The 72,089-nt window shown below is 43.7% G+C and overlaps 1 long non-coding RNA gene across 1 annotated transcript; it reads right to left on the minus strand.

Moving 5' to 3' along the window:
* Positions 1–21,385: 21,385 nt before the first annotated feature.
* Positions 21,386–24,394, minus strand: LOC139240899 (uncharacterized). Its single transcript, XR_011588755.1, has 4 exons — positions 24,358–24,394; positions 22,080–22,126; positions 21,523–21,552; positions 21,386–21,419 (listed from the first exon to the last, which is right to left on the minus strand). It is a non-coding gene; the product is annotated as an uncharacterized lncRNA (long non-coding RNA).
* Positions 24,395–72,089: the final 47,695 nt, after the last annotated feature.

Below are 72,089 nucleotides of genomic sequence, written 5' to 3' on the forward strand. Positions count from 1 at the left end.
GAGTCATGAATAACATCAGAGGTTGTGAAGTCAGGGGACAACCATCAGAATGGATAGCTAGCTGAGTTCAAGCAGAAAGCAGAGAGCAAGATAAATGGTAGCTATTTACAGAGGCAGAAGTTGCGTCATGGTGTACCACAACGATCAGTGCTGGGACCAATATTGTTCCTCATCCATGCCATGCCCTCATCCATGCCTTTATTAGCTCTAGACTTGACTATTCCAACGGACTCATGGCTGGCCTACCATATTCTACCCTATATGAACTCGAGATGATGCAAAACTCGGCTTTGCTCCTCCTAACTCGAACAAAGTACCTCTCCCCCATCAGCCCTGTGCTCACTGACCTACATTGGTTTCCAGTTAAACAACGCCATGATTTCAAAATTCTCATCCTTATTTACAAATTCCTCCGTGGCCTCTCCATTCCCTATCTCTGTAATCTACTCCAGCCCCACAATCCCCCGAGATGTCTGTGCTCCTCTAATCCTGCCCTTCTGAGCATCACTGATTGTAATCGCTCAAAACATTGGTGGCTTTGCCTACTGTTGCTTCGCCTTCAAGCTCCCTGCCTAAACCTATCCGCCTCTCTACCTCTCTCTCCTCCATGAAGGCGCTCCTTAAAACATATCTCTTTGACCAAGCTTTTGGCCACTTGCGCTAATATCTACTTCTGCAGCTCGGTATCAAATTTTTAACGTATGAAACACCTGTGAAGTACCTTGGAACGTTTCACGCCATTAAAGACGCTATATAAGTATAAGTTGTTGTTGTTCACAGTTTATGTTAATGATTTAGACTTTGGAATCAAAAACACAATTTCTAAATTTGCGGATAACAACAAAATTGTAGGAGGGGAGAATAGTTAATACTGTGGAGGACTGCAACAAATTACAGGAATAAATTTGCACAATGTGCATATAATTGGCAAATGAAATTCAACACAGATAAATGTGAGGTATCACATATTGGTAGGAAGAAGAGGGAGGTCACATATAACTTGGTGGTTGCGAATCTGGGTGGTGCAGAGGAACAAAGGGATCTCGGATTACAAACACGTAAATTACTAAATGTACTGACACAGGTTAAAAAGGCCATAACAAAGCAAACCCGTCACCAGGGTTTATTGCTAGAAGGTTGGAATTGAAACGTAGTGAGGTAATGCCAGCTCTAGACTTGACTATTCCAATGAACTCATGGCTGGCCTCCCATATTCTACTAGATGTAATCTAGAGGTGATTCAAAACTCGGCTGCCTGTCTCCTAACTCGTACAAAGTACGTCTCACCCATCACCCCTGTGCTCGCTGACCTACATTGGCTTCCAGTTAAGCAACGCCTTGAATGCAAAATTCTCATCCTTGTTTACAAATTCCTCCATGGCCTAGCCATTCCCTATCTCTGTAATCTCCTCCAGCCCCGAGATCCCTTAGTTCGCTCTAGCTAACTTGTATCGAGCCTTGGTTAGATCACAAATTCCATTTATAATAATAACAAAAGTGTATGGATGTACTAGAGAGGGTGAAGAGAAGAATTAAAAGGATGATAACAGAAATCCAGTGGTATACCTAACAGGAAAGGATGAATAGACTGGGTCTCTTTTCGTTTGAAAAAAGAAGGCTGAGGGTTGATCAAATTTAAGTTTTAAAACTAGAATGGTTTTATAGTGTAGATACAGAGCGAGAATTTACAATGATGGGGAAGTGTATAATTAGATACCATCGATATAAAATAATCACCAAGAAATATAATACGGAACTTAGAAGAACTTCTTTACCAGAGATTGGGGATAATGTTGAACTTTCTACCACAGGGAGTGTTTGAAGCAAATAGCATAGATGCCTTTAAGGCGAAGCGAGACAAGTATACAGGGGAGAAGGGATTAGAGGTTTATGCTAACAGAGTTAGATGAGGAAATATGGGAGGAGGCTCGAGTGGAGCATAAAGGCCTACATTGACTGCTTGGGCCGAATGGCCTTCTTCTTTGCTGTATACCCTATGTAACCCTATGCCATCCTATGTAGCCAACCCTTGACCTTCTATATCAATTGTAGCGTGGAAAAATTGGAGATAATGGGGCCACTTCAGGAAGCGGATAGAAGCCATGAGCATGTGCCATGACCGATCTAACCCTGTCAGGCAGCAGCCCAGATACTGACATCACGTGCAACTTATATAACTGCGCTCGATGAGACGTCACCACTTGGCGAATCACTGGCTACAGGTGCATAAGAGCGAGTGCAGGAAGCCGAGATCACACACTGACTCGGCTGCAGAGGATTGAAATGCTGATTCAGGTGAATGTATAATGCGGAACAAAGAAATTGCAGACAAGTTGAACAAATACATTGGTTCTGTCTTCACGAAGGAAGACACAAATAACCTTCCAGAAATACTAGGGGACCGAGGGTCTAGTGAGAAGGAGGAACTGAAGGAAATCCTTATTAGGTGGGAAATTGTGTTAGGGAATTGATGGGATTGAAGGCCGATAAATCCCCGGGGCCTGATAGTCTGCATCCCAGAGTACTTAAGGAAGTGGTCTTAGAAATAGTGGATGCATTGGTGATCATTTTCCAACAGTCTATCGACTCTGGATCAGTTCCTATGGACTGGAGGGTAGCTAAAGTAACACCACTTTTTAAGAAAGGAGGGAGAGTGAAAACGGGTAATTATAGACCGGTTAGCCTGACATCAATGGGGCAAACGTTGGAATCAATTATTAAAGATGAAATAGCAGCACATTTGGAAAGCGGTGACAGGATCGGTCCAAGTCAGCATGGAATTATGAAAGGGAATTCATGCTTGACAAATTTTCTAGAATTTTATGAGGATGTAACTGGTGGACAACGGAGAACCAGTGGATGTGATGTATTTGGACTTTCAAAAGGCTTTTGACAAGGTTCCATAAAAGAGATTGGTGTGCAAAATTAAAGCCCATGGCATTGGAGATAATGTACTGACGTGGCTAGAGAACTGGTTGGCAGACAGGAAGCAGAGAATCGGGATAAACGGGTCCTTTACAGAATGGCAGGCAGTGACGAGTGAGTTGCCGCAGGGCTCATTGTTGGTAGCCCAGCTATTTACAATATACTTTAATGATTTAGATTAAGTAATTGAATGTAATATCTTCAAGTTTGCAGATGATACTAAGCTGGGTAGCGGTGTGAGCTGTGAGGAGGATGCTAAGAGGCTGCAGGGTGACTTGGACAGGTTAGGTGAAGGGGCAAATGCATGGCAGATGCATTATAACGTGAATAAATGTGAGATATGCACTTTGGTGGCAAGCACGTGAAGGCAGAATATTATCTGAATGGCGGCAGATTAGGAAAAGGTGAGGTACGAGACCTGGGTGTCATGGAACATCAGTCATTGAAAGTTGGCATGCAGGTAGAGCAGGCGGTGATGAAGGCAAATGGTATGTTGGCCTTCATAGCTAGGGGATTTGAGTATAGGAGCAGGGAGGTCTTACTGCAGTTGTACAGGGCAAGGTGAGGCCTCACTTCGAATATTGTGTTCAGTTTTGATCTCCTAATCTGAGGAAGGACGTTCGTGCTATTGAGGGAGTGTAGCGAAATTTCACCAAACTAATTTCTGGGATGGCAGAACTGACATAAGCAGAGAGACTGGAACGACTGGGCCTCTATTCATTGGAGTTTAGAAGGATGAGAGGGGATCTCATAGAAACATATACAATTCTGACGGGACTGGACAGGTAAGATGCAGGAAGAATGCTCCCGATGATGGGGATGTCCAGAACCAGGGGACATAGTCTAAGGATAAGGGCTAAGCCGTTTAGGACTGAGATGAGGAGAAACTTCATCACTCAGAGCGTTGTTAGCCTTTGGAATTCCCTACCACAGAGAGTTGTTGATGCCAGCTCATTGGATGTGTTAAAGAGAGTTAGATGTGTCCCTTACGGTTAAAGGGATCAAGGGGTATGGAGAGAAAGCAGGAAAGTGGTACTGAGGTGAACGGCCAGCCATGATCTTATTGAATGGTGGTGCAGGCTAGAAAGGCCGAATGGCCTACTCCTGCGCCTATTTTCTATGTTTCTATGACTTCGGGAGCCCAGGCACTAAGGAAGGCTGATGGGAATATATCAGGAAATGTTGGCTGCAATGGTTTGGTTACATTTGGAGTTTGATAGGCATTTTTGGTGCCCCATTACAGAAAGGGCCTAAAAGCCTTGAAGCATAGACCACCTAGATTCAGCAAATTGATGGGAAACTGTCAGGAGAGAACAAGGACAATTCTGAGGTACTGCGGTCTACGATTAGCACAGAAGAGGAAGCAAGTAAAAGATTTAATGGTCTTTTGCATTACCACGAAAGTTTCAAAATTGCAACAATCAAAATGAGGCGTGAGGGTAGGATTTTTTTTTTTAGCTGTTGGAGCACTGAATGCGTTTCCACGAAGTTGTTGAGGCAGAAATGATTGATAATGGAAAAAGCGTTCAATCTTGGAAGTCACGGAAGGTACAGGTCTACGGGAAGAGAGCTGGGCAGTCTGATTTGTGTTGGATTGCAGTGACAAAGAGCTGGCACATACAGAATGGGCCGAATGCCCTTGCTGTTTGCTGTGAATGTTGGTAGATGTTAAGCACATTGATCCCTCGTGCTACTGAGGCCAATGAAGCCATAATTTGAACAACAAGACAGGCTGGCCCGACTGGGCACATGGGCCTGAAAAGGTAGGGCTTTGGGCCTCATTACTGTGAGACCAATGTGTTGCAGACACATGCTGGATGTTCCCTGCCAGCTCGCTGGTGAACACCAAGTTCGGGGATCCGTGCCTTAGTCGGAATTGAGGGGGCTGCTTGTGTCGGGATTGGGGATGAGCTCACGGTTGTGCCTTGGGCGGTGATCTCGATCAGGGCCTGACATTTTTTGGGGGGAGGTTGGCGCCTGAGGGGATCGGAGATTGTGGCACGTGTCAGAGATCGGGATCACAGTCAAGGTTGGGGTCGATGATAGAGGTCTGCGCCAGGAATGAGAACTTGAGCTTGGTCAGGGGTCAGGATCCGGATCAAGGATCAAGGGGTCACGGTTAGTGGTTCCGGGATCAGGACGTCGGGTTTGGGACAACTGGGAAAGTGGCAACGGGAGGTGCGATTGTTCTTGTAATATGGGGTCTTACGTTATTTAATTTCAACCCGACAGCTGCTTTCCAAGAGTGCATCTGGGACGGGGCCTGGCTGCCTCATGGTTAACCAATCTTACAGAAAGTGGCCTAAAATTAGCAAATGAAGAGGAAGCCTGCAGCCTGTCCTTACCCAATATGTCAGCTGGCGCACTTCCAACCACAATGCAGGCACGCTTCCTGTTCGCCATATTGAGACCTAACTAGGCCGAGCCTGTGGGCTGGAGATTCATCTTAAATGACACGTAGAACGTGTGGTAATGTATTGGCCGCCTACAAAACCCGCTGCCCATTTATCATTTCCATTGAGCACAGTGAGCTTTGAGCAGAAATGGTGAGGGGAAGTTTCGGAAATGGTATAAACCTCTACCGGACTATGCTTGACTGCGGAATTTCACAAATAAACATTAATAAGTTGCTGAAAGCGCCACTATTTTAATGCTACAATTTTACACATAACAGGTTGGCAATGTTGTGGCATTTAAAGAAACGGTGTATAACAGAACAGTGGCGCAAATACAATAAATTGTGAAACAGTTTGTGTGATAGACTGTAATACAGCTATAACTATACAATTAAAATGGTTTTAGTAAATCACCATTCATCACTGAGGTGGCTCTATCTGCTCCACCTGATATCCAGAATACAGCCAACAGCGGTAAATTCCGGCACCTTTCATTGTCGCTGGAACCAAAAGAGACTAATTCTTCATCTTGAAACGCTCAGACTCAGCCAGTCTTATAAGCGGGCTCGTGGGGAGCTGCACTGAGTGTGGTTGTGATCCATTGTAGAAAGTATTATTTCAGAGTCAGATTCAAACGTCCACTGAATGAATTCAATTTGAGTCGGAGACTGGGCGGAACACGGCAGCAAAACCGGGCTGGCCCAGAACCTGTTCCGGACTATCTTCATCATCGTCATGCTGTGCGTTACCTGCACCGGGAGCAAAGTGTGATATTAAACGGGGCTGTACGAAGTTGGATAAATATCCGCCTTTACCTATAAACTCTGTTCCCTAGTCACTAACGTCAACCCTCTCCCTGACCATTGTCTGAGCTTGAACCAGACTGTTTGGAACCTGGCTATCCTAGTTGACCGTGAGCTGAGTTTCCGACCTCATATCCTCATCATCAAGGCTGCCAACATCACCCTCCACAAAATCACCTGACTTCCCCCCCCCCTCCCCCTTACCTCAGCTCATCTACTGCTGAAACACTCACCCTGGCCTTTGTTACCTCCACACTCGACTATTCTGATGCTCTCCCGGCCGGCATCTAACTGTTAGGATATTTACAGCAGTCTATGTTATGGAAGAGGGGCTCAGCATATCGTCCGTCCAATAATTTGACAGTTAAAAAAGCAGAAAAAGTGATCAATGTTGGTTTGAAATAATGAACGGATTCACATTTAACAAACAGGGTAAAGGTGACTGTGTTAAACTCGTCACAATAATTTGCAGCTTTCAAAGTCACCGCTGCTTACCCAGCCCCGGCTCTCACATACTGGGAGCAACGCGCCGCCCCGCCAGTGAAGGGCTGCCTTTTGGTGGAAATATCCAAACACCTGGGCAAATTTTGCCTTGTTTGCCCGACACCCCGCCCATACACACCAGCACCGAGCGGGTCCCATTGTCTCCTCATTCGGTTTATTTCTTTACCCCAGTTGCTCATTCAACCATCTGTTGCACATTATGCTTCACTGTGAGCCGAGAGCTGTGTCCTGTGTGCTCAGAGGAGGCGAAACTTATGACAGTATCATGGTTTCTGCTCTCCTCCCCCAGACCGCTGTGAGTCAGATTGGCGCATACAGGGAAATGTTTGCAAACGTAACGACAGATGTGAATGGATCACAGTGGCATGAAAAGGAACATTTTTCTTAGTAAAATGGAGCGGAGTTATAATTCACAAGTGATTTTAATCTGCACTATTCAGCATTGGCGAAAGGATTAACTCTGCTGCACAAAGGCTTTGACCCCTGTGTTACCCCGGTGCAATCTTATAATTAAAGATCGTGTGTTATCCCATAGTGCAATTCCACGTCGAATGAGAATAACTGGGTTGGGCTCGAACCAAGAAGCAGCGCTATTAGCTGAAAACTTTGCATAGAATGACATAGAATATACAGCAGAGAAAAATGTCATTCAGCCCAATCAGTTTATGCTTCACTTAGCCTTCTCCCATCCTTCCTCATCTAACTCGAACAGCACAGCCCTATATTGCTTTCTTCCTCATCTGCTTTTCGAAACTCCCCTTAAACGCATCCAGACTATTTGCTTCAACTATTCTCTGTGGTAGCACGTTCCGCTTGTTTCGCACTCTGTTTCATGCAGTTGCTTTCTTAAATCTATCTCGGCGATATTTTTCCTTTCATCATTATGTATTACAGAGCCTCCCGGGCTCAGATCGCTTTGTTCAATACCCGGCCTTGTGCAACGTGAGGTGAAATATTTCTGATCACCCAACTGATGTCAGTAATTGAATTGTAAATTGTCTTTGCGTATCACTGCAAAGAACCCGGAACGACAGCGACCAGATGCAACAAATGCACACTGAAGACAGCAGTATCACCGTGGCCCTGAATCTGTGTCTTGTCTTTGTGTGAAATACTGTTTCTCATTCTCCGTGTTTTAACCGCAGACTGTCAGCCAGCGGGAGCAAGAGAAACCAGCATGGGAACTGATAGCCATTTCTGTGCAATGCTTATGGTAGTTTGCGTTGCCGATCCATTAATAATGATGCTGTATTCGTAAACTCAGCGAATAAGGTGAATTGTGGGGCGAGGTTACGATTGCGCCTGGCGCTGTTTCAAAGGCCGCTTTTACACAGACCCTCAGTCTTCACAGGGAGGTTACACCGTGAATCATTATTAGGTTCAAAATATCTTCGAGATGAATTTCATAATTCACTCAAGGCCTTCACATACACCCGAAGGGAATATAAGCACAGCCTACTTTGAAATATAGCTCCCGTTTTGAGACCTCAATACGGAAGGACTTAGAACGATAGGGACAGGTATATCCACAAAAGTAACAGAGCTGGAGATTCTGATTGTCAATACACAACTGAAAATAACATTGAACGTGATTTTAAAACGTACCTGAGTTTAGAAGGGCGAGTAGAAGGGAGACATCGAGAATAGAACACTTCATACTTGCCGTTGCTGAGTCTGAACTAAAAGCAGAGCCATGTCCTAGCGTGTCAGGTAGCAAAGAAACGGGATGTTCATGTTTACTTGTGTTAAATATATATATAAAAGCAGGTTTGATCACGTGATTACTGGTTTGAATTTACCTCGTTAATAACCAGAAGTTCAGACTTTCGCATCTGTACTGGTCTCTTTACATTTATTTGGAATAGTAGCTTGGTATTTCACAAAGAAAACATTGAAAACATAGAAAATAGGTGCAGGAGTAGGCCATTCGGCCCTAAGAGCCTGCACCACCATTCGATAAGATCATGGCTGATCATTCCCGCAGTACCCCTTTCCTGCTTTCTCTCCATACCCCTTAATCCCTTTAGCCGTAAGGGCCATATCTAATTCCCTCTTGAATATATCCAATGAACTGCATCAACAACTCTCTACGGCAGAAAATTCCATAGGTTAACAACTTTCTGATTGAAGACGTTTCTCCTCATCTCAGTCCTAAATGGCCTACCCCTTATCCTAAGGCTGTGTCCCCTGGTTCTGGATTTCCCCAACATCGGGAACAATCTAGCTGCATCTAACCTGTCCCGTCCTGTCAGAATCCTGTATGTTTCTATGAGATCCCCTCTCATCCTTCTAAACTCCAATGCATAAAGACCCAGTTGTTCCAGTCTCCCCTCATATGTCAGTCCAGCCATCCTGGGAATCAGTCTGTTGAACCATCGCTGCACTCCCTCAATAGCAAGAACGTCCTTCCTCAGATTAGGAGACCAAAATTGAACGCAATATTCCAGGTGAGGCCTCACCAAGTCCCTGTACAACTGCAGTAAGACCTCCCTGCTCCTATACTCAAATCTCCTAGCTATGAAGGCCAACATACCATTTGCCTTCTTTACCGCTGGCTGCACCTGTATGCCAACTTTCAATGACAGATGAACCATAACACCCAGGTCATGTTGCACCTCCCCTTTTCCTAATCTGCCACCATTCAGATAATATTCTGTCTTCCCGTTTTTGCCCCCAAAGTGGATAACCTCACGTTTATCCACATTATACTGCATCTGCTATGCATTTGCCCACTCACCTAACCTGTCTAAGTCACCGTGCAGCCTCTAAGCATCCGCCTCACAGCTCACACCACCACCCAGTTTAGTGTCATCTGCAAACTTGGAGATATTACACTCAATTCCTTCATCCAAATCATTGATGTATATTGTAAAGAGCTACGGTTCCAGCACTGAGCCCTGCAGCACTCCACTAATCACTGCCTGCCATTCTGAAAAGAACCGGTCTATCCCGACTCTCTTCTTCCTGTCTGCCAACCAGTTCTCTATCCAGTTCAGTATATTACCCCCAATACCATGTGCTTTGACTTTGCACACCAATCTCTTGTGTGGGACCTTGTCAAAAGCCGTTTGAAAGTCCAAATGCACCACATCCACTGCTTCTCCAATCTACTAGTTACAACATCAAAAAATTCCAGAAGATTTGCCAAGCATGATTTCCCCTTCATAAATCCATGCTGACTTGGACTGATCATGTCACTGCTTTCCAAATGCGCTGCTATTTCATCCTTAATAATTGATTCCAACATTTTTCCCACTACTGATGTCAGGCTAAGCGGTCTATAATTGCCCACTTTCTCTCGCCCTCCAGTCCATAGGAACTGATCCCGAGTCGATAGACTGTTCAAAAATGATCACCAAGGCAGCCACTATTTCTAGGGGCACTTCATTAAGTACTCTGGGATGCAGACTATCAGGCCCCGGGCATTTCTCGGCCTTCAATCCCATCAATTTCCCTAACACAATTTACCGCCTCATAAGGATATCCTTCACTTCCTCCTTCTTACAAGACCCTCGGCCCCCTAGTACTTCAGAAGGTTATTTGTGTCTTCATTCGTGAAGACAGAACCAAAGTATTTGTTCAATTGGTCTGCCATTTCTTTGTTTCCTATTATAAATTCACCTGAATCTGACTGCAAGGGACCTACGTTTGTCTTCACAAATCTTTTTCTCTTCACATATCTATAGAAGCTTTTTGCAGTCAGTTTTTAGGTTCCTGGCAAGCTTCCTCTCGTACTCTATTTTCCCCCTCTTAAGTAAACCCTTTGTCCTCCTCTGCTGAACTCTAAATTTCTCCCAGTCCTCAGGTTTGCTATTTTTTCTGGCCAATTTATATGCCTCTTCCTTGGATTTAACACCATCCTTAATTTCCCTTGATAGCCACGGTTGAGCCAATTCCCCGTTTTATTTTTACTCCAGACAGGGATGTACAATTGCTGAAGTTCATCCATGTGATCTCTAAATGTTTGCATTGCCTATCCACCGTCAACCCTTTAAGTATCATTTACCAGTCTACTCTAGTGAATTCACGCCTCAAACCATCGAAGTTACCTTTTCTTAAGTTCAGGACCCTAGTTTCTGAATTATCTGTGTCACGTTCTATCCTAATAAAGAATTCTACCATGTTATGATCACCCTTCGCCAAGTAGTCTCGTACAACAAGATTGCTAATTACACATCACCCAGTCTAGAGAGGACAGCTCCCTGCTTGGTTCCTCGACATATTGTTCTCGAAAACCATCCCTAATACACTCCAGGAAATCCTCCTCCATCGCATTGCTGTCAGTTTGGTTAGCCCAATCAACATGTGGATTAAAGTCACGCATGATAAATTCTGTTCCTTTATTGAATGCATCCCTTATTTCTTTTTTGATGCTGTCCCCAACCTCACTACTACTGTTTGCTGGTCTGTACAAAACTTCCTTTAGCGATTCCTGCCCGTTGGTATTACGCAGCTCCACCCATACCGATTCCGCATCATCCAAGCTCATGTCCTCTCTTACTATTGCCTTAATTTCCTCTTTAACCAGCAAGGCCACCCCGCCTCCTTTTCCTTTCTGTCTGTCTTTCCTGGATGTTGTATACCCCTGGATGTTGAGTTACCAGCCTTGGTCACCCTGGAGCCATTTCTTCGTAATGCCAATTACATCATACCCGTTAACTGCTATCTGCACAGTTAATTCCTCCATCTTATTCCGAATACTCCTCGCATTGAGACACAAAGCCTTCAGGCTTGACTTTCTAATACACTTTGCCCCTTTAGAATTTGGCTGTAATGTGGCCTTTTTTGCTTTTTGCCTTAGGTTTCTCTGCGCTCCATTTTTGCTTTTATTCTTTCTCACTTTTTCTTCTGCCCCCATTCTACCTCCCCCTGTCTCCATGCATAGGTTCCCATCCCCCTTCCGTATTAGTTTAACTCTTTCCCAACAGCAATTAAAAAGTAGTTGAAGTGCGAAGGAAGTTCAAGGAATGTTGCCAGACTTTTGCAATGCTTTGACTCTTAAAGGAAGACCTCTGAGAACATCACGTGGTCCCACTCGTTGGCTCTTTAGTTGCATCAAAGGGAACAAAGTGCTCGTCGAGGAAGGGGGAGGTGGAGGAAGATGACGAGGAGATGGAGGAAGAAGCAGCAAAGGTGGTCGCTGGTGAGTATGAAGGATAGGTAAGGAGGCAATCCAGGAAGCTCCTTTCTGGCCGGGAAGTCCGGGATCGAATCATCTGCCTCTCGTACCAGTGAACAGTACCCCACTTGCCCGTTGTATCTTTTTCCCACTCGTTACCTTCCCTCTGTTACAGACTGTCACACAATCGACTTGGCCAACATTCTGAGATAAAAGTCACCACAAAGCAAACTTTTCAATCCAATTTTATCCATGCATCAAATATGGGGTCAAGAAATCAACAAACCACCCTTGTGCATTTCCTTCGTGAATGGCTTGTTTGTGCATTTGCCTATAGTAGTGCTCTTATGCAATTCTGAAGCATGGCTGGTTGAAGGCTGCTCACTTTCAATATAGGAGAGTCTGGATGGCCATTGACGACAACCCCGAGGAGGTGGTGGCTGGCAGTGTGAAATAGAGTGATTGTCTTTCTTCTTCTTCTTTAAACCACCTGCCTCTGTTTGGTCAAATACTGGCAAGGCAGGCTTGATTTCTTGGCTGGCTGAAATGAGGAAGGCAGAAAATGTAGGGTTGAGGTGAGGGCACGGGATTAAAATAGGAGGTGCGTGCATACACCGTATACAGTTTGTAAATCGGAAGAGATTGTAGGATGACGGTTTAGTGGAATATTAGAAGAAGTTAAGCGGCAGTCTCGACCCGACCTGGATGGGAACAGAGGAGGAGGACGAGCAGTCAGCCTCCGCAGGGACCAGCGTGAGCAGGTAAGAAAGGGCGACAAAGACGAACAGAGTGACTGCATTCGACGTCACAGGAGGACGGGGAAGTGATTGGTTGTTGAATTTTTCTCTCCCTTTTATTGCATTAAATTAAAGGCCTTAAATTAGAGGCCGGGATTAATAACAAAAAACTAAATCTAATTAATTAAATACATTATAGATGGCAGGGCAGGCAATGTCTCAATGTTGCAACATGTGGGAGCTGGTAGACAGCATTGAGGTCCACGGTGACCACATTTGTGGCAAGTGTTTGCAGCTCAAGGAACTTCGGCTTCATGTTCATGAGCTGGAATCCGAGCTGCAGACACTACGACATATCCGGGAGGGGGAGGATTACTTGGATGCCGTGATCCAGGAGCTTGTCATACCAATTAGATTAATTCATTCAAATTCGATCCGTGGTCAGGGACATGATGGGTGACAAGGGAGGAAGGTTTGGGGACTTAGGATGGAGCGATCGAGGAGCCTCAGCCCTTGTTCTTGTCCAACAGGTTCTAGGCTCTTGCTCCCTGTGTAGACGAGAGCAGGGACTGCAGCGAGCATGAGCAAACTGACCACAGCGCCGTGGAGCAGGGGGCCATTCAAGTGGGAGGAGTAAAAGTAAATGTGGTAATAGTAGGGGACAGTATCATTAGCGGGTAGTTACTGTTCTCTGCAACTGAGAGCGTGAGTTCCGAAGGCTGTGTTAGAAACATAGAAACATAGAAACATAGAAAATAGGTGCAGGAGCAGGCCATTCAGCCCTTCTAGCCTGCACCGCCATTCAATGAGTTCATGGCTGAACATGAAACTTCAGTACCCCCTTCCTGCTTTCTCGCCATAACCCTTGATCCCCCGAGTAGTAAGGACTTCATCTAACTCCCTTTTGAATATATTTAGTGAATTGGCCTCAACTACTTTCTGTGGTAGAGAATTCCACAGGTTCACCACTCTCTGGGTGAAGAAGTTTCTCCTCATCTCGGTCCTAAATGGCTTACCCCTTATCCTCAGACTGTGACACCTGGTTCTGGACTTCCCCAACATTGGGACCATTCTTTCTGCATCTAACCTGTCTAAACCCGTCAGAATTTTAAACGTTTCTATGAGGTCCCCTCTCATTCTTCTGAACTCCAGTGAATACAATCCCAATTGATCCAATCTTTCTTGATAGGTCAGTCCCGCCATCCCGGGAATCAGTCTGGTGAACCTTCGCTGCACTCCCTCAATAGCAAGAATGTCCTTCCTCAAGTTAGGAGACCAAAACTGTACACAATACTCCAGGTGTGGCCTCACCAAGGCCCTGTACAACTGTAGCAACACCTCCCTGCCCCTGTATTCAAATCCCCTCGCTATGAAGGCCAACATGCCATTTGCTTTCTTAACCGCCTGCTGTACCTGCATGCCAACCTTCAATGACTGATGTACCATGACACCCAGGTCTCGTTGCACCTTCCCTTTTCCTAATCTGTCACCATTCAGATAATAGTCTGTCTCTCTGTTTTTACCACCAAAGTGGATAACCTCACATTTATCCACATTATACTTCATCTGCCATGCATTTGCCCACTCACCTAACCTATCCAAGTCACTCTGCAGCCTAATAGCATCCTCCTCGCAGCTCACACTGCCACCCAACTTAGTATCATCCGCAAATTTGGAGATACTGCATTTAATCCCCTCGTCTAAATCATTAATGTACAATGCAAACAGCTGGGGCCCCAGCACAGAACCTTGCGGCACTCCACTAGTCACTGCCTGCCATTCTGAAAAGTACCCGTTTACTCCTACTCTTTGCTTCCTGTCTGACAACCAGTTCTCAATCCACGTCAGCACACTACCCCCAATCCCATGTGCTTTAACTTTGCACATTAATCTCTTGTGTGGGACCTTGTCGAAAGCCTTCTGAAAGTCCAAATATACCACATCAACTGGTTCTCCCTTGTCCACTTTACTGGAAACATCCTCAAAAAATTCCAGAAGATTTGTCAAGCATGATTTCCCTTTCACAAATCCATGCTGACTTGGACCTATCATGTCACCATTTTCCAGATGCACTGCTATGACATCCTTAATAATTGATTCCATCACTTTACCCACTACTGAGGTCAGGCTGACCGGTCTATAATTCCCTGTTTTCTCTCTCCCTCCTTTGCCAGGGTTAAGGACATCTGGTCTGGGCAGGAGAGGAACTTGGATTGGTGGGGAGAAGATCCAGTTGTCGTGTTCCACGTGGGTACCAAAGACATAGGTAAGACAAATAAAGAGTTTATGCTGAGGGATTATAAGCAGCAAGGGGTCACATTAAAAAACAGAACCACAAAGGTAATAATTTGTGGAATACTACCTGAGCCACGAGCAAATTTGCAAGGTGATGGCAATAGTAACGGGGGAAATGAAAACCAGAGCGTGCCAGTAAGGGACAGAATGCGTACACATGAAGGTGAATCAGAACGTGGGGTTAAAGCAAGAAAAAATGGTAAAAACATTTTTTAAAGCTCTTTAACAGAATGCATGTAGCATTTGTAACAAAATAGATGAGTAGCTGGCATATATATAAACAAATGGGTATGATCTGATAGCCATTACAGAGACATGGTTGCAAGGTGACCAAGGCTGGGAACTACATATTCAGGGGTATTTGACAATTCATGAGGACAGACAGAAAGGAAAATGAGGTGGGGTAGCACTGTTAATAAAGGATGAGATCCGAGCATTAGTGAGAAACGATATTAGCACAGAAGATGTTGAATCAGCTTGGGTGGAGATAAGTAACAATAAGAGGGGAAAGTCGCTGGTAGGAGTAGCCTATAGGCCCCCTAACAGTACTACACTGTTGGGCAGAGTATTAATCAAGAAATCATTGAGGCTTGTAAAAAAGAAACGGCCATAATAATGGGCGATTTTAACCTTCCTATTGATTGGACAAAGCAAATTGGCCAGGGTACACTTGAGGAAGACGTCATAGAGTGGATCAGCGATAGTTGCCTTGTACACGAGGTTGTGGACCCAACCCGGGAGCAGGCTATCTTCGATCTGGTATTATGTAATGAGACAGGATTAATGAACGATCTCCTTTTAAAGGATCCTCTTGGAATGAGTAACCATAACATGGTTGAATTTCAAATTCATTTGGAGGATGAGAAAGTTGGAACTCAATCCAGTGTCCTGATCTTAAATAAAGGAGGCTAAAAAATCTATGAAGCCAGAGTTGGGTAAAGTGGATTGGGAAAATAGATTAAAGTATGGGGTGGTTGATGAGCAGTGGCAGACATTTGACGATATGTTTCATAACTCGCAACAAAAATATATCCAAATGAGAAGGAAAGACTATAAGAGAAGGGATAACCTTCCGTGACAAAGTAAGAAAATAAGGGATGGTATCAAATTGCAAACAAGGGCATACAATGTGGCCAAGCCTATTGGGAGGCCAGAGGACTGGAATTGTTTTAAAAAACGAACAAAGAACGACGAAAAAAAAGATAACGAGAGGGAGATAGATTATGAAAGTGAACTAGCACAACATATAATAACAGATAGTAAAAAATTCTACAGATACATAAAAAGGAAAAGAGTGGCTAAAGTAAATGTTGTTCCCTTAGAGGATGAGACTGGGGAATTAATAATGGGGAACAGGGAAATGGCAGAGACGTTGAACAAATATTTTATATCAGTATTCACGGTAGAAGACACTAAAGCATCCCAATAATAGATAATCAAGGGGCTATAGGGAGGGAGGAACTCAATACAATCACTATCACTAAAGAAGCACTTGTTAAAATAATTGGACTAAAGGCAGACAAGTCCTCTAGACCTGATGGCTTACATCCTAGTGTCTGAAAAGAAGTGGCTGCAGAGATATTGGATGCATTGATTGTAATGTATCAACAGTCCTTGGAATTTGGGCCAGTCCCAGCGGATTAGAATACAGCAAATGTAACGCCCATTTTTAGAAAAGGAGGCAGAAAAAAGCAGGAAACTATAAACCAGTTAGCCTAACATGTGTCGTTGGGAAAATGCTGGAGTCTAGTATTAAGAGAGCAATAGCAGGACATTTGGAAAATCATATTGCGGTCAATCAGAGTCAGAATGGTTTACTGAAAGGGAAATCATGTTTGACAAATTTGCTGGAGTTCTTTGAGGGTGTTCCGAGTAGGGTGGATAAGGGGGAACTAGTGCATGTGTGTATTTGGATTTCCAGAGGCATTCAATAAGGTGCCACAAAAAGGTTACTGCACAAGATCAAAATTCATGGAGTTGGGGGTAATATCTTAGCATGGATAGATGATTGGCTAACTAACAGAAAACAGAGAGTGGGGATAAATTGGTCATTTTATGGTTGGCAAGCAGAAACTAGTGGGGTGCACAGGGATCAATGCCGGGGCCTCAACTATTTACAATCTATATTAATGACTTGGATGAAGGGACCGAATGCAATGTAGCCACGTTTGCTGCTGATATAAAGATGGGTGGGAAAGCAATTTGTGAGAAAGACACACAAAAAAATCTGCAAAGAGATATAGACAGGCTAAGTGAGTGGGCAAATATTTGACAGATGGTGTATAATGTGGAAAAATATGAGGTCATGCACTTTGGCAGAAAAAATAAAAAAACAAATTATAACTTAAATGGACCAAACTTGTACGGTGCTGCAATACAGAGGGATCTGGGCGGTCCTTGTGCGTGAAACACATAACGTCAGTATGGAGGTACAGCAATAATCAGGAAGGCAAATGGAATGTTGTCCTTTAATGCAAGGGGCATGTAGTATAAAAACAGAGAAATCCTGTTAGAACTATACAGGGTATTGGTGAGGCCACACCTAGAGTACTGCATAAAGTTTTGGTACCCGTATTTAAGGAAGGTTATACATGCATAGGAGGCTTTTCAGAGAAGGTTCACTCGGTTGATTCTGGAGATGAGGGGGTTGACATATGAAGATAGGTTGAGTAGGTTGGGCCTATACTCATTGAAGTTTAGAAGAATGAGAGGTGATCTTATCGAAATATAAAAGATAATGAGGGAGCTCGATAAGGAGGATGCAGAAAGAATATTTCCACTCTTAGGGGAAACTAAAACTAAGGGGCAAAGTCTCAGAATGAGTGGCCGCCCATTTAAAACTGAGATGAGGAGGAAGTTCTTCATTCAGAGGGTTGTAAATCTATGGAATTCTCTACCACAGAGAGCTGTAGAGGCTGGATCATTGAATATATTTAAGGCGGAGATAGGCAGATTTGTGAGCGATGAGGGAATACAGGGTTATGTGGAGCGGGCAGGGAAGTGGAGCTGAGTCTATTATCAGATCAGCTATGATCTCATTAAATGGTGGAGCAAGCTCGAGGGGCCTACTCCTGTCCCATTTCTTATGTTCTTATGTTCTTATTTGCCATTGACGCAAACAGATCCAATTTCCCAGCCGTAGGGAGACGGAGAGATTTATGGAGGAAATTCCAGTGCTTAGGACCTTGGCAGCTGAATGCTGTGGCGATTCAAATCGGGGATGCTCATGAGTTCAGACCCCCTTGTAAAGAAATTAGTTAATTATTACGATATAACGGCATTGAAAGGAACGTCATTGAAAGGTGTTAAAGGTAGCACGTTAATATCTTAACCGCTCATTTCAAAGCTATGATGAAAGACGAAAATCACATGAGGACAAACAATTTATCCAATCATCCGACATATTGCAGCAGTGCCATATCGGTGGTCACCCAACGCGGTGGGCATTAAGCATAGTACACGCTACGACTGAGTGCCTCATACAGGTAATGAAATGATCTCTCAAGCAATATGATGTCAGACAAAAACTAATCAATTAAAAGAGCGTTGTTATGGGGGAGCGGTAGCGTAGTGGAAAGGAGGCTAGATGAGTTGTCAGGTGAGGATTTAAATGGGCACGGGGAGGACGAGGAAGGTTAATTGAGTGATAGACTGGAGAGGAAAGCGGGAGAAAAACAGAGGAATGGAAGTGACGAGAAGAAAGGGAACGTTTGGAGACAGGAGGTGATGAGAAATAGGGTACAGAAGGCAGAGAGAATGAATGGAAGAAGAGGGGTTTTAAAAAAAAAGAAATACTTGCATCTATAATAGCGCATATCAAAAATTCAGGACATTACAAAACGCTTTATGGCAAATTACGTAATTTTGAAGCGTTGAAATCCAGGAACCTTGGCAGCCTATTTGCGCACAGCAAGCCCCCACAATCAGCAAAGATATAATGACAATCTAATCTGTTTAGTGAAGTTTAATAAGGGATAAATACAAGCCCAGTATACAGAGGCTAACCCCTCTGCTCTTCTTTGAACAAGCTCACCTGAGACAGCAGACGGGATAGAAGGGTAATGAACTGGAAGGGAGAGGTAGTGAGAAAAGAGAGGAGGAGAAGCGCGGCTGAGTTGCAGAAAGAGGGTGGGAGTCGAGTCGAAGAGTGGATGAAAATGGGAATTAAGTGAGTGTAGGACTTGAAAGGGGATAAGAGTGGAGAGCAAAGGACGGTAACGGGTGGAGGGTGTGGCGCGATAGTAAAGAGGAGGGACATGTTCGTGGAGATGGTGAGAGGGAAAGGAGAGAACAGGGAGGAACGTTGGAGAGTATGTTAGAAATTGTCATGAAAGTGCAGAGCGGCGGATCGACCTAGTGAAGGAAATGCGGAGGGGCAGTGGAGCATGAGGAATAGGAGAATGGAGCAGGAACTGAGGGGTGGAGGGGATGGCAAAGTGAAGGGAGGTGAAAGTGGCAAAGGAATGGGAGTAGGATGGACTGGAGTTAGTTTGCAATGGGTAGAGGGTTTAGGAGATGATTGTGCTGTCAGTGTACAGTGGGTGAGAGCGCGCAATTTGAATAATATGAGGTAGGCATTCTTGTATCCAGGAGTCAGCAGTGGGCAATTTGTGTCAGAGTCGGGCTGGGCTTTGAGGATTTTGAGTTGGATGATTTCCTTTTTACTTGGCAGGCGTCCTCAGTAGACCAGCTACATCTCGAGTATGTATCGTTTGCGTTCCATGATTTGTACAATCAGGCGCGTTTGTTTTTGCATTTGCGCTGTACCATTTTTCAGGAGGACATTATTACCTCTAGCGAATGATATTTGGTAGACCATATTAAAAATCCTTCGATACTGGTTGTGCTCTGCACTATTGAGGCCTCCATAGGGAGCTGTCACATATAGTTCCATTACATCTCACACTAGTCTACGGCCTAGAAATTCGGGTCATTTGCGCCTCCATTTACCCCTCGCTCACACCGTCCAGAGCACCTAACGATATCTACTGAATTCTGCTGCAGTACAGCAGCGACGATAACCCGTATGCACGCCGCGCCATTGCGATAGCGATGACGACTTCATTACCACGCTCACCGTCCCGTTTTTGCCTCCGATCCTAGACGTGGTATCAGCCCTGGCGATGCCAGCGACAGCTTCAACGGTTGTGAACCGTGCAACACGCTGCTCACGAGGCGATAGATAAAGGCGAGTTATTGTCCATTGACAAAAAACTATTCCGATATTCCCGTGCACTCCTTTGGCACTTTGAATGCAAGATCCGTGCCACGATCTGCGTGCAGGTAGGAACCTACTGAGTTTGTAGCTTGGGCCCTTCCCTTTAATTGATTGAAGAGCCCGTCCTATGCGGCAGTGCCATGTGGCCCAGTGCAAAGTGTGCGCCCGATTCACTCTGCTTCTGCCCCGTTGGCGGCCCAGAAAGGAAGTGGAGTATGTTTTGGAACATTAACTCACAGAGCCACCTACTGGTGCAGTACCATTAGAGGGTGGAGGCTTTATATCGGTTTAATATGTAATCGATTATTACAGAGCATCATGTACAACACATTACAACTATTGCGTGCAGTTTCTGCATTTTTGCTGTAGGAATATATACAAACATTAACGCTACACATGTTAATATAATTACGACGGTATAACAACAACAGCTTGAACCCATATAGCATCATCAACGTAGCTAAACGTCCCAATGCGCTTCACATGAGCATTATGAAACAGAATTTGACACCGGGCCACGTAGATGATATGATGACTTGATAAAAGAAGTAGGTATGCAACAGCCTCTTAAAGGTAGAGAGTTAGGTAGAAACGCAGAGGGATTTTTGGAGGGGAAATCCAGAGCTTAATTTCGAAGCAGCTGAATGCACGACCCTCCATGGTGAACGACGAATATTGGGGATACACAAGAGGCAAGAATTAGATAGCGCAGCATTCTTGGAGGGTTCGACGATGTTACAGAGATAAGGGGGGATAGTGCCATGGAGGAATTGGAAAAGACAGATGAGAATTCTAAACTCGAGTCATTGCCAGATCGGGAGCCAATGTAGGATAGCGAGTATCGGGGATGATGGCCTGACAAAACTTAATGTGAATTTGGGCAAAGGCAGCAGAATTTGAATGAGCTCAATTTGATGACACGTCCAAATTCTAGCAAAAGTTAATTTCACAATTTGACAGTTACTAGTTTGATAACATACGCTGATACGTATATATATAGTGTTCCTCAGAACGTGACTTCATTAAGGGAGCCCATATAAAGCTTCCATAGCCGCAGGACGAGGTGCAGGATGGAATACTCTCTGGGATGTGGATGAGTTGTGCTCGTTCTAACATTACCAGAAGAGATGCAAGCAACTTAACTGAAAAAGATAAAAGAGATAGAAGTGTAACTGTCAGAGGATCAATATGAGTAAAATAAATTGATTTGACTGGACATTGATAAGATGTTCAGATGATGAAAGCAAGTAATACTATGAAGAAAATAGATATGATAGATATATTCATGTAAATTGTTAGATACCTACCTACATGCATGCATAAATACATGGTGCAGGTGGATTAACTAACTATTAATGAAGCCGTGTATGAATCCTAAATCTGCAGTTCGCTGTAAACCGATTGTTCCTCTATCTTCAAATCCTGTGAGAAGATGGAAGCAATAATTGAGCATTCCTGATCAGTCAATCATTGAGAGATAAAACGAGGGTACAATGGAAACCGTACGAATGTTGCAGACACTTACCATGTAAATGGAATGCAAATCAGATGCATCCTGGAATATAAAATTAATAAAGTTAAGTACAGCAGCATTCAGACATCAGCATCCACAGAAGCACAATGACCAGTGGCGAGAAACACGTGGAACGAGGTTTTTAGAATTTGGCGAATGTACAATGATCTGAAAATTAGAGAAATAAACACAATCAGTAGTTCATTCGACAGAAAATAACAGAGGGAATTAATTCATGTTCTGTAAGGAATTAATGAGAAATGTTTCCAAAGCATCGGAACAATTGATATTGATATAGGCCAGATGTAACTGTCTGAAATGACAGCGGGGAAGCACTTCACCACATTTTATACTATTGACTTGTCCGGTATTGTACGTAAGAAGTCAACTCGTTTAAGATATTTGTGTTAAGAGTTGGTATATATTGCCTGAAACGGTGATACTATCGTGCGTTTCTGTTTGGGGAATCAGTTTTAGTCAAACATTGGAAGCACAGAATTCAGCTTGTCGATATGGCTGTTGACATTCAAAAGGGAAGCTTTCAGTGACACATTATCAATTCGATTCACCTGCTCAGTTTTCTTCGTTACAAGAGGCACGTTGAAGTAGGGTCCCACTGAAAGGATAAAGTAGGAAAGTTGAATAAATACAAATTTACGTTTGCAGTTCTGCCTGAAAAATGCTGTAGAATATATTGATTTTGCCTAGTTCATTAATTCTGTTGAATAATTTGCAGCTGTCTCTGCCCTTGCACTCTACAGATAATGACTGACTGGCGGTTTATCTCCAGCACTGCCTAATTTATCTCAAAATAGAGATTGAGCCTCTCTGGAGTATGTGTGAATACCGGTCGATGGGCTCGGTTTTCTACTCTCACCAGGAGGTTGGTTTAACCACAAGTTCAGTGTCCTGTGAGAATACATTAATTGTGATCGAAGAACTACGATCACGTAACAGTGTGGGCCACCGGAAGGCTGTCATCATCCCCAACAAGATAGCCATGGCACGGCAGTATAGGTGAAAGCATACAGATATATTAATACATTAAGGAAATGGAGCAAAACTATGGCAAATGGATTTAAATACAGTCAAGTGTGAGTTCATTAACTTTGGAACTAAGAAGGGTACATCAGAGTACTTTCTGAATGCTGTAAAGCTAGAAACCGTGGAGATGCTAAGGGTCTTAGAGGGTACTTGTATATAGAGCATTAACATATCATGGAGAGATAGAGAAAATAATCAAAATGGCAAAGGAATGCTGGGCTTTATATATAGAGGATTAGAATACCAAGGCTTAGAAGCCATGCTACAGCTATACAACGCCCCGGTTACACCACACCTGCAGTACTGCATTAAGTTCTGGGCGGCACAACCTATAGAGAATATATTCGCCTTGGATGGAGTGTAGCGCAGAGTTACTGTAATTACACCTGGACTCCAAGATTTAAATGACATGAAGATATTACACAAGCTAGGGTTTTATTCCCTATAATTTGGAATGTTAATGGGTGAACTTATCAAGGTTTCAAGTTATTACGGGGAACCGAGAGGGTAGATAGAGATTAATTGTTCCCACTGGTTGGATAATTTAGGACCAAGGGCATAACCTAACAAATTGAACCCGACCTTTCTGGAGGGAAATAAGGAAACATTTCTACATGCAACACGTGGTAGCAGTTGGAACTCTCTTCTGCAAATGGCGGTTGAACTGAGTCAATTATTAATTTTAAATCAGAGATTGATAGATTTTGATTGTTAATCAAATGTATTAAGGGATATGGGTAAAAGGAGGGTATATGGAGTTTGGCCACAGATCGGCCGTGATTTCATTGAATGGCGGAATTGGCTTGGGTGGCTGAATGACTTTCTCCTGTTCCTATGTTTCTAAGTCATTTAGTTGCCGGGTAATATAATATTGCCCACTTTAAAATTACCCAGAGAGACGTTGCATCTTAGTAAGGTGTGGAAATATCCAATTAAGGATACCTCCTCCTACTCTACAATCGTCCAAGATCTCTGTGTTACTCCAATTCTAGCATCTTGCTCATCCCCTTTTTTAATTGCTGCACCATTGGTGGCCTGGCTTTCAGCTGCCTGGACCCAGAGCTCTGGAATTCCCTCCCTAAACCTCTCTGCCTCTTAACCTCTCTTCCCTCCTTTAAGGCGCTCCTTAAAACCTACTTTTGTGTCCAAGATTTTTTCACCTGTGTTAATGCTTCCTTATGTGGCTCAGTACGAAATTCTGTTTGAAACCCTCTTGTGAAGCGCCATGGGATGTTTTGCTACCCTGAACGCGCTATATCAATGCAAGTTAGTGTTGTTATTGTTAGGAGCTGGGCAATTGAACAGAGCGAGCCTCAATATGAATAACATCTTGCCATCACGACTCACATTCAGTGGATTGTCTGCTTGTTTACTTGATTTGGTGATTAATTGCTACTCAAAAACAATCCAATTACTTAATTTTACAGAACCACAACGTAAACTCTCCAGACTTGGGTACAAATTGACAATGCATGTGTAATGTTGAAGAGGGGAGACGAAGGAAATCACGTTTGACAAATCTAGTCGTGTTTCATGAGGTTGTAACCAGCAGGGAGCTAAGAAGGAACGAGGATGTGCAGTTTATTTGGATTTTCCAAAAGCATTGGATTAGGTGCCACAAAGGATTTGGAAGAGTGGTTTCTGGGATGAAGGACTTCAATTAGGTGCTGCCAGTACTGAGTAGAAATACCTGTAGGCTATGTAGCTTTTGAATTTATTTACCTGCTGATTTGTATTTTTTCTTGATCAGTAAACATATGAGAATCATGGCAACGACACGCACTGCCACTCAAAGTAACGCACCTCTAATTATGTTTCCCTTTGAATTTTGGCGTGGATCTGTGAAAACACAGTTTCAGTGAGAAAAAGCACAAGGTCCAATTAACTATCCATATTTAACATTACATGGGTATGATATGTGTAGAAGAGCACGTGTATATATAAGTATAAGTGCACTTAATGTATATTAATGTTACCAGAAAGGTGTCACAAAACTGAGAGGCCAGAGACCAGCCCAGAAGTCGGAACAATACCAATGAGCCTAAGGCTGGCTCCAGACAGTTAGCACCAATGCATTGATAGATGTAGCATAAACAGGGCTGGTTCAGATTTCTCTCTGCCACTCATTTCCTCCCCCAGACTTTTAACTAGCACTGGTGAATGGTAGAAATTCCCTCTTTCCTGACTGGGCATTTTCTGCTCACTTTATTAGTAACACCTGCGCACACTTCCTCTCGGTAAAGTTTTCTAAATGCAAACAACTGCCAATTGGATATCCCTCAGCCTTTTCACTCGGTAATTTCCACGTGGAATTTTTGTATTAATTGCCGGGTGATAGGTGTCGCTGGCAAGGCCAGATTTTATAGCCTGCCAATGATTGGCTTTGAGAAAGTGGTGCTGAATCGCATTTTTAAACTGCTGCAGTCCGTTTGGTGCTTGTAATTCTTTGTAGCGGTTTGATACAAATCAGAGGGCATTTAAGAATCAACCACATTGCTGTGGGTCTGGAGTGACATATAGCCCAGACCATGTAAGGACGGTAAGTTTCCTTACCTAAAGGACATTAGTTATCCAGTTTGGGTTTTGTGACAAACCAATAGATTCAAGGTTCAATGTTATATAGAAGCTTTTGATGCCACATTCATTAGGTAGCTTAATGTAAATTCACCAACTGCCGCTGTGAGATTTGAACTGATGTTCTATGCATTATTAGCCCAGGCCTCTCAGTAACATAACCACTGTGCTACCGTACCCGTATATGAATGAAAAAAGCAAACAGGAAACACGGATTACATGTGCGAAAAGTTTCACCGCCTGTTCCTTTCGGTGGATACTCTGCAGTTATAGAAGAATAGAATATAAAAGATAGGAGCAGGAGTAGGCCATATGGCCCCTCGAGCCGGCTCCGCCCTTGAATAAGATCCTGGCATAACGTTTATATCATCTCGCCTATCCTGCCCCATCCCCACAACCCTTGATTTGTGCCCAAGAATCTATCAATCTCCGTCTTGAATATCTTTAAAGACTGAGCATCCAGAGCCCTCTGGTGTAGTGCATTCGAAAGAATCACAACCCCCTGAGTGACGAAATGTCTCCTCATCTGAGTCCTAAATGGTTAACTCCTAACCCTGAGACTATGCCACTGAGTTACAAACTCTCTAGGCAAGGGAAAGAGTCTTTTGGGATCTATCCTATTAACCCCTTTAATAATCTTATTCTTTTCAATGAGATCGCTTCTCATTCTTCTAAATCCCAATGAATATACATACATACATTCTCTCCGCATAGGATTGCCCTGTCATCTTAGGAATCAATCTAGTGAACCTCATCTGTAAAGAGAACACAACTGCATAAAGTATTCCCGATCTGGCCTCTCCATAGCCCAAATAATTGCAGCAAAACGTTCTTATGCTTATACTCCAAACCATTGTAACAAAGGCGAACACACCATATGCCTTCTAATTGCTTGCTGTACCTGCATAGTAACGTTCTGTGATTCGTGTACAGAGAAACAAAAAATCCTCTGTTCCCCAATATTTACTAGTTTTTCAACTTTTATAATTGTTTCTGCTTTTTCATTGTTCCTACCAAGTGGATAACATAATACTTCCCCAAATTATATTCCATGATACATCTTCTTGCCAATCACGTAACTGGTATGTATTCATTTGCCACATCTTTATGTTCTCCTTACAGCTTACTAACCCTCCTAGATTTGTATCTTCAGCAAACTTTAATACATTACATTATGACTCATCATCTAACTCATTGATAGAGATTGTAAATAGCTGAGGTCCAAGCACTGATCATCACGGAAATCCACAAGTTACACCCTGTCAAAATGAAAATGGCCCCTTTATTCCTGCACTCTGTTTCCTGTCTTTAAACCAATCTTCAATCCATGCTAATATATTACCCGAAAATCGTAAACGTTAATTTTGTGTAACAACCTATTGTGCGGCACCTTATCGAATGCCTTCTAAAAATCTAAATATACTGCATCGACTGATCCTCCCTCATCTACCCTGTTAGTTACACCGTCAAAAGAGTCTACCTCATCATAACATAATTTTCCAAATGTTCTGTTACCACGTCCTTAATAACAGTTTCTAGCATTTTCCCGACTACTGTTATCAGGCTAACTGGTCTAATTTCCCTATTTTTCTCTTCCCTTCTCTCTTGAACAGCGGGGTTACATTTGCTACGTTCCAGTCCCACGGGACATTCCCAGATTCTATTTAATTTTGTAAGACTGATATCATTGCATCCACCACCTCAGTTGCCACCTGTTTCAAAACAGTATGTAAGACATAAAGTTCAGGCGATTTGCCAGCTTTTTAGCCCATTATTTTCTCCAGTATTTTTTGTTTATTAATATTGATTACTTTGTTTCTCGCTCTCTTTTGACCCATGGTTTTTGCACTATTCCCAGTATCTTCTTGTGTCTTTTACTGTGAAGAGATACAGGAAAATATTTATTCATATTTCCAGCCATTTCCAGACTCCGTATTATATTTGCCCTTTCTCTGTCTCTAAGGGTCCCACTTTACTACCTTTTTGCCTACCTGTAAAAGCGCTTACTATCTGTTTTATATTTCTTGCTAGTTTACTCTCATATTGTATTTTCCCCTGCTTTATCACTTCCTTGGTCATCCATTATTGATTATTAAAACCCTCCCACTAAATATTCTTTTTGGCAACATTGTCAAACTTTTTTAATCGAATAATATCCTTAACGTCACTGGTTAGCCATGGATTAAAGATTGGTTAAAATACTGAAAACAGAGCATAGGAATAAAGGGGTCCGTTTCCAGAGGAGTTGTTATTCCTCAAGAGAATGTATATTTGTTGATAATTATGAATTATTTATTTAAATGTTTGCCCTTGTTAATCTACCATCATCTCTTTTAATTTGACTTCCTAATCCACCTCAGCCAAGTCGCCTCGCATGCCTCCGAAATTGGTTTTGTTTAAATATAAGACCCAATTTTCAGATTTAATCACATCACTCTCAGACTTCGCATGAAATTGTAACATTGTGGCCCGATATTTGTGGTCAGAAGCGTAACTCCAGATTATACCCCGAACCCACTAAAAATGCTCACACTTACCTTCAAGCTTCCATGCTGTGGCAACATCAGGTCCTGTTACTGCTGGTGTATGCCTGCTTAAATTCCAGGAATCGCAGGAATGCATGCATTTCAGAAACATCCCTGGGATCATGTGGGCAAGTCCTCCAAACAGAATGGTGGATTCCTAATAGTCTATGGGGATTTCATTTAGAAACGAAATCTCCATAAGCATATTATGAATTCACAAATAATTAAATGACTTATAAAACTGGAATAAAAATAATGTTTTCATGTTCAAATTGAATTACAGTTCCCTTCAATTAATCAAAAGCAATAAAAATGTAACTTTTTAAAATATTTTAAACATTTCAATCCTGACCTTGACAGATCACAGGTTTTGGGTTTTCACACATGCGCAGTGCATGTGGAAACCCAGAACATGCGGGCTCTTTTAGAATGCTTATGATGCCACCATTAGCACCGCAAATTCTGGGCAATTATGATCATTCTTCCCCAGAGTATCCGTTACTATAAGATTAATAATCTTCGCTCTCTCATTACTTAATAGTAGATCTAAAATAAACTTTTCTCCAGATGGTGCAGTTCCAACAGACATTAACAGCAAATTAGTATTAGTAAATATCCTAAAATTGACACAAAATTCATGAACGCTCTCCATATATGATGAAATCCAAGAGGATTGACATGTGTCCTTCAGGGAGCGACATGGCCTACATTGACTCCGTTCCCACAATAGGTGGTTGAATCTTACTACCCTTGGGATAACTAGGCATGGGTGATAAACAAGGTCTTAGCAGCAACATCTGCATCTAACGAACAAAGTAAAACAGATACACAAACATTGATTTCTGGAGAATCTTTGTATTTGACGCAAAATATATAAAGCTCCAAGGTGGCCTATAGAATTCATAACGCACTCTCAGCTACACTAATTGTGAGAACATTTCAACACAAAGCAGCACATGTTACATTACGGGAAAGAAGCTCATTAATTGATATTACTCTGTCCAATATTTTAACAGAGGCATAGACCTATTAAAATTGAACAAGGGAACGATCATCGCCTCCCCATGACTTGCAACAGCAACACGGTTTTCCATAGTGTACACAAATAAAGGTCAATAAATTGCTGAGTGTGTACATTCAGTGTACAAAAAGAGTAAATAGGCGAACATATAACCTGTTCAGCAAGAATGCAACTCTGTTTTAATTCTACATTATTCCACATAACAAATGATCAAAAATTGAAGGAACCTAACTTTAACAGAACATTGGTGCAGGTACAAAAAGCGGTGAAACAGTTTGTGTCAGCGACTATCATGCAGATATAATTATACAATTCAAAGGTTTCAATAACTCAAGCTGAATCACTATCAGGCGGCTTTTCATGTGCTCTACATGCTGTCCAATATACATTGTACATTCGTAATTTCCGGCATTTTCCATTGTCGCTGTGAACCGAAGAGAGTAATTCCCCATCCTGAAGCCCTCGGGTATATATGGGAACCGCGTGGAGAGGCACTGTGGGTTGTTGTTATCAATCGAACAATGCATTACCTCATTGCCTCATGAGGCAGTTTCAAATATTCAGTCAATCCATTCGATTTCAGTCAGAGACCGGGAGTAACAAGGCAGCAATACTGGGCTAGACCCATTTGAAATAACCTGTTGTATAATATCTTCATCATCTCCAACCTGCGCAGTACCTGCACAGGGAGCAAAGTAAGTATTAAACCGGACTGGACACTGAAGGATACATATCCATCTTTCCCCACAAACTCTTTTCCCTGTCCACCGATTTGAAACCCTTTCGCTGGCTGGCCATTGTCTGAGACTGAACCAGATCGTTCCCAACCGTGGCCTCCTATTGAAACCTGAACTAAGGCTCCCCTACTTTTCCATCACAAAGATCCAACATCCATCTCCAGAACATAAGCCCCCTGCCTCAGCTCACCATCTGCTGAAAGCCTCAGCCAGGTCTTTGTTACCTTCAGATTGGACTTTTCCAGTGCTCTCCCGGCCGGCCTCGAAATCTCTGAATATTTATAACAGCCGATGTTATGGTACAGGGGCTAGCATATTGCTGTTACATCAATATGTCCCAGAATTATAAGAACATAAGAACATAAGATCATAAGAAATAGGAACAGGAGTAAGCCATATGGCCCCTCGAGCCAAGTCCGCCATTCAATAAGATCATAGCTAATCTGATCATGGACTCAGCTCCACTTCCCCGCCCGCTCCCCATAACTGCTTAACCGCTTATCGTTTAAGAAATTGTCTATTTCTGTCATAAATATATGCAATGTCCCAGCTTCCACAGCTCTCTGAGGCAGCGAATTCCACAAATTTACAACTTTCTGAGAGAAGAAATTTCTCCTCGCCTCAGTTTTAAATGGGCGGCCCCTTATTCTAAGTTCATGCCCTCTAGTTCTAGTCTCCCCCATCAGTGGAAACATCCTCTCTGCATCCACCTTGTTAATCCCCCTCATAATCTTATATGTTTCGATAAGATCACCTCTCATTCTTCTGAACTCCAATGAGTAGAGGCCCAAAATACTCAATCTTTCCTCATAAGTCAATCCCCTCATACCCAAAATCAACCTAGTGAACCTTTTCTGAGCTGCCTCCAAAGCAAGTATATTCTTTCGTAAATGTGGAAATCAAAACTGCACGCAGTATTCCAAGTGTGGCCTCACCAAAACCTTGTATAGCTGTAGCAAGACTTCTCTGCTTTTATACTCCATCCCCTTTGCAATAAATGCCAAGATACCATCGACCTTCCTGATCACTTGCTGTACCTGCATACTATCCTTTTGTGTTTCATGCACAAGTACCCCCAGGTCCCGCTGTATTGTGGCACTTTGCAAATTTTCTCCCCCATCAGTGGAAACATCCTCTCTGCATCCACCTGCTCTTTGAGTTTCTCTGCCAAAGTGCATGACCTCATACTGTCCAACATTATCCTCTATGTGCCAAATTGTTGCCCACTCACTTAGCCGCTCTTAGTCCTTTTGCAGATTTTTTGTATCCGCCTCACAAATTGCTTTTCCTTCCGTCTTTGTATCGTCAGCAAACTTGATTACGTTACACTCAGTCCCTTCTTCCAAGTCGCTAAGATAGTTTGTAAATAGTTGGAGTCCCAACGGAGTCATCAAACCATGAAAAACCAATTCGAAAAAGAGATCAATTTTCAGTTAAAATAATGGGCAGATTAACGCTATGGAGGGTAAACGTGACCGTTAAACTTAAAACAATAATTTCAAATTTCGCGCTGCTTCGCCAGCCGTGTCCCTGCATTCAAGACGGGCCTCTGTTTCGTTACTCTCACATATTTCGAGCAATGCGCCGCCCCGCTGGGGCAGGGCTGCCGTTTTGGTGGAAGGATCCAAAATCCCGGCGAAAATGTCACCTTGGTGGCAATCCCTCCACCCACACAAACACTAGCATCGAGCGGATTCCAGTATCTCTGCGTCTGGTTCAATTCTTTGGTCGTTGCTCCTTTAACCATTTGCTACACTTTGTGCTGCACTGTGATACTTTCAGCTGCTTAGAGCTATGTCATGTGTCGTCAGAGAAGGCGGAACTTAGGGACCAACAGTATCGTGGTGCCAGCTCTCCTCCTCAACCCGCTCTGGGACAGATCCGCGCAAACAGGGAATGTGTGCAAACGTAACGTCAGATGTGATTGGATGCCACTGGGATTGAAAGGAATATTTTTCTCAATAAAACCACGCATGAGAATAACGGGTCAAGGCTCGAACCAGGAAGCAGGACCATTGGCTCAAAATGTTACACAGAATTACATCGAATGTACAGCAGAGAAACAGTCCATGCCGGAGTATGTGCCCCACTTCAGCAGTCTCCTATCCTTCTTCAACTAATTCTATCAGCATGACCCTCTATTCTCTTCTCCCTTATATTATTATCTAGCCTCACGTTATAAACATCTGGATTATTCGCTTCAACTGCTCCCTGTGGTAGCGAGTTCCCCATGTTGACCACTCGGGGTAAACAAGTTACTTCCTTAAATTTATCTGTGCTCCATTTTTCCTTTGTTCAGTAAATTTAGCAGAGCCTCTAGGCCTCGGATTGCATTGCACAATCTGTTGACTTGCCTAACGTGAACTGAAACACGTCACACCACCAAATATCAATATTTGAATTATATATTGCCGCCACGTTTCATGAAGGAACCCAGAACTACAGCGACCCGATGCAGCAATTGGTCACTGAAGGCAGCAGTATCACCGGGGCTCTGAAGCGGTGTCTTATCTTCTGCCTAATACTGTTGTTCATTCTCGGTGTTTCATCCGCAGACTATCAGCCAGCGGGAACAAGTGAAACCAACATGCGGACGGATGGTCATTTCTGAGCATAATTTATGTAGTTTGCCGGACAATTGTGAATGATTTCTGTTTGTAAACTTAGCGAAGGAGGAAAATGACGGGTTGAGCAAATTATTCTGCAGCGCACTGTTTCAATAGCCGCTTCTGCACAGTCTTATCAAATAAGTTATTGTTAGATTCAAAATAACTTCGAGATGAATTCGCCCACACCGAACGGAATGTAAGCACAGCCCACTTTTAAATGTAGCTGCTGTTAGAGACAATAGCACAGAAGAATTGGATCGATGGGGGCGGATATATTCACACAAGCAACAGATCTTGAGACTATGTTTGTCACGATACAACTGAAAATAAACTGGCTTGTTATTTTGAAACATACCTGAATTTAGAACGGCGAGTAGAAGGGAGACCTCAAGAATGGAACTTGCTGCTGTGTGTAAATTAAACGCAGAGGATGACCGAGGGTGTCAGTTAGCAAAGCAAGAGGAAGTTCTCGTTTCCTTCTGTTACAAATCAATATTCAGGCTCGGTCACGTGATTGTTGGTTAGCATTCCCTCAGTAGCTAACTGGAATCCAATTGTTTCGACATCAAGACTTGCTTCGCCAAAAAGAGGTGCAGACAACATTCACAGCGCTTAATTCCTAGATTATGATCAACTCGAACAAGAACAAACCCAAAAACCATCTCGGGCCCACAGCAGCAGCAACAATATCGAGACACCAAAAATATCTTCAAAGACAAAATTGTGCAGAAAGTTAATTGCATCAAGCTTAACAACATATTGAGTAAACAGCAGGGCAGAGGCTGGGTACTCTGCGATAATTGACTCACCTCTTTGTCAATCAAAGTTTATTGCAAAACGCAGAGTAAGAACGGCATGAATACTTCCGACTTACTTGGATATGTGCAGCCCCAGCAGCCTGCGCGATGTTCTAAGCAATGTAACACAACGACGTTTTTAATTATCTGCGCCCCCGCCACTGGACTCAGTATCCGCTCATGGTTGAGTAGGCCCAAACTACTCAACTTTTCCTCATAAGTCAACCCCCTCATCCCCGGAATCAACCTAGTGAGCCTTTTCTGAACTGCCTCCAAAGCAAGTATATCCTTTCATAAATATGGAAACCAAACTGCACGCAGTATTCCAGGTGTGGCATCACCAGTTCCTTATATAGCTGTAGCAAGACTTCCCCGTTTTTATACTCCATGCCCTTTGCAATAAAGGCCAGGATATAATTGACCTTCCTGATCACTTGCTGTACCTGCATACTATAGTTTTGTGTTTCATGCACAAGGACCCCCAAATCTCGCTGTACTGTGGCACTTTGCAATCTTTCTCCATTTAAATAATAACTTGCTCTTTGATTTTTCTCTGCAGTTTTAGCAGCTTACTCTGTTGTTTAACTATACCCTTTGCTTACTTTTTGTTCTTGCGTTTCGAGCAAGCAGCAAAAGTAATTCCAAGCCAACATAATGTCAGTACTAAATGTAGTGCTACCAGTACGTGAGATATGATGCGCATACAAGGGTGGATGTTTATACCCCAGTTCCAGGCTTGTTCGTACCACGGGGCTTTGCAGAGGTCGTGATTGATCTCCTTTCTTAGTTCCCATAAATCCTGCTTTAGGAGATGGTATCGGTTAACGTTCTCCTTCAGAGGGCACTTTATTTTCGTCATGTCCTCTGGGAGATGGGGTATGGGTGCTGCGAGGTGTACCTCATACAGTCCCAGATCTGCCGTTATTTCAATTGTTCGATACAGAGTGACCATTTTCCGTGCATGAATGTAGCTCGTTTGTGCGCATCCTATGGTTACAGGTAGGCTGCGGGTGAAGTAGAATTTGGGGTTAATAATGTTACGTTCTAACTCGCCAAAGTCTTAAGTCTGTCGCTTTGTGACCATACAGTATTCGCCCTTGCTGCGGTAGGCAGAGTGTGTGGGTTTGGGCTCTGCTGGGCTTAATTCCAGTACAAATCCAATAGTCTGGTTGAACCCACACCCATCTTTACTACCTTGTCCTACTGGATGTGGGGAAATAGTCAGTCTACCTACGCTGCGACAACCCGTCAATGAGACCCCTCTCATGCTTCCATTTATTTTGATCGCTTATTGATCCATTGGGTAATACAGCAAGTAGTTCTTTCCCCTGATCAGCCCAATGTTTTCCACCTCATTTATATGTCTAGGGCGTTCAACAACGAGGGTTCCTGCGTTTACCCATTTTAATGCATCGTTAATCAATTCCGGCTTCTGACGGTGGAAATCCTTGTGTCCCCTGAAATGGGATGCCCCTGAGGCATCCGTGACCACTTTGAGGACAATACTCAACATTCAGATATACTTTGCTCTTACCTTGGTGTCATCTCTCTGGTAGACCTAGATTGGTTAGGTTGATGATCACGGGGAGTATCTTATGGTTTCCATTATTATACAGTTGGATTTTTCAGTACAACTATATCCATAACATCCGGGTTTGGTTTGACGCATCCGCGTATGGAATACAAAACCATGCAGATGCCATCGTGGTGGCAGATTATTGGATATCACATTGCCTTTCCTATTCAGTAGACTCCCTTTATTCCGATTCCATCTGGTACCACGTATAGCCTAGGCCTTTAGTGTCCTCTCCATGGTACATGCATAATATACTTCCCACAGGGCCATCAGCAGTTCTCCTTAGCGTACCATCCTGCAATATCGTAAACGTGGATGACCTCAGGCTATCCGCTACAATTACACTTTTAAAAATTGTGCTTTCATTGCCCAACACAATTTCTGTCTACACATGCGCACACATTGGCATTTATTAACACCTCACATGGGCCTGACCATCGCCGGACAATTGCCGTTTAGCCCTGGTAAGCCTTTAACCATTACCTTTTCTTCTACCTGTGGCATGTCTACCGGAGATTCTAAATCCTCATCATGGTCCCTGGCTGCTTGCTCTTCCCTGACCTCCTGCCGCATACCCTTTAATTGTTTACTCAGTTCCATTTCATATCTATGTATACGGTCCCGTAGCAGGCCTAAATTCGGTCCTCCTGTGATTATGTCTTCAAGCAACCTCATGGCTTGACCGGTCATGAGTTCACATTTGGGTTAAGCCCATCGTCTGATTAGAAGTTGCACGTTGTCTCATCAATATGGCAGATAAAAGTTCGGCCCAAGCCTGTCCGGTTACTTCGATGGCTTTGGCCAGGGCTGATTTCATTGTGCGATTCATCCGTTCTACCATCCAAGAAATCTGAGGGTGCTAAGGGATGTGATTTTTTTTGTTTAATGAGCAAAGTGGTGCACAGGAGTTTTACCACTTGTCCCGTGAAATGGGTCCCTTGATCAGAATTAATTTGAGTAGGTATTCACCAGCGGGGAATTACCTCTTCCGCGAGAATTCTTGCTCCTGTGGTCATGGTACAGTTTCGGGTGGGGAAGGCCTCAACCCATTGTGTAAACAAATCTATTATTAATAGACAGTATTTTCTTCTTCGAGAATCGGGGCAGTGGTGTGGTGAAATCAATTTGTATATTCTCCTACGATCCCCGTGGACGTGGTTGATGAGCCATTCTTATTTTGATGGCCTTTCCGGGATTATGTTGGGCGCACATAATACATTGCTGGCAATACTTAGCAATGTCACGTCGTATTCTTGGCCACCAGCAATCTCGAGAGGTATTTATTATCGGGGCATTGTGTCCGGCGTGGTTGATGACGTGGTGCACTTCTATGAGCATTTTCCTTATGCAAGAGGGAGCTAGTATATTTCTCTCCTTTCTCCACATGGAGCCCAAACCAGGCACTCCTCCCTTCCTTTTCCATTCGCTCTTTCTTTGTTACTAACGTCTGCATGTAATTTTACTATGTTTATATGCTCTGCCCTAGTCAGGCTGCATAATGGTTCTGCCTTGACTTCAGCAGATGTCACCGCCTCGTGAGCAGCCTTCTCTGCAGCCTCGTTTTCTTTCTGAATGTCGTCCACCACGCATTTGTGGGATTTTAGCTTCAGTCCTGCCGCCTTGGCGGGTTTACTAGCTGCCTCTAGTAACAGCCTAATGCAGCCTTCATGTCTGATGGCCTCACCACCTGAGGTGACGAACCCTCATCTTCCTCAGTCGACCATGCAGTCAGGTACTACTGCGAAAGTATACCTGGTGTTGGTATGTATGTTTACTGTTTTTTCCTCTGCTAATAACAGGGCTTCGGCAAGGGTGGTCAGCTCTGCCACCTGTGCCAATAATCCTCTGTCTAGTGTCCCTTGTACTTCAGACCCGAGCCTTTAACCTTTTTTACAATTCGGTATCCCGCTTTTACTCTCTTTCCCTCAATGGTCAAAGCTAACATGTTGCAAAATTGTTGTGAAGCGCCTTGTGATGCTTTATACTCCATGAAAGGCGCTATATAAGTGAAAGTTATTATTAAAATACTTGCAGATGTTGATCCACCACCGTCCATCCCGTTCTGGCATGGCCATCCACATATTTCGAGATCCATCCACATCTAGAGTGAGGTTTGGATTCTCGATTCGACCTCACCCAAATTTCCTGGGGAGTCCTCCAACTAGAGTGCACCGTACTCGTGGGGTTCCCCCAGGGCTGAGTTTTCCCTCGACCAGGTTTTCTCCAGTGTCCCAGATTATTTATACTGATTCATCATGGGGCAGTAAGTATACTTTCCATTTTCCCGTGCGTACATTTTAGGCAGCCCGGAGCTTTCTGGTGTTTAGCATTTCTACGAAGGTATGTTTGGTGTGTAACACCATTTCTCCCGCCCTGATGACAGGTTCGCTGACTTTCACCACCCAAGTGACACAATCCAGTGCAGCTACGCAACGGGACAGACCTGCTGCCATCGGTGACTGCTGGGTCGAATATTAAGCTCGGGGTCGCATCCGGTCACTGTGTACTTGTATGACCACAGCCGCATAAAACCACACCATGATTTATGCTAAAAATGTGGAAGGGGAGGTCCATATTTGATAGTCCCAGGCTTATTACAATTTGTGTCCTGGTTTTCCGTAATTAAAACAATTACTCCCAACTCTCTCTTGCGCATTTTGCCCTTCCCAATTGATGAATGTCACATTCACGCATATAATGTATGTTCGATTGGTCGCCCAATATTCTCCAAAATTCGGCATTGCCGTGTGAAGCCTTTAAGATGGGCAGATCTTTCAACACGCCTTGTTTCTCAATTGGTGAGAAAGGCTTATTGTTAAAGTTCTGTCCTCGCAAATTACCGTCGGCGTCGGGGTCCCATCATCAGGTGGTCAGTGGCACCATTCATCCTTCATCATAGTCATCCTCGGCTGGTGCCGGGCATTCGCCATGGACACCATGGGGTTTTCCCCATTGTGCTTGAACTCGTTGTTCTGTCGTCATCGTCAGTCTGACCAAACAGAGATGGTCTGTGTTGTTTACCAGCTTATCTTAAATTCCTTAATTCTTCTAATTTTGGCTTAATCAAGTCACTATATTTTAAATATTGTCATGTTATTATTATGCCGGAGTTGTTTCCTCTTTCTTTACTTTCTTTCTCCCACTAAGCCTTTTACGTGGCTGGTTCTGCCGACGGGTCCCGGACAACTTCCGATGTTTATCTGTGTTTGGTTAATTTAGTATACTTGAGAAACTGTCTGGTTATGATAATTGCTACCGTTTTAGCCGTCTTAGTCTTCTCTGGCTGCCAGTAGACTTTCTGTGTGCCTGGCTCCATGGATGGATCCCACGCTCCTTTACCATGCCGTCTATTAATTTCTGGTGATCATCTGCAATAAGCTCAGTGAGCGACACCTCAGGTCCCCATTTTAATTTCTCTTTGCCCGTCATAGTCTCACTATGTCGGCCTCTGTTACAATCTAATCCCTAATGGATTACCATGCTTGGGTTCACTTTTCCGTTTCTTGCCGCCCCCAAAATCTGTGGAGACTTAATCATGACTTAATTCTTCATTACTACACTGAATTACCCGAAACAAGGCTTTTACGTCCACAACAGACTTTTACTTTGCTCAGATCCCCCGTTCTGCCAACACGTCTCGTTACAAATAACATCGGATTTCAGAGTGATATTTAAAAAGTACTCACTCCGTGATGGTCTGTCGACGACCGTCTGTCTATCTTCCGGTGCATCCTGCCGACTACGCCAATTGATGTGGAGCATTTATTCAACATTCGACACAAGTCTACTTCAGAGTAATAAAGCGTTGTTTATTTTACTTGCAAGGGAGTGGTGTCTAAGTGTGAGTTCTCAACTCGGCTCAACCCCACTCTCTCCGAACAACATTTCATCATCATCTTTATACAGTTACTTTACCTATTTCGGTCGGCAGTGCATCTTTTCAAAGTTCGCATGAAGTTTGTAGTTTGTACATTCAAAGCCCTTATTGCTTCTTGGCTGTTTACAGACCACATCCGGTGCTCGTGTTTCAGACGTTATGTTAAGGAATTTACGTTAGGTAAAGTATGTCTGTGGTTTATGCCTACGTGCTGTCTCAGCAAGTGTGCAGGTTGCATTTTTAATCCGTTAATTCCTGAAGGATGCAATGTTCAAATTCAAACATAGTTGCTAATAAGGGCAATAAGACATTCTGAAGAAACTTCTTTACTCAGCGAATGTTTCGAATATGAAACTTGCTATATCAAGAGCGGTTGGGGCGCAGAGCATAGGTATATTTAACGGGAAGGTGGATAAGCACATAAGGGAGAAAGGAATAGAATAATATGCCGATGGGATGAGATGAATTATGGTAAGAGGAGGCTCGTGTGGAGCATAAACACTGGTATGGACACGTTAGGCCGAATGGCCTGTTTCTTTGCTGAAAACTTTTTGTAATATATGGATGTTGCACTTTATCTTTTCTTCAGTCATGTAATTGTAAAACTTACTATTTGTCACGTTGTTGTGAAGAGGGTATTCAGTATACCCCTCCATCAAAGTACGATCGCTAAATTATATACAATCTACTGAAAGCACTGCAACAACTTGACAAAGTTACATCGATAGCATCTGTCTCCCTTGTTACTTCTGCTATCGAGAAGGACCACGATTGTAGCCGGCATCCCCAGGCCCCTCTTGCCCCACTATCATCACCTGCTGCCATCACTCCCTCACCTTGCTGAACAGGAGCAGTTCGCCCCTTATTACGTAACTGATCCGGGAAATCTCTACCTAACATCGTGGAACACAAGCTCTACCGTGACGGCAGCTGTTCAAGGAGGAGGCCCAGCATCACGGTGCAACAAGGCTGGGCAATACACGTCTCTTGCAATATATACGATATAATTGGATATTTTAATTTGAAGTGTGGGGTTGGGGTTGATTCGGGTAACATTATAAGTTCCAGCTGAAATGAAACTAATCGGGTTCCCCGTCCATAGTTCCAATGTGGCCTTGCGATAGACATGTTGGTCTCATTTCGTTTTGTCAGTTAGCGATCAGACGAATTCCTCCCCCAGGCTTTTTGTCTCTCAGCAAAAACTTATCGTATTATTCACTGAAAACATACTTTGCTTTCTTAACATGTATGAGCAAACAACAGCAGACTTCTCAAATTGCTGAATGCAAAACTGACAGGGATCATAAGGAAGGGAGACAAAGCTTATATTTTAAAATTATCTTTAGGATATTCGCAAATTAACACGGCCCTCAAAAAATATCACTTTTATGTGCCTTAAATCATTGATAGAAACTATTTTTTACAAATGCAATGGTAGTTGAAAATAACATGAACGGTTCAGGTGTATCTCTTAACTCCACACCCCTGCACCTATAACTAATTATGTCTAAGGCGATTGGTTTATTGATTAACCCTCTTTGTCGACTGATCCTTTTCTGCTCACTATTACGAATACCTACACATTCTGCCTCCGGATGAGATTATTGAATGCAAACGGCTATTTCATACAAATGCCCTTAGCCTTTTCATTCTGCTCGCTCCACGAGACACAGTGCATACATAGAAAGTGTCTTTCTAATTGTCGGAAGAGCAAAGCTAGAGGCTACCAATATAAGATAGTCATTAAGAAATCAAATAGGGAATTCAAAAGAAATGCTTTACTCACAGAGTAGTCGGTGCATGAAACATATTGCCACAGGGAGAAGTTTGGTTCAGATTGCATTTTAAATTTCAAAAGACAATTGGACATGTGCTTGAAGGGCACTAATTTGTAGGGTTAAGGGTAAAAATTTCAGGTGTGCCAGTAAATTGTTCAGCTCTTTAAAATAACAGGCACAGAAATGACGGGCCGAGTGGCCTACTTCTGTGATGTAAGTTTCTAAGATTCTATGTACAACAAAATACTCCAAATTGTATCTTCAAAATTGCTCCTGCCAGAACAAGCCCGGCCCTTTCGCCATCGATCTAAAGGCCCATAACCACACCACGAGCACCAGGAAGTCAGCAAAACCACGGTGCTCAGTGACTTCATTCCACTTTTAGACACCGACCAGCTCTGTCGCACCAGACAGTCACAGTTGGAACCCGTATTTGCTTTTCTCACACTATCCTTAGCCGAGTTAGTATTATGACTGCAATGATACAATAGGCAGTGCATATACGTTCAGTTGGAAGGGGAAGAGAGTGATCGGATGGAACTCCCATTGGAGTGGAGCTGGCAGGAATGGAACAGTAGAAGATTTCTTAATATCATACATTTGCACACTGGAGCAGGGGGAAAATAAGTGTAGAAGACTTTAAATCCATTATGTGAGGATAGTTTTACAATTTCATGGTGCACAATGAACATTGCAACCCCCATGTATTGTGTACAATATATCCAACACATGACGAGGCAAGGAGAGAGAGATTTCTCCCTGTGGGTTGTATGTAGCAAAATCGTAAAATCTTCATTAGAAACACGTTTCCCGCTTTGCACCACACAACGCCCACTCAGCAATGACTGCCCATGTTTACAGTAAAGCAGCATTATTTCGAATTGGCAATATCTCTGAGAGATTCTCAATCCGGAGCTATGAACAGAGTGACAGGCATTAATCCAGGGCATCATCCCACTAGTTTGGTTTGACCTCGGCATAGATGGTGGCTTCTGCTGAAGGCTTGGCAGCTTTTCCTGATTTGCCTAGTGCATACATGGTAATTGTTGCATAATTGTCCTCATTATTCTGCACCTAAAGAACAGGAAGATGGATTAAATATTCTGGTCATCGCAAATTCACGTGAAATCTTCTTATTTAAGTGGAACTCATTTTCCCCCCAAGCTTTTAGCTAAATTATTATGAGATTACGATCATCATATTATCATCATCACAGGCAATCGCTCAAAAAGAGGATGACTTGCTTCCATGCCAAAATGGACGTTCACTGGTGTTTCAATGAAGGACCTAACATTCGAAATCCCGAACTACATCTTGAAGGCTGGAAGATGCCTGTGCGTGGACTTTAACGTGTGGCGGCTGTTGCACACCAACCACCACATGGGCTTGACAGAGCTAGGTCTTTGTCCAGTAGCAAGGATTATCCAAGACGAGTGGAGACCAGCTCTGCTGCACGGACCGAGTTTGCACACATTTCCCAGTGTGGGCTGACCCGTGCTGGCCCTGGGTCATCCCCTCTCCTGGGCCCCAAACTCACACCTCTCGTGGGCCCTAGTCACTGCCCTCTACAAACTCTTGCCGCTCGTTTGCCCCAACCTCGTCGCTCCTGCTGTGCCTGCCCACACTGTAATCAGCGTGGGCAGGCACACAGCCGTCATCCTCCTGCAGTGGCACGCAGACGACATTGCTCCCTCTAATGGTCCCGGCCATTACCAATGGAATGGCAACAAGTCAATGCAAATATTTCAAAGAACTTGATGACTGCCAGATTATTTTGAATGTTAAATCAGCAACATGACATGACAGAATCATGGAATGATACCGCATAGAACGAGGCCTTTCACCTCATCGTGTCTGCGCCAACTTCAAATTCACCTTCAGTATATATCCAATTTCCTTCTGAATCTTACTATTGAATCTGATTTCACCAACCTTTCAGGTAGTGCATGCCAGATCGTAACGACTCACTTCATTAAGCAGTTTGTTCTCTTCAACTTGCCTCGGATTCTTTTGAAAATTACCTTAAAGCTGACACTTCTGCCACCGGAAACAGGTTTTCTTTATTTATTCTATTAAAATCCTGCATGACTTTCAACCCTATTAAATCTCCATGAACCTTCCCTTCTCTAAGCAGAACAACAGCTGCTGCTACAGACTCTCCATGTAACTGATCCTAGTATCATCCGTAAATCTCTTCTGCACCCTCTCCAAGGCATTCGCATCTGTCCTGAAGTGTGGTGTCCGGAATTGCCCACAATATTCCAGTTGGGGCTGAACCAGTGTATGATAAACGTTCATCAAAACCTCTTTGCTATTGTACTCTATTTATGAAGCCAAGCTTCCCACATGTTTGCTTAACAGCCTTCTCAACGTGTCCATCCCATCACTAAAGACATAAACCCCAGGTCACTCTCTTCAAACGGTGTACATCCCGACTTAGAAAACCCGGATCAGGTCTCAGGCGAAGCCTAATTAGCTTGCTCAGGAGTTTGCTGGAAATAATAAAAATAAATCTCCACAACCATTTTTTCACGTCCCTACACATGGTGAGGAGAAGAATTCATAATCGACAGTGTCCCAGTGACAATACTCTTCTTTCAGCCGACAGCTTTATCATGAAAATAGTTGATTTAAAACTAGGCTTCGAATTCAGACAAAGGTAATGCTGGCACAGGGACACACCCCAAACAGGATGGACACCGCCTGAATTAAGTATTACTAAATAAAACACTGGGTAACCAGCATGGTTACACCGCTGGCATACTCACTTATCATATTGAAATTGCGATTCTATGTCCATATGGGGTTTGTGGACTGGAGGAAAGGAAGCAACTTTGAATTCATTCAGATTTCCGCACAAAAGGAGATATTAAGTTTGAACCTGCAGGGCTTGGAGTGAGAGACGTTTCTATAACTGAGTGTAAATGAGTAGCAGCATGGCTGATATTTATGGACGTGATAATTTGTACTGCAAATTGTCCCATTGGACAAGACACCACACCCTGAAGTTTCACAGAAATGAGCAACTGGGACCGCCCATCTGAAGGTCTGAGTGACTTTACAAATTGTAACTCGATTCACTTTGACTTCCTGAAGTGACAGAGGACAGACCTTCCCAGAAGACAGCATGGGCCAGCCAAAGTGCCTTACCCCAGTCCAAGTGCATGCCTCACCCTGCAGAAGTGCCTTAGCTCTGTCCAAGTGCATACCTCCCCGTGCCGAAATGCCTTACCCCAGTCCAAGTTCATCCTTCCCCCAGCCAAGGTGCCTTACCCCAGTCCAAGTACATCCCTCCCCCAGCCGAAGTGCCTTACTCTAGTCCAAGTACATCCTTCCCCCAGCCAAGGTGCCTTACCACAGTCCAAGTTCATCCTTCCCCCAGCCAAAGTGCCTTACCAAAGTCCAAGTTCATCCTTCCCCCAGCCAAGGTGCCTTACCACAGTCCAAGTACATCCCTCCCCCAGCCGAAGTGCCTTATCCCAGTCCAAGTGCTTGCATCCCCCAGCCGGAGCGCCTTACCCCAGTCCAAGTGCATGCCTCCCCCAGTCGAAGTGCCTTATCCCAGCGCAAGTGCAACCTCCGCGCCCACGATAGATGGGGCAGGCATTGTGCACAGATTGTTAACGGGTTTATGTGGATGTGGATGTGGTGTATTTGCACTTCCAGATGGCATTTGACAAGGTGCTATATAAAAGGTTACTGCATCAGATAAAGGTTCATGGGGTGGGTGTAATATATTAGCATGGATAAAGGATTTGCTAACTAACAGACAACAGAGAGTCGGGATAAATGGTTCAATCTCGGATTGGCAATCGGTAACTAGTGGTGTGCCTCAGGGATCAGTGCTGGGACCCCAACTATTCAGAATCTATATTAGTGACTTGGAAGAAAGGACCAAGTGTAACGTATCCAAGTTTGCTGACGATACAAAGATGGGAGGAAAAGCATTGTGTGAGGAGGTCACAGAAATCTGCAAAAGGACATAGACAGGCTAATAAGTGGGCAAAAAATTGGCAGATAGAGTATCATGTTGGAAAGTGTGAGGTAATGCACTTTGGCAGACAAAAAAATCAAAGAGTAAGTTATTATTTAAATGAAAAAAAAATGCAAATTGCTGCAGTAAAGAGAGGCCTGCAGGTACTTGTGCATGAAACACAAAAGTTGAGTATGTAGGCATAGCAAATCCAATGGAATCTTAGCCTTTATTGCAAAGGGTTATAAAAGCAGGGAAGTCTTGCTACAGTTATACAGGGTATTGGTGAGGATACACCAGAGTACTACGTACAGTCTTGGTTTCCATATTTACGAAAGGATATACTTGCTTTGGTGACAGTTCAGTGAAGGTTCACTAGATTGATTCCAGAGCTGAGGGGGTTGATTTATGAGGAACGGTTGAGTAGGTTGGGCCTCTATGCATTGGAATTCAGAAGAATGAGAGATGATCGTATCGAAACGTGTAAGATTATGAGGAGGCATAACAAGTTGGCTGCAGAGAGGATGTTCCCATTGATAGAGGAAACTAGAAGTAGTGGGCATTATCTTAGAATTACGGGTCGCACATTTAAAACTGAGATGAGGAGGAATTTCTTCACTCAGATGGTTGTAAATCTGTGGAATTCGCTGCCTCAGAGAGCTGTGATAGCTGGGACATTGAATACATTGAAGACAGAGTTGAACAATTTCTTAACTGATAAGGGAATAAAGGGCTATGGCGAGCGGGCAGGAAAGTGGTCCTGAGTCTATGATTGGATCAGCTATGATTGTATTAAATGGCGGAGCGGGATCGAGGGGCCATATGGCCGACTCTTGCTCTTATTTCTTCTGTTCTTATGTTCTTATTGGATATGAAGTTAATGGTGACACCGTTGTGACTTCTGTATATCATCCAGTCCAACGATGTCCCGCGTAAGGGGTTGGAAGAACATGATTCGTCTTCCCCCCACCCGTGTCTCTCCACCCCCATCATCCATGTCTCGATCTCTCCCCCCAGCCTCTCTCTCCCCCCAGATTCTTTCTCACTCCCCCCAGTCTCTCTCTCGCTCTCTCCCCCCCACGCCCCCACCCCAGACTCTCTCTCCCCCCAGACTCTCTCTCCCCCAGCCTCTCTCTTCCGCCAGTCTCGTTCTCTCTGTCTCTCTCTCTCTCCCAGCTTCTCTTGCCCCACAGCCTCTCTTCCACCCAACCTCTCCCTCGTTAGCGGGCCCACGGCTGCCGCTCTGGAGCCCAGAACCGCTGCTCTCGGCCACAGTGCCTCTGCGGCGCGGGGGGCGGGGTTGGGGGTGGGGGGGGGAGGTCGGGGATAGAATCGGAGCTTCAGTTTCTGCTTCTCGGCATCACGTGCTTGGAATGATTTCTACGGGAGGTGGCGGAGCTTGACCGGGGTGGGGCTTGTCATCTGTCGGTCAAAACAGTGCAGAACGGGCCGGGGGGTGGCGGGGCTGGACAGATGCCTGTCCGACAAAAAAGTTCTGTACAAATAGTTACATCGGTTGCTCATAATATAATCATTGAGTATGTATATGAGTACTGTAATTAGGGAAGTGAAACGAGAGAGAGTGAGATAGACTGTAGAATTAGTCTGCTCTAGTTTGGAGATTGGCTTCTTATTGTATGTAATTATCGGCTGTTTTAACCTTTATCTTCTCTACTGTAATTTATTTGAAAAATATATTATATAATATACGTTAAATAAGGGTTCAAAGCGTCACCGCTGGATATGAAAGTCCCTGAATGGAGAGTAGAATATTTTTCCAAACTTTTCCTAAGATATTCAGATTGAGGTTCTGTATGAAGAGGTTTATGGGTTCTGTGAGTGTGAGTCGTTACTAGCATGCTATCGTGTATTCTGTAGCGTGTAGCCATGATCATTAATTGATGGCTCAACGTTCTTTATAGAGTTGATTCTTGCGTTAGAAGGTGGATGGGTTGACTGGATCCATCCAACACTCTCTGACATTCCTTATTTCAAAAATTAATTCTTTCTCCTACCTTTGTATCTCACCCACACCAATTGCACCATTGATCATTGATAATCAGCAATCAGTTCACAAAAGCTTAATAACAGTATTAATATATCTCTACCTCTCTATCTATATACATGTATATGAATGAAAAATAAACTTACCGGAACTGCATTTTCAGCTGTCGTCACAAAAAGAAAGAATAAATAGATTAATGACTGTATTGGGGCTCAGCACAGATCGAAACCAGGTTTTTATATTGCATATTGTCTATGTCTGATCAGATACACGGCAAACAAAGCAGATTGGCTGATTTCTAGCAGAATAGAATTGAAAAGCTTTGCAGTTTTGTAAAAATTGTATATAACATTCGCTTCACCATTTTGGAATACTGTGAACATTTCTGTTCTGTATATAATCAAAATAATAAGTAGGCACTGGAGAACGTAAAAAAGAGCTTTACAAGGATGGCACCAGAACTGAAATATGATAGATATAAGGAAAGGCATAACAGGCTCAGGATACTTTCTATTGAACAGAGATAGATGATGGTGACCTGATACAGGCCTTTACATAGAAACATAGAAATATAGAAAATAGTTGCAGGAGTAGGCCATTCCGCCCTTCGAGCCTGCACCACCATGCAATATGATCATGGCTGATCATGCAACTTCAGTACCCCATTCCTGTTTTCTCTCCATACTCTTTGATCCCTTTAGCCATCTAACTCCCTCTTGAATATATCTAACGAACTGGCCTGAACAACTTTCTGTGGTAGAGACTTCCACAGGTTCACAATTCTCTGAGTGAAGAAGTTTCTCCTCATCTCGGTCCTAAATGGCTTACCCTTTATCGTTAGACTGTGACTCCTGGTTCTGGACTTCCCCAACATCGCAAACATTTTTCCTGCATCTAACATAGAAACATAGAAACATAGAAAATAGGTGCAGGAGCAGGCCATTCAGCCCTTCTAGCCTGTACCGCCATTCAATGAGTTCATGGCTGAACATGAAACTTCAGTACCCCCTTCCTGCTTTCTCGCCATAACCCTTGATCCTCCGAGTAGTAAGGACTTCATCTAACTCCCTTTTGAATATATTTAGTGAATTGGCCTCAACTACTTTCTGTGGTAGACAATTCCACAGGTTCACCACTCTCTGGGTGAAGAAGTTTCTCCTCATCTCGGTCCTAAATGGCTTACCCCTTATCCTTAGACTGTGACCTCTGGTTCTGGACTTCCCCAACATTGGGAACATTCTTCCTGCATCTAACCTGTCCAATCCCATCAGAATTTTAAACGTTTCTATGACGTCCCCTCTCATTCTTCTAAATTCCAGTGATTATAAGCCTAGTCGATCTAGTGTTTCTTCATATGTCAGTCCTGCCATCCCGGGAATCAGTCTGCTGAACCTTCACTGCACTCCCTCGATAGCAAGAATGTCATTCCTCAGGTTAGGAGATGAAAGCTGCACACAATACTCAAGGTGTGGTCTCACCAAAGCCCTGTACGGCTGCAGTAAGACCTCCCTGTTCCTATACTCAAATCCCATCGCTATGAAGGCCAGCATCGCATGAGCTTTCTTTACTGCCTGCGGTACCTGCATGCCTACCGTCAATGATTGATGTACCATGAAACCCAGGTCTCATTGCACCTTCCCTTTAAATAATCTGTCACCATGAAGATAATAATGTGCCTTCCTGTTTTTGCCACCACAGTGGATAACCTCACACTTATCCACATTATATTGCAACTGCCATGCATTTGCCCATTCACCTAACATGTCCAAGTCCCCCTGCAGCCTCATAGCATCTCCTCGCAGCTCGCACTGCCACCCAACTTAGTGTCACCTGCAAGCTTGGAGATATTACCTTAAATTCCTTCGTCTAACTCATTAATGTATACTGTAAATAGCTGGGGTCCCAGCACTGAACACTTCGGCACCCCACTAGTCACTGGCTGCCATTCTGAAAAGGACACATTTATTCCCACTCTTTCCTTCCTGTCTGCCAACCAGTTCTCTATCCACTTGAATACATTACACCCAATACGATGGGCTTTAATTTTGCACACTAATCTCTTGTGTTGGACCTTGTCAAAAGCCTTTTCAACTTCCAAATACACCACATCCACTGGTTCTCCCTTGCCCACTCTACTAGTTACATCCTGAAAAAATTGTAGAAGTTTTGTCAAGTATGATTTCCCTTTCATAAATCCATGCTGACTTGGACCGATCCTGTCACTGCTTTCCAAATGCGCTGGTAAAACATCTTTAATAATTGATTGCAGCATTTTTCCCAACATCGATGTCAGGTTAACCGGTCTATAATTCGCTGTTTTCTCTCACCCTCCTTTTTTAAAAAGTGGGGTTACATTAGCTAGCCTCCAATCCATAGGAACTGAAGCAGAGTCCATGGAATATTGGAAAATGACCATCAATGCATCTACTAATTCTAGGGCCACTTCCTTAAGTAGTCTGGGATACAGACTATCAGGCCCTAGTGATTTATCGGCTTTCAGTCCCTTCAATTTCCCTAACACCATTTCTTGACTAACAAGGATTTGTCTCAGTTCCCCCTTCTTGCTACATGCTCGGTTCCCTATTATTTTCGGGATGTTATTCGTGTGTTCCTTAGTGAAGCAAGAATCGAAGTATTTGTTCAATTGGTCTGCCATGTCCTTGTACCACATTATGAATTCACCTGATTCTGAATGCAAGGGACCTACATTAGTCTTCATTAATCTTTTTCTCTTCACATATCTATAGAAGCTTTTGCAGTCAGTTTTTATGTTCCCTGCAAGCTTACTCTCATAGTCGATTTCCCCTTCCTAATTAAACCCTTTGTCCTCCTCTGCTGAATTCTAAATTTCTTCTAGTCCTCAGGTTTGCTGCTTTTTCTGGCCAATTTATATGCCTCCTCCTTGTATTTAAGACTTTCCATAATTTCCCTTCTGAGCCACGGTTGAGCCACATTCCCTTCCTTATTCTTACGCCATAGAGGGATGTACAAATGTTGTAGTTCATCCTTCTGATATTTAAATGTCTGCCATTGCCTATCCACCTTCAAACCTTTAAATATCATTCTCTAGTCTATTCTAGAAATTTGCGTCTCACACCGTTGAAGTTTCCTTTCTTTAAGTTCAGAACCCTAGTCTCTGAATTAACTGTGTCACTCTCCATCTTAATAAAGAATTCTGACATATTATGTTCACTCTTCCCCAAAGAGTCCCGCACGACCAGATTGCTAATTAATCCTCTCTCATTACACAAGACCCAATCGAGGATGCCCTGCTCTCTAGTTGGTTCCTCGACAGATTGGTCTAGAAAACCATCCCTTATACACGCCAGGAAATCTTCCTCCACAGCATTGCTACCAGTTTGGTTAGCCTTATCAATATGTAGATTAATGTCACGCATGATAACTGCTGTACCCTTATTGCACACGTCCCTAATTTCCTGTTTGATGCCATCCCCAATCTCCCTACTACTGTTTGGTGGTCTATACACAATTCCCATTAGCGTTTTCTGCCCATTGATGTTTCGCAGTTCTACCAATATCGATTCCACATCATCCACGATAATGTGTTTCGCTACTATTGCATTAATCTCCTCTTTAACCAGTAACGCTACCCCACCTTCTTTTCCTTCCTGTCTGTCCTTCCTGAATATTGAATAATCCTGGATGTTGAGTTCGCAGCTTTGGTTATCTTGGGGCCATGTCTCCGTGATCCCAATTGCATCATATCCGTTAGCATCTATCAGCGCAGTCAATTCACCCAACATTATTATGAATCTCCTCGCATTGAGACTCAGAGCCTTCAGGCTGGGTTTTTTTTTCACACTCTTTGTCATTTTAGAATTATGGAAGAGGTTTGATAGGGTAGATGTGGAAAACATTTGTTCACTTGTGGGGTGAGACCTAAATCCAGGGACATACGTATGAGACAGTCAACAATTAATCCAATACAAAATTCAGGAGAAACTGTATTTTAACCCAGAGAGTGTAGAGTTTGTGGAACACCCTACCACATGGAGTAGTTAAGGCGAATAGCATAGATACATTTAAGGGGAAGCTGTATATCTACATGAGGGAGAAAGAATTGGAATAATTTGAAAATGGAGTTAGATCAAGCAGAATAGCATGTGACTCGTGGGCTGCAGAAACACCCGTGTAGACGTGTTAGGCCGAATGGCCTGTTTCTCTGCAGTAAACTCCATGTTATATAATCATGGTCGACAAAGCAGTAGTGATACCAGACCAGCTATAGGCTTAAGATACATGGACTATGTACAGCAGGCATCTCAAAGGACTGGAGAAGAACGACCAATGTTGCCTCCGCAACATCCTACAAATCCATTGCCAGTCCAATAATGCCCATTTTACTCTATAGCCTAGAGTTCAAATAACGGTAGGCAGCATAGCTATTGTATTTATATGTTATTTGTTTGCAATATTTACCTGCCAAATTGTATTTTTTCTTTATCAGTAAACCTAAGAGAATCACGGCAAGAGTAACCCCCATCACTCCGACTACCGCACCTGCGATGATTGTGTTACTCTTTGAATTCTGGGATGGACCTGTGAAAACATTCTCAGTGAGAAAAAAGCACAACATCCAGCTACAATGTTACAATGTATAATATGTGTACACACGCAATTTAATATGTGTATAAATACACTTCATGTGCACTAACTTTTGCACTCAATCACGATTTCTAGTCCTGATTTGCATGTCAACATGAAGATTTCTTTACGACTGGTGATAATGAGAATAGATACTAGTATTGGCCGTTTGTGCACCCAGATTAAATGCTGCCTGACTGGCCTAAGGTCAACCTGAAATTCGGCCTACATCATGTACATTTTCCAGGCATACTGGGGGTAATATGTGCTTAATTTGCAGTGTCGGCAATGGCATAAGGCGGCCGATATCGAACCACCCGCCCATTATACACCACGCTTGAATTTATTTACCATTAATGTCAATAAGACAGGAAAATCAGGTGTATTAGAGAATGAACGGAGAGTTCAATTTTGCTCATTTAACACGGTCACGGAAATTTAGAGTTAGCAAACAGAATGCAAGTCCCTGCTCACTGCAAATCAATTCAGCCTTTTCACTCAGCACTCCCCAGCTGCAATTAGCTACAAGACAGCAAGATGTAAATAGCAAACATGTATTTCATAAGATAAGTGATTCACCAGATGTTCCAGTCGATGAATGCTCTGTAATGGGAGAGGTCATTGTAGCTTCTGCCGAAAATAACAACAAATTAAGAAGATGAAAGGAATATCAGGAACATCGATATCTCTGATGAAAAAATAAATAATACTGATTTAAGCTATCGGGCAGCCATGAATACCGATTGTAACGTGTACTTCAGTGAGGACCTGGCCTACATATGAGTCCAATCCTACACTATGTAGTTGGCTATTGCTGCCCTCAGGTCAACCAAGGATGGTCAATATATCGTGCCTTCCTCATCTCAAGAATCGAGATGAGATTCTATCTATTTTTGTGGCATTGGCTTTTAAAGATTCAAGCAGAATGACTGGGCAGCTACTTCAAGGAGTTATCATACTCACAGCTAAGCGGATAGTTGTGGGATCTAACGGGCTGAGTGATTCCAGTGTGCTGTGGCCACAGTGAGAGACAATTTATGTCAAGTTATTTTCCCGCTGGTGTTTACAAAGTCTAACTGGCAACGGGTGTCACAGCTGTATCTCAGAATATGTAAAGTTACCATTGTTATCTGTATACAGGTTGAGGTTATCACGTTGAAACTTATGACAGTAGTAACCCTTTAGAACAAGGCAGAATTGGACAGAGAATGACACCATGGATTATTCCAAAAAGGGAGATCAGTGGGAGCCTCGGAGAAACCATCCGGTGTGATATTCTGAATGAAATACATATAGTGAGACAGGAAGTATTAAGAGGATTAGCAGCTTTGAAAGTAGTTAAGTCACCAGACCCGGATGAAATGCATCCCAGGCTGTTAAGCGAAATTAAAGAGGAAAAAGCAGAGGCCTTGACCATAATTTTCAAGTCCTCTTTGGATTTGGACATAGTGCCAGAGGATTGGAAGAATGCTAATGTACTACACTTGTTTAAGAAGGGAGAAAGGGATAGGCCGAGTAATTACAGGCCTGTGAGCCTAACCGCAGTGGTGGGAAAATTATTGGAAAAAATCCTGAAAGACAGGATAAATGTACAATTGGAAAGTCAGGAATTAATTAGGGACAGTGAGCACGGATTTGTTAAGGGAAGATCGTGTTTGTCTAAATTGATCGAATTTTTTGAGGAGGTAACCAAGAAGGTTGATGAGGGTAGTGCATACGGTGTAGTGGATATGAACGTTAGCAAAGCTTTTGATAAGGTCCCACATGGTAGACTGGTCATGAAGGTTAAAGCCCATGGGATCAAGGGCAAAGTGACAAGTTGGATCCAAAATTGGCTTGGAGGTAGAAAGCAAAGGTTAATGGTTGATGGATGTTTTTGTGATTGGAACAATGTTTCCAGTGGGGTGCATTCGGGCTCAGTACTGGGTCCCTTGCTTTTTGTGGTATATATCAACGATTTAGATTTGCATATAGGGAGTATGATTAAATAGTTTGCAGACAAAACTAAAATTGTCTGTGTGGTTGATAATGAAGAGGAAAGTCACGGGCTGCAGAAGGATATCAATCTACTGCTCAGGTGGGCAGAGCAGTGGCAAATGGAATTTCATTCATAAAAGTGTGAAGTAATGCACTTAGGGTGGGCTAATAAGGAAAGGGTATACACATTAAGCGGTAGGCCACTTAATAGCGTGGATGAACAAAGGGACCTTGGAGTGCTTGTCCACAAATCCCTGAAAGTAGCAGTCCAGGTGGACAAGGTGGTCAGGAAGGCATACGGAATGCTTGCCTTTATTGGCCGAGGAATAGAATATGAGAGCAGGGAGATTATGCTTAAATTGTAGAACACTTTCGTTAGGCCACAGCTGGAGTACTGCGTGCAGTTCTGATCGCCGTATTATAGGAAGGATGTAACTACACTGGAGAGCGCACTGAGGAGATTTACTACGATGCTAGAGTGGAGAATCTTAGTTATGAGGAGAGATTGGATAGGCTGGGTTTGTTCTCATTGCAACAGTGGAAGTTGAGAGGAGACCTTATTGAGGTATACAACATATTGAGGGGCCTGGAAATAGTGGAGTGTTAGGGCCTATTTCAATTGATGGCGAGGTCTATTATGAGGGGGCATATTTTTAAGGTGAATGGTGGAAGGTTTAGAGGAGATTTTAGGGGGCTTTTTTACGCGAGGGTTGTGGGGATTTGAACTCGCTGCCTGGAAGAGTGGTGGATGCAGAAACCCTCGCCAGTTTTAAGAGATGGCTGTATGGGCAATTAAAGTGCCATAAACTGTAGCGTTACGGACCTAGAGCTAGTAATTGGGATTAGACTGTATGACCTATTGTTGGATGGCACAGATATACTGTTATGTACTGCAGGGAATCGAATACAGCCAGCGTGATCTCATGGATTATTTTTGATCGCCTGGATGGATAGGAGAGGAATTTTCCCAGATTTTTTTCTCCATAATTTGGCCTGGGTTTTTATCTGTTTTCTGCCTATCCCACGAGATCACATGGCTCCGGTTGGGGTGGAGTGTAGAATGCTTCGCTGTAAGTGGTGTCGCAGTTTTGTGAGACGGACTGTTTCGACGGGGTGCTCTTTGCCTTTCCGTCATTGTTCATAGGTTAATATGTAACATCAGGGCTGCTGACCAAGCATCGTGCGGCTCTTTGTCCGTCGGCGTGTACACGATGGGCCGAAATAGCTTCTTTCTGCGCTGTAAATGTCTATGTTTCTATGTTTGGTGTTATTCCAGAGACACAGGAAGTCGATGAACTCATGCTTGACAAATCTTCTGGAATTTTTTGAGGATGTTTCCAGTATAGTGGACAAAGGAGAACCAGTTGATGTGGTATATTTGGACTTTCAGAAGGCTTTCGACAAGGTTCCACACAAGAGATTAATGTGCAAAGTTAACGCACATGGGATTGGGGGTAGTGTGCTGACGTGGATTGAGAACTGGTTGTCAGACAGGAAGCAAAGAGTAGGAGTAAACGGGTACTTTTCAGAATGGCAGGCAGTGACTAGTGGGGTGGCGCAAGGTTCTGTGCTGGGGCCCCAGCTGTTTACATTGTACATTAATGATTTAGACGAGGGGATTAAATGCAGTATCTCCAAATTTGCGGATGACACTAAGTTGGGTAGCAGTGTGAGCTGCGAGGAGGATGCTATTAGGCTGCAGAGTGATTTGGATAGGTTCGGTGAGTGGGCAAATGCATGGCAGATGAAGTATAATGTGGATAAATGTGAGGTTATCCACTTTGGTGGTAAAAACAGAGAGACAGACTATTATCTGAATGGTGACAGATTAGGAAAAGGGAAGGTGCAACGAGACCTGGGTGTCATGGTACATCAGTCATTGAAGGTTAGCATGCAGGTACAGCAGGCGGCTAAGAAAGCAAATGGCATGTTGGCCTTCATAGCGAGGCGATTTGAATACAGGGGCAGGGAGGTGTTGCTACAGTTGTACAGGGCCTTGGTGAGGCCACACCTGGAGTATTGTGTACCGTTTTGGTCTCCTAACTTGAGGAAGGACATTCTTGCTATTGAGGGAGTGCAGCGAAGATTCACCAGACTGATTCCCGGGATGGCGGGACTGACCTATCAAGAAAGATTGGATCAACTGGGCTTGTATTCACTGGAGTTCAGAAGAATGAGAGGGGACCTCATAGAAACGTTTAAAATTCTGACGGGTTTAGACAGGTTAGATGCAGGAAGAATGTTCCCAATGTTGGGGAAGTCCAGAACCAGGGGTCACAGTCTGAGGATAACGGGTAAGCCATTTAGGACCGAGATGAGGAGAAACTTCTTCACCCAGAGAGTGGTGAACCTGTGGAATTCTCTACCACAGAAAGTAGTTGAGGCCAATTCACTAAATATATTCAAAAGGGAGTTAGATGAAGTCCTTACTACTCGGGGGATCAAGGGTTATGGCGAGAAAGCAGGAAGGGGTACTGAAGTTTCTTGTTCAGCCATGAACTCATTGAATGGCGGTGCAGGCTAGAAGGGCTGAATGGCCTGCTCGTGCACCTATTTTCTATGTTTCTATGTTTCTATGTCAGCGACCAATCGTCGCAGACTGGGACATGATTGCAGGAGTATATCAAGGCAACCTTCGTGTCCATTTTCTGCAGCCTCATTAATAACATTCCTTCCGAAATTATGCCAGAAGTGGAATTATTCAGGGATGTTTTACAGTGATTACCCCCAATCACAGCCTCTCCAATAATAAAGCAGCCAATGCACCAAGACTTTGTCGAACAAATGAAAGGTAACATTCACGGCACCTAACTGCTAAGGAATGACAATCTCGAGCGAGGGAAACATAAATCATCTTCACCATGACCCTCAATGGCGAAACCATAGCAGTGTCTTCCCACAAACAACAACTTGTGGATCACCTTTGCCCGGATACAGAACTGTAACAGCGATAATCATATTGTGGTACAAGATCAGGACTGAGGCTGTGATCCATGGGTCAGGCCCTGACACCTGAAAACCTTAGCCGTATGTTCAAGGATTAAATCATGAATGTCATGCAACACCAATCTCTAACTTGCATGCGTGCAGCTTCAAAACTCAACATCTCAGCACGGTGTAGTACAGAATCGGTTTTCTGATGAATAGCTTTGTCACTGGACTCAGCATAGACTCTATCCACTATTAGTGCACTGTAACAGCAGTACGGATATTCCACAAGAACCACTGTAACAACTTAAATATCAGATCTATGGCAACTCCCTCCCCTGCAACCACTACCACCGTGAATGACAGGTTCAGAAATTCATGGGAACCGTACCACTCCCAAATTTCGCTCCAAGGCACAAACCATTCTTCTTGGAAATACAACGCCAATTCCGTTATCGATGCTCGGTTAATTACGTGGAATTCAATGCCCGTCACCTACGTCCACAGTGAGAGCACCGTAACGAGATGGATTGCATGGGTCAACGAGAAGGCTCCATCTTCACAAGAAAGTAGAGATGGGCAATAAGTGCAGCCTGACCAGGGTCACCTGCATCCAGATATGAAACTCTTTAAAACTGGGAATTATTTAAGGAATAAAAGGATGCTCTATGGGAGCGAGGTTGGGAGTTTAGGATAATTATGAATAACTGAAATAAGATGGGGTGAAAAGTTGTTTCCATATATAATTGACTTAGCACTTTGCAATAAACAGGTATGTGTCAAGAGTTTGACCATTTAGGTGCACATAGCGAGCAGAGCGAGTCCACCATGCAACCTATTTTTGACCCCAGCAGAACATATTTTTTTAAAAACACACTCACTCGAAATCAGGGCCAGCAGATTTAACAAAGCTCATCACCGTGAAAATGCTGTAGGAGGAAATTGATTGTTTTCACAACTGACACTTTCCTAGGGGTGATTAGTCCGATATGATAGAGAAGCTATTATGAGCTACCGCAACGCATATGATGAGGCAGCCAGCCACACATGAAAGACATGAGTCTGCTGCTGGATGTCATATCTGAATTCAAAGACTAGAGTTCGGATGTCTACTGTCCAGGGATGTTGGGAATTTGGTTCGAATTACGCTCTTTCAGTGCCAGACCTGAATCTGCTATCATTGAGCCTAATTCTAACTCTAGCAGTTGCTAACGATGAACTGATAATTTAAAAGAAAAGGGGACTAGACCAGATTTCTCTTTGCCCGCCATTCCCTTATTCGACATGACAACTGGTCACGGCTAAGCGTTCTGGTCTGTCGTGGAAATTCCCTCTTTCTTGATTGTTCCTCTTCGTCTCACATTATTGCTAACACATACACACTCTTCCTCTAACTACATGATTTAACTGATGTATAGACCTATTCGAATTGAACAACGGAATCACCATTGCCATCGCATGAGGAACCACCATTCACAAACCGCCTGATAGCATCCTGGACATAATCAAGATTAAACAAACTAATCTGTTTCCAGAAGGACGGCAGAGGCTGGGTACAACACGCTGATTTGGATCACCTCCTGACTTCTAGAAGCCTTTTCACCGTCGTCATTATTCAAGAGCAGAGTGCAATGGAGGACACAACAGTTGGCCGGCTGGGGAAACTCAGCATCAGGCGAGACAAAACGGATTGCCAATTTCACTTTTCTAACAACGAAACTTGGAAAATATTGGTGTCAATCTTCGTGGACCAATGCAAGTATTATTTGAGATGTAGACTAACCTGATTGCTCCAAGAGATGGCTATAATGACAGGACTTTCCATTCTTAAATCGTATAGTATATGTGTAGCGTCCCGCATCAGATAGTTGGAAATTGCTGATGTTTAACGTTCTGAAATCAAACTTGCGCTGCTTGTTTTTATAAATCAGCTCTTTGTTCAGTTTCCATTGGATTTCAACCCCTTTCCCAGTTATCGGATTGCTCCCATGCATACTGCTGAAAATATATGGATCGGACACCTCACAGGTCAGATATACGGAGCTTCCCAGGAGAATTGGGCCATCTGGGATCACAGATACTGTGGAAAGAGGATAACCAGTTAAACTGATGAAAGCACTCCTGGATTAAATCGTGTCATCTCATTAAATTCATAGTCAAACCTCATTAAAATGAATCGCGTGCAGCCAGAGCATCTCCAGCTATTCTGTGGCAAGACACCTGTTTTCTGATGGGGCAGGAAATCGGCAGTAAGCAATTCTTAATGGGATGTGCATCTTTGGCACAGACAGCGGGAAACGTTGCCAAAGAGATGACATTTCAACAAAAGACCCAATCAGGGCATCAATTTACAGCAATATAACGGCAGGGGCACAGATTCAAGAGTTGGTCAGGAGGACCGAAATCTGTTCCCCTCAGGGTAGAATAATCTCCAGGCACCAGCTCCGCCGCCTGTGAGGATTGATCCTTGAAGAGGTTAATACAATAATGTATCTTCCAGGACATGACGGGAAATTTGAAAGAAGTTCAATGACCTCACCAGAGTTGTCTGGAGGTCAATACTGATCTCTTTCTCTCTGCTCACATCTCCATCACTCAGAATAGTCACAATAACCCCGCCTCATTACTACAATCACTGCACCAAAGTTCACTCTACCTTCTTCTTATACTCACAGACTTTCCATTATTGCTACCCTCACTTCCGCCCACTTCGCATCTTACACATACGAACGATGCTACCATGGCAGGCATGAGCTCTAGGCACCTCACAGGACTGGCACTAATACATCGATTCTGTTTTCGAGTAGTTGTTCATGCGCAATGTGTTCCAGGAGGTTGACGTCAGAGAAGATGACCTGGGCTACACACCCTGTTCTCTCGGGAAGTAATCATTTTGGCCGTGGCAGGCATAGGGAAGTTTGGTTATAGCGACAGGTAACACTGGAGTAAACTATGAACAGATTTTTATCGACACGTTGGCCCCCTTTACACTTCTTACTTTGATCCCCCTACACATTACTCAGCACAAGTTGCAACTGTTTTCACGCGCCCTTTCTTCCGCTGCTTTGTTTTTGCACTACATGCCTGTCGCTACAGCCAGCGGGAAACGTTTTCAAAGGGGCAACAAGATATAAGATCCAGTCAGGGCATTAAGATTCTCCAATATTACGTCAGCGGGTACTGATGCAGGTGTTGGAAAGGAGGAAAAAATGTATAATAATGAATACTAAGCATGGATGTCAAAAGGGACAATCTTGCTTGACAAACTACATTGAATTTTTTGAAGAGGTAAGAGAGCGAATAGACAAGGATAATGTTATAGATGTAGATTATCTATATTTTGAAAAATACATCAGTAAGTTTTTTTTTTAATTCGTTGCGGGGATGTGGGCGTCAATGGCAAGGCCAGAATTTATTGCCCGTCCCTAATTGCCTTTGAGAAGGTGGTGGTGAGTCGCCTTCTTCAACCGCTGCAGTCAGTGTGGTGAAGGTGCTCCCACAGTGCTGTTAGGGAGTAATTTCCAGGAATTTGACACAGGGACGATGAAGGAACGGCGATATTCTTCCAGGACAGGATGGTGTGTGCCTTGGAGGGGAGCGTGGATGTGGTGATGATCCCATACACCTGCTGACCTTGTCCTTCTAGGCGGTAGAGGTCGCGGGTTTGTGATGTGCTGCAGAAGAAGCCTTGGTGACTCGCTGCAGTGCATCTTGTAGATGGTGTACACTGCAGCCACGTTACTCCGGTGGTGGTGGTAGTAAATGTTTAAGTTGGTGGAAGGGCTGCCAATGAAGCAGGCTGTTTTGTCCTGTATGATGTCGGGCTTCTTGAGTGTTGTTGGAGCTGCACTCATCCAGGCAAATGGTGAGTTTTCCATCAGACTTGTGCCTTGTCGGTGGTGGAAGACTTGGGGAGTCAGCAGGTGAGACACTCGCCTCAGAATACCCAGCCTCTGACCTGCTCTTGTTGCCGCAATGATTATGTGGCGAGACAAGTTAAGTTTCTGGTCAATGGTGACCCCCAGGATGTTGATGGTGGAGTATTCTGCGATTGTAATGCCAATGAATGTCAAGGGGCGGTGGTTAGATCGTCGCTTGTTGGAGATAATCATGGCCTGGCTTTTGTGTGACGCAAATGTTACTTGACACTTATCAGCCCAAGCCTGAATGTTGTCGAGGTCTTGCTGCATGCGGCCATGGACTGCTTCATTATCTCAGTAGTTGCGAATAGCACTGAACAATGTTCAGTTATCAGCGAACATCCCCACTTTTGACGTTATGTTGGAAGGAAGGTCATTGATAAAGCCACTGAAGATGGTTAGGCCGAGGACACTGCCCTGAGGATCTGCTGCAATGTTGTCCTGGGGCTTTGATGATTGAACTCCAACCACCACAACAATCTTCCTTTGTGCTAGGTATGATTCCAGCCAGTGGAGAGTGTTCTCCCTGATTCCCATTGAGAGCAGTTTTACTACGGCTCCTTAGTACCACACGTGGTCACTTGATGTCAAGGGCAATCACTCTCACCTCTCCTCTGGAATTCAGTTAATTTGTCCACGGTTGTACGAAGGCTGTAATGAGGTCTGGAGCCGAGTGGTCCTGGCGGAACCCATGCTAGGCATCAGTGAGCAGGTTATTGGTGAGTAGGTCCTGCTTGATTTTTTTTTTTTTTTTTTAAATTCGTAGCCAATCGTTCCAATTCTTTGTCAAATCACAAACGCCAGAGGTCACCTTGCACATGCCAAGGATCACTCTGCGCCAATGCTCTTAGCCAAAAGGCCGAGAGCCACTGCACCGTTCCTGGAAGTACTGCAATACCAGGTTCGTGCCATGGAGGTGGATGGGTCAGGTCCCCCACATACCTCCGTGGAGGTGGATGGGTCAACCCTCCCCAGGTCCTGCTTGACAGCTTGATGACACCTTCCATCACATTGCTGATGATTGAGAGTAGATTGATAGGGCGATAATTAGCCGGATTGGATTTATCCTGCTTTTCATAGATAGAAGAAATTTGGGCAGTTTCCACATTGTCGGATTGATGCCAGGGTTGTACCTGTACTGGAACTTGGCTAAAGGCACAGCTAAATCTAGAGCACAAGTCTTGAGCACAATAGCCGGGATGTTTTCGGTGTCCATAGCTTTTGCTATATCCAGTACACTCAGCTTTCCTTGATATCACGTGGAGTGAATCTAATTGGGTGACGTCTGGCTTCTGTGATGATGGGAACCTCAGGAGGAGGCTAATAGGGATCATCTATCGGCACTTCTCACTGAAGATGGTTGTGAACGCTTCAACCTAGTCATTTGCAGTCATGTGTTGGCCTCCACCATCATGCTGGAAGGGTATATTCATGTCGTCTCCTCCTCCTGTTAGTTGTTTAATGGTTCGCCAACATTCATGAGTGGATGTGGCATGACTACAGAGCTTTAATCTGATACATTGGTTGTGGGATCGCTTAGGCTTGTCTATAGCATGCTGCTTCCGCGTTTTAGCATGTATGTAGTCCTGTGTTGTAGCTGCCCCCGCTTGGCATCTCATTTTCAAGTATGCCTGGTACTGCTCCTGGCATGCTCTTCTTCATACCTTTGAACCAGGGTTTGCCCCTTGCTTGATTGTAATGGTAGAGTGACGGATATGCCGGGTCATGAGGTTACAGATTCTAGTGGAATAAAATCCTGCTGCTCCTGATGGCCACAGTGGGTCATGGATGCCCAGTTTTGAGCTGTTCTGCAGCTATCCCATTTAGCACGGTGGTAGTGCCACGCAACACGATGGAGGGTGTTCTCAGTGTGAAGATGGGACTTCGTCTCCACAATGATTGTGCGGTGATCGCTGTTACCAATGCTGTTATGGATGTTCCTGCGACAGGTACATTGGTGAGCACGAGGTCAAGTAGGTTTTTCCCTCGTGTTGGTTCTTTCACCACCTGCTGCAGATATAGCCTTCAGGACTCGGCCAGCTCCACCAGTAGTGGTGCTACCAAGTCACACTTCATGATGGACATTGAAGTCACCCATCCAGAGTACATTCTGTGCCATTGCTACATTCAGTGCTTTTCCAAGAGGTGTTCAACATGGAGGAGTACTGATTCAGCTTCTGAGGGAGGGCTGTTGCTTGTAATGAGCAGTAGGATTCTTTGCTCTCGCTTGGCCTGAATCCATGAGACTTCATGATGCCCGGATTCAATGTTGAGGACTCCCTCCCGACTGTATACCACTTTGCCACCACAATTGGTGGGTCTGTCCTGCCACTGGGACAGGACATACTCAGGAATGGTGATGGAGGTCTGGAACATTGGCTGAAATGTACCACATAATGGACTAAAAAACAGGTCAGATAACGCAATGCCAAGCGACAATCAGTAGAATGGATAGCTAGCCAGCTGCAAGACAGAAAGCTGAGAGTCGTGGTAAAGGAAAGCTATACAGAGTGGCAGAAGGTGGGTAGTTTGTTCCACAAGGATCAGTGCTGGGACCACTGTTCTTCGAAGTTTATATTAATATTTAGACTTTGGAATAAAAAACAAAATTTCTAAATCTGTGACTGACACCAAGTTGGAGGGGGGCCGTGTGGGGAGGACAGTTAATACTGCGGGGGACTGCAACAAAACACATGAAGACATTAATAAACTTGCACACTGTCCATTTAACTGGCAAAATACATTTAACACAGATAAATGTGCGGTATTAAATGTTGGTGCGAAAAATAGGGAGGTCACTTATTACTTGGACAGTAAGGATTTGAGTGGGGTAGAGGAGGAAAGGCATCCCGGAGTACAAATACACAAATCACTAAAGGTTCTGACACAGATTAACAAGGCCATAAAATCAAGCCAAACACTATGGTTTATTGCTACAGGGAAGGAATTAAAAATTAATGAGGTTATGGTAAACTTGTTTCGAAACTTATTTAGACCACATTTGGAGTAGAGCGTACAATTCTGGTTACCATATTATTAAAAACGTGTATAGAGGCATAGGAGAGTATACAGAGATTTACAAGGATGATAACAGAAATGCGGCGGTATAGCTATCAGGAAAGGATTAACAAGCTGTGTCTATTTTCGCTTGAAAAAAGAGAACTGAGGGTTGATACAGAGCGAGAGTTTCTACTTGTGTGGCAGTGCATAACTAGTTGCCAGCAATATAAGATAGTCAGCAAGAAGTCAAATAAGAAATTCAGAAGACACTTCTTTACACAGAGCGTGGTGAGAATTTGGAACTTGCTAGCACATGAAGTGGTAGAAGCGAATTGTATAGATAATTTAAGGAGAGGTTAGAGAAGCAAATCAGGGAGAAGGGAATAGAGGGCTTTGCTAACAACGTTAGATGAGGAACAATTGGAGGAGGCTCGAATGGAGCATCATGGCCGGCATTGACTATTTGAGCCAAATGACCTGTTTCCGTGCTGTATATCCTGTCTAAGCTTATGTGATCCTTTCTAGTTCCAACCCTTGATCCTCTCTTTCAATTGTGGTGCTCAAATATTGGAGATAACACTGCCACTTCAGTAAGGGGAGAACAGTCATGAAGATGTACTATCACTTGATCTATCCCTCACAAGGAGCTGCACAGATACTGACATCATGCGTTATATATACCTGGCTAGATGAGGCTTCGCCACATGCTGAATACAAGTGCACAAGAGTGCGGGAAATGAGATAGAGGTGCACAATCACGGGAAGGAGAAATCACACGCTAACTCGGCTGCTTAGGATTAAAATGTTGACTTCGGGAACGCAGGCTCTAAGGAAGGCTGATGGGCATATACCAGGAAATTTTAGTTGCGATGGTTTGGCTATATTTCGGATGGTATGCATTTTTGTGTCCCATTAGAGAAAGGGCGTAAAAACCTCAAATTGAAACCTATCAAGATGGGAAACTTTCAGGATCTTGAGGTAGTGGGCTCAACGCTTAATGCAGAAGAGAAAGCAAATATGTGATTTAATGGACTTTTTCATTATCACGAATTCCAATGTGGTAACTGGGGTTCCGGGTGGGGTGGTAAGAGCATTATTGTGGTTGGAGAAACAGTAGCCAGGGTTCAACTTTATAACATTGCAACAATCAAAATTAGGCGAGAGAGTACGACATTTCCTTCAGCCTTTCCTCGAAGTTGCTGAGGCAGAAAATATTTGGTAATGAAAACGTGGATAAATATTGGAAGCCTGGAAAGATAAGGTCTATCGGGAGAGAGGAGGTCAGTGTGATTAATGTTGGCTTGCAGTCGCAAGTAGCTGGCACAGATATAATGGGTCGAATGGCCTCCCCGTGTGTTGTGAATATCAGTAGTTCTTCAACATATTGATTCCTCGTGCTGTTGAGGTAAGTGAAGCCACCATTTGAATAAAAAGGCAGGCTGATCCGACTGGGCAGATGGATCGTTCCATGAGTCTGAACAGGTAGGCCAATCGGACCTTGGACCTCATTACAGTCAACCCAATGAGCTGCAGAGTTATGGTGGCAGTCCTCTTGCAGCACTCCAGTGAAGACTGTGATCGGAGATCCGTGCCTTGGTCGGGGTTCCGGTATCTGGGCTTGTTTCGGAGATTGAGGCTGTGGTTAGGGATTCGGTGTGGGCTCTGGATAAGGACCTTTTAATTTTTTGTGTTTGGGGCCTGTGTCAACGACCGGGGATTGGGGCAGGGATCAGGGATTGAGCTGAGTGAGGGATCAAGACCTGGATCAAGAATCATAGGCTCTTGTTCAGGGTCCCAAGATCAGGACGTCGGGTTTGGACTGACTGAAAGGCAGCGTCAGGAGGTGCGAAGGATTATTTTAATATGAGGTATTACATTATTTAACTTCTTTGTTGCAAGCAATCTCTCGAGCTGGTTTCCATGACTACTTCTTGGGCGGGGCCTGGCTGCACCATAATTAACCAATCTTAACAGGGCGGTCTCGAATTAGAAAATGGAAATAGCTCAAACGCCTGCTACAACCATGGGCAGAGGGTACCTCGAATCTGCTCTGACACAAAATGTCAACTGGCTCATTTCCAGACACAAATGTATGCATAATTCTTGTCCGGCATAGTGAGATGTGAGCAGCTCGAGCCTGTGGGCTAGAAATTCATCCTAAACAATAATGTCTGGTAATGTATTGGCCATCTGTTATACCCGCCGCCCGATATTCATTTCCATTGAAGAACATTTCTATCCCAATGAATTTTGTACAGAAATGCTGTGGGGAAATTCCGGCAATGGAACTAATCTTTGCTGAATGATGCTTTACTGAGGGCTTTCCCATAGTGTACACTAATATTGCTGAGTGTTTATTTTCACTGTACATAAAGGGTTTTAAAGCCGAACAATAACCTGGCCTGGAATAAAGCGACACAGTTGTAATTGTATCTTTTTCCACATAACAAATGATCACATTTTGATATTGAAAGAACCGGACTTTAACGGCAGATTGGCGCAAGTACGAGAAACGGTTTAACATTTTGTGTCAGAGACTGTCATGTAAATATAACTGTACACTATAATGGTATCAGTAACTCACCATTAATCACTATGAGACTGATTCTCACTGTGTTGTGGCTTTCAATCTGCGAGAGCTGTTGACCATCATACATCAAACATTCGTAATTTCCGGCATTTTCCATTGTCGCTGTGAACAGAAGAGAGTAATTCCCCGTCCTGAAACCCTCAGACTCGGCCAGTGTTATATGCGGGAATTGTGAAGGGTTGCACTGCGGCTTGTCGTTATCAATTACACAAAGCCGCACCCCACTGTTTCCTAAGGCATGAGTAAATAGCCACTGAATGTCCGTAATTGGAGTCGTAGACCGGGTGGAACAAGGCAGCAAAACCGGACTGGACCCATTTGAAAGAACGATTTCCAGATCATCTCCAGCCTGCACGTTACCTGCACAGGGAGCAAAGAGTGATATTAAACCGGATTCTAGACGGCTGGATAAATATCCACCATTATCCACAAACTCTGTTCCCCAGGCACCAACTTCATCAGTCTCCACTTGCCACTGACTGAGTCTGAATTAGACCATTCGCAAGCGTCGCTTCCTAATGGACCCTGAGCTAAGTTTCCGACCCCACATGTTCTCCATCACCAGGATACAACATCAATCTCCGTAACATAATTCCCCTGCCTCGGCTCACCAGCTACTAAAACTCTCACCCAGTTTTTGTTGAGCACCAGACTTGACTATTCCAATGCTCTCATGGCCAGCCTGTAACAGTCAGAATATTTACATTAGCCTGTGTTATAAGCCGCTCAGCACGTTGAGGTGACATCACGCTGTTCCAAAATTAAACAGAGTCGTTAGACAGTAATAGAAAAAAAACAGCGGAATAATAGAACAAAGTTCAGTTCAAATAGAGTACATATTGACATCAACAAACAGGGTAAACGTGACTGAAACATCAAACTATACTTTGCAGCTTTCAAATTTCCCGCTGCTCTCCCAGCTCCCGCCCGATCTTCCAGAGATGCCTCTGCATTGTTGCTCTCAAATATTGGGAGCAATGAGCTGCTTCGCCGGTGAAGGGTTGCCCTTTTGGTGGAAAGATCGCCTGGTCTGCACTGCCCCCCGCCCCGCCCACAGAGGCACCAGCACCGAACGGGTCCCATTTTCTCCTCATCCGGTTTTTTCTTTAGCAGTTGCTCATTGAACTATCTGCTACACATTGTGAGCCTTTCAGCTGCTGAGAGCTGTGTCCTGTGTGGTCAGAGGAGGCGGAACATAGAAGCTGAACATATCCTGGTGTCTGATCCCCGCCGCCAGACCGCTCTGGGTCAGATTTGCGCAAACAGTGAAATGTTTGCAAACATCACGTCAGATGTGATTGGATCACACGATGATTGCAATGAATACTTTTCTTCGTAAAATTGACACGGTATTGAATTCTATCAACATAAACCTCCCTCATCCATCTGCTTTTCAAGCCTCCCGTTAAGTACATCTAGGCTATTCGTTTCAACCACTCCCTGATCCATTTGCTGACGGTTCTCTGGTTCAAGAAGTTACTTCCTTAAATCTATCTCGGCGCCATTTTTCCTTTCTTCAGTAAATATTGCCGAGTACACCGGACTCAGATCGGTTTACTCAATGACCGGCCTCATGCAACGTGAAGTGAAACATTTCAGATCACCCAATTTATGCCAATATTTGGATTTATGAATTGCCGTCGCATTTCACTGAAAGGAACCCGGAACCACAGCGACCCGATACAGCAATTGCACACTGAAGACTGCAACATCACGGGCTCTCTGAAACTATGTATAGTCCTTTTCTCTAATATTGTTTCTCATTCTGTATTTCAACCGCAGACTGTCAGCCAGCAGGAGCTGATGGCCATTTATGAGCATAATTTAGGGCAGTTTGCGTTGTTGTGTTCGAAAACCTGGCGAATAAGGGAAATGTTGGGGTGAGAATCTGATTGCGCCTCGCGCTGTTTCAAAAGCCTTCTTCCACAGACCGTTATTCTTACCAAGGAAGTTATATGGTCGGTCATTATTAGGATCAAAATAACTTCGAGCTGAATTTAATAATTCACACTACGTGCTCGTCCACGCCGAATAGAATATAATCATAGCTCACTTTGAAGTGTAGCTATCGTTTTAAAACCTCAATGTGGAAGAATTAGAGCGACAGCGGCAGATCTCTCCATACCAGCAACACAGCTGGAGATTGTGATTGTCAATCCACAACTGAAAATAAAATTAAATGTGAGTTTAAAACATACCTGAATAAATAAGGGCGAGTAGAAGGGAGACCTCGAGAATGAAACACTTCATCCTTGCGGCTGCTGATTCTGAACTAAACGCAGTGAAATGACCGAGCGTGCCAGTTAGCAAAGCAAGAGGAAGTTCTCGCTTCCTTTTGTTAAATATATCTTTCAGGCTCAGTCACGCAGTTGCAATTTCCTCCATCTCTAACCGGAAGTTTAGATTCTTGCATTTGTACTGGACTCTTTACATTTTATTGGGGGCAGTGCCTTCGTGTAATAGAATTAAAATGTAGTTAAAGTGTGAAGGTAAAGCAGGGCGCGCTGCCGCACTTTTACAATGATTTGGCTCTTGAAGAGAGGCCTCTGAGAACATCACTTGCTCCCAGTCCTGGGCTCTCTAGTTGCAGCTTAAGGGCAAGCTGCTCGCGGAGGGAGGAGGAGGTGGAGGAAGACGAGGAGGTAGAGTAGTAAGCAGACGATGAGGAAGTCGGTGAGGAGGACGCATAGGGAAGGAGGCAGGCCAGACAGCCCCTTTCTGACCGGGACGCCCGGAATCGAATCATCCGCCTGCAGTACCAGTGAACACTACCCCAATTACCCTTTCAACATTCTGCTATTTACGATTACAACGTCCTATTGGCCACAATGTGGCAATAAAAATCACCATAAAGGAAATTTTCAATTCAACTTTATCGATATATGCATCCACTATGCGATGAACAGATCATCTAACATCCCTTGTGCATTCCCTTAGTCAGTGGCTTTCGTGTGTTTTTGCTTGTCGTGTGCTCTTACGCACTCCTGGAAGGCTGCTGACTTTCAGTGCGGAGAATGTAAATGGCCTTGGAAAACAACCTCAAAAAGTTGGTGACTGGGCGTGTGAAATCGAGTGATAGTGTTTGTTCTTCTTTGCTCTCCACTCCTGCTATTTAGTCAACCTTCGGTTGGGTAGACTGGATTTCTTGGGTGCCTGAAATGAGGAAGGGAAAACATGTAGCTTTGAGGTGAGGGCAGGGGGTTAACGTGAAGATGTACGCTGATACCATGTACAGCTTGTAACTAGGAAGCAATTGTGGAATGGGAAGGTAGTGGGATATGAGAATAAGAATAAGACACGAGGATATCAGCATCTTGTATCCTTTCAGCCACACTGCTAGCCAAGAGTTCAGCCATGAACCGCTGCAAAAATGGAAAGTGCTATATCCTCCGAGGCAGGGAGGTAGAACGAGGAATGGCTTGTGCGCCTTGTGTTTGGCAGATATTGTTGGTAGGTAAGCGATGGGGATGTGGGGGTTGAGGCAGTAGGTATCTTTCACTGTGCAATTTGAGAGGCTTGTGTTGCTCTTGGTAGGAGACAGTTTTTGAAGATGCATTCACTGAACTTGACCAGTGTTCTGAGGTCATGAAGGTACCTTGGGCACGGGAGACAGATTGTGGGGTGGCACAACTGGCAGTTACATTCTCGGTGATCTGGTCTCACGTCATTGTTTATGGAGGGCCTCTTGGTCCCTGTCAGTAGAGGATCTCTTTTGTAGTGCGAACTCCAGGGAGAATGCTGGACTGCTGCCTACGTGAATCTCGGTGCCATTCCCCGGCTTGCTGAGCGACTTGCTTTAGTGTTCAAGCACTTTCCCCATATTGTTAGGTGCAGAAGGCAATTCATCTTTAATAACTGAAGGCAGGCATTTTTGCCATTATAGAAGCCTTTAAGCACTTCTTTCAGAAAAGGCTGTTCTTGCTGCTGCAACGCTACGGGAAGGCTACATTGGGCCTACTGCTGGGACTACCAGCAGGCAAACCGGCCTTGCCGGGTAAGTGTAGCGCTGGGCTAATGCTAATTAGCAACCAGCACCAATATTGCAGTCTGACCAGCTCCATTACTTTCGGCAGCTGTGAACTCCTGCTGGCGGTGGCTGTGGCAGGATTCAGCTTTCTCCAATTTTTAGCCCATTTTCTTTCAAACTTGCCTGAACCGCGAGCTCAAATGAAACAATGTAGAATGAAAGAGATGTTTAGTGGGGAACTTGAGTAACAGAGATTAGGGCCTTGGCAGCTGCAGACACGGGCACCAATTGTGGAGCGAATCAAATCGGGGGTGTTCAAGGTTCTTCAGCCCCTTATAAAGAAATTGGTTAATTACAACAATACAGTGGCATTCAAAGCAACATTAATGAAAAGCATTAATGGTGGCCAAGTTAATATCTAAACCTGTAATTTCGAAACTATGATGAAAGATATCAGTCTCATGAGCACAAACCATGCTCATGGTCACCTGACATGGCGGGCACTGTGCACATTACACAGCGACTGGGCACGGTTAGAAATCATGAAAGTTATACATTTAACAGCCAAACTGTTTTGTATCTTAAAGCAGCAGGTTTTCCTGAAAGTGCCGTAAAAAGAATGCATTGTCAAATTTTCCAAGGATATCAACAGAATGACTTTGAGGTGTCGTGAGAAGAAGGGAATATGTGTTAGGATTATACCGCCCATGAATGGTTAATGCTTAGCTTTCAAGTAATAACCATTAGTAGTAGGTATCCATTAGATACAGCTAACAATTGGTCAAAGATGCTAGAACATGTTACACCAGGAAGTCTCCTTTAAGTGAAGTGCTTAGAACATAAGAACATAAAAAATAGGATTCAATAAGACCATGGATGATCTGATCATGGACTCAGCTCCACTTCCTTCCCCGCGCCCATAACCGCTTATCCCCTTATCGTTTAAGAAACTGTCTGTTTCTGTCTTAAATTTATTCAATGTCCCAGCTTCCAAAGCTCTTTCAGGCAGAGAATTCCACAGATTTACGACACTCTGCTCAGCTCAGTTTTAAATGGGCAGCCCCTTATTCTAACATCATGCCCTTTAGTTCTTGTCTCCACCATCAGTGGAAAGATCCTCTCTGCATCCAGCTTGTCAAGCCCCCTCATAATCTTACATGTTTCGATAAGTTCACCTCCCATTCTTCTGAATTCCAATGAGTCGAGGCCCAACCTATTCAACCTTTCCTGATAAGTCAACCCCCTGATCTCCGGAACCTTCTCTGAGCTGCCTCCTAAGCAAATATATCCATTTGTAAATATGGTTCTGAGGTAAGCAGTTACTGTTTACATAGATAGTCTGCTTCCAGAGGATCTGGGTAATAGATACATCATTTTGACATTTTCCTTTGATGAAGAAAAAAGACGGTGTATAAAGGAGCATGGTTTTCAACAGTTTGTCAGAGTGTGCCCGATTGATACAGAAACCGAATATCCACTCCATGCATACAATTGAGATTAATCACCTTAACTGTATATCAATAAATTATGTCCTGTATAGCCCACTACAAAGTCCTGTGCTTACTCGAAACGTGTTGTTGTGAACCAAAGGAGAAAGGAGATGGTTAGCAAACAACTCATACAGGTAAGAAACTCATCTGAAAAGCAAAATTATATCAGATATAAACATTACACAGAGCATATATATGGGCAAGCAGCAAGGGACAGCAGGGGAATGGAGGGCAGAGGAGCTTTGAAGAGAGGATTTTAAAGTTGAGGGGGAGGGTGACGTAGGGATGGAGAGGCTGCAGATCCAGAAGGAACGTAGATAATGGCAGTAACGCGATTACATGGAAATATCGACAGCAGGCAGCGTGGAGAAAGGGGAAGAGGAGGCAAAGTGAATGGCGCGAAAAGTGAGGTTTTAAAAAAGAAAGATTTGCAGCGCATTTCACGATCTCAGGATGTCACAAAACGCTTTACAGCAGATGAAGTATTTCTGAATTTTAATCACTGTTGTAATGCAGGAAAAACTGTAGCGTATTGGTGCACAGCAAGCTCCCACAAGCAGCAATGCTATAATGACTATATAACCTGATTTGGTGATGATTATTGAGGGATAAATATTGGCCCATGACACATGGGATAACTCCATGTTCAAATATGTGTCTTGAGATCTTTCAAAAACTCCTGGGAATGCACATGGGATAGAAGGGTGATAAAGGATGAGATCAGTGCGTTAGCGAGAAACAATATTGTCTCAGATGATCAAGAGGTTGAATCAGTTTGAGAGGAGATAAGGAATAAAAAAGGGAAAATGTTGCTTGTGGGCGTAGTCTGATGGTCCTCTAACAGTAGCTACACGGTTGGAGCGAGTAGAAATCAAGGAATAATGGAGGTTTCTAAAAAAGGAACGGCAAAAATCATGGGAGATTTTAACCTTCAGATTGATTGGACAAAGCAAATTGGTCAGGGTAGCCTTGAGGAAGAGTTCATAGAGTGTATCCGGGATAGTTTGCATGAACAGTGCATTGCAGAACCAACGAGAGAGCAGGCTATCTTGGATCTAGTACTGTGTAATGAGACAGGATTAATACATGATCTCGCAGTAAAAGATCCTCTATGACTGAATGACTATAAGATGGCTAAATTTCAAATTAAGTTGGACGAAGAGAAAAATGGTTCTCAAATCAGTGTCCTAAGCTTAAATAAAATGGACTACAAAGATATGAGTGGAGTGTTGCCGAAAGTAGACTTTGAAAGTAAACTAAAGTACGGGATGGTTGAAGAGCGGTGCCAGATATTTAAGGAGATATTTCATAACTCACAACAAAAAAAATCCCAATGAGTTGGAAAGACTGTAAGAGAAGGGATAACCATCCGTGACTAACTAAGCAAATAAGGGAGGGTACCTAATTGAAAACAAATACATACAATGTGGCCAAGACTAGTGGGAGGACAGAGGATTGGGAATTTTTTTAAGCCAGCAGAGAAAAACTAAAAAAATGATTGAGAGGGAAAATAGCTTATGAAAGTAAACTAGCACGAAATATAAAAACAGATAGTACGAATTCTACATGTACTTAAAAAGGAAAAG

Source organism: Pristiophorus japonicus, chromosome X (genome assembly GCF_044704955.1).
Source record: "Pristiophorus japonicus isolate sPriJap1 chromosome X, sPriJap1.hap1, whole genome shotgun sequence".
Lineage (NCBI taxonomy): Eukaryota > Metazoa > Chordata > Chondrichthyes > Pristiophoridae > Pristiophorus > Pristiophorus japonicus.